The 72,089-nt window shown below is 38.1% G+C and overlaps 2 protein-coding genes across 5 annotated transcripts; one reads left to right on the top strand and one right to left on the bottom strand.

Moving 5' to 3' along the window:
• Positions 1–45,884: 45,884 nt before the first annotated feature.
• On the top strand, positions 45,885–49,012 carry LOC132114287 (transcription factor LBX2). Its single transcript, XM_059522403.1, has 2 exons — positions 45,885–46,642; positions 47,972–49,012. The coding sequence occupies exons 1-2, from the start codon at positions 46,315–46,317 to the stop codon at positions 48,415–48,417; spliced, it is 774 nt and encodes a 257-aa protein (XP_059378386.1). The 5' UTR covers positions 45,885–46,314; the 3' UTR covers positions 48,418–49,012.
• A 3,070-nt stretch (positions 49,013–52,082) lies between these two features.
• LOC132114286 (polycomb group RING finger protein 1) lies at positions 52,083–56,638 on the bottom strand. Of its 4 annotated transcripts, none has more exons than XM_059522401.1 (9): positions 56,505–56,638; positions 54,858–54,963; positions 54,552–54,704; positions 54,393–54,464; positions 53,769–53,874; positions 53,538–53,580; positions 53,325–53,411; positions 52,711–52,791; positions 52,083–52,265 (listed from the first exon to the last, which is right to left on the bottom strand). In XM_059522401.1, exons 1-9 carry the CDS (start codon positions 56,589–56,591, stop codon positions 52,215–52,217), a joined length of 786 nt encoding a protein of 261 aa, XP_059378384.1. In that variant the 5' UTR covers positions 56,592–56,638; the 3' UTR covers positions 52,083–52,214. The 4 variants fall into 4 exon arrangements, with proteins under 4 accessions (XP_059378384.1, XP_059378382.1, XP_059378383.1 ...); XM_059522399.1 differs by having other exon boundaries at positions 53,325–53,408; XM_059522400.1 differs by having other exon boundaries at positions 53,769–53,878; positions 54,394–54,464.
• Positions 56,639–72,089: the final 15,451 nt, after the last annotated feature.

Below are 72,089 nucleotides of genomic sequence, written 5' to 3'. Positions count from 1 at the left end.
GAGCATTAGAGTCAAACTTTACTGACCCCTTACTTTTGAATGGTCAAATACAGTATATAGGTTTTGATATGGTATATGGTTATTTATGACAAAAATCATGCACTGTTTACCCATTGATTCATCTTACTTTACACTCCCCCTTTTTGTTAAAAAGCTTCTCCTTAGCAGCATATTTTAGCAGCAAATTTCCTTTGAGTTTATTTAGTAGGGAAGCATCTGTCAAGAGTGTGAATGCTAATGCTGTGTAAATTTAAAACATAATTACCAGGAAACTGAGGGTTAATATTCCTGGAGTAATCCATTGAGGAACGCCATCATATGGTTTATGCAGGTCATAAATCAAAACACAACTCTATATGGTAGAGAGGCTGGGAAACATTCAGGTCTGTAAATCTGTACACAACACAAGTATGCACAGAAACACTTTTCCTTATCTTCGACTTAAATGTTTCACTGCAAACTTTTCTAATGTAATCTTTTTTTTTTTTTACTTTTTCCTTACAAATACATAATTTGGGTTATACACTTAATTGAACACTGATTTGAGAATATTTTAATGTTTGGCGCGTCTCAATTTTGCTTTAATGACAGCAGTACTGGAGCTGAGATACATGTTCTCCAGCACATTGAGAAGATTCAAGGAGTATCATTAGCTTCTGTGGAAGTAAAAGAAAGTCAGATGATCAGTGTCAAAAACCTATTTGATTAGTTATGCAGAAATAAGTGTTTGTAATAAGCGATAATAAGTAGTAGTGTTTGTGAAAAGTGTTTATTTTTTTTATTTTATTCTTTTTCTTTTTTTTTTCTTTGTCGAAATCAGAATGTTTTGTTAATTTCCTTGTCTTCTGGACCACAGTGTACATCTCATGTAGTCATGTGCTACACACATTTAAATACTTTTAAATATTTACATTTATGTGCTTGACAGAAGTTTTTAGGGTTATTATAGCTAACTAAAAACCATTATTAATATATATATATATATATATATATATATATATATAAACTTTAACTAATAAATACATTTAAAACCTTAAAAAATACATTTTAAAAACCTTATAAAAAAATTATTTCAGCTAGTTACCAAGGCAACATTACTCATTTTCTTTTAGTTCAACTTGAAGTTCTAAAATAACTGCAACTAAAACTGAAAAAAAAAAAAAAATACAAATAAATGAATAAAGACATACATACATGCATACATAAATACATACAAATAACAAAACGGTGCAAAATTACTAAAACTTTCAAAAAAAAAAAATACAAATAAAAACTAATTTAAAAATCTAGAAACACTACTGTATAATAGTAGCTCAATGTTAGTAAAATAACACTGATCCAGAGCAAGAAATTTGGATCAGTTCATGCATTTGTCAATAAAAAGGGATTACATATTTTATTTAAGTTGAACACACATGGTGTCGTTTACATTATTTTTTTTTTTCCTTTTTCTGTCAAAACCTGGCAATGCTCCAAACAGAGGGTTTGAAATTTTTCGAGATGGAATCTGTAGTTGTTGGATCAGAGAAACCCATCACACAGCCATCACACAACGAAAGTGACATTGCACGCTCTGGGACACTTTGAAGTGTCAGCTGACCACTTGTTGCACGTCTTAACACTTTACTTTCTTTCACCCGCTACGGGCCTGAGACAGAGATGAAGGGTCTGTTATGTCAATTAACCAACCCGACCCATGCGTTTGGCTGCGATTCAAGGTTGCACGGGAGGAGTTTAACTGCTTGAAGGGAAGGCTAGTATTAGAATGGTGGAGTTATTCATGTCACCAAGTATTTCCCCAACAACTGCTGCAGACCACATGCGATTGAGCCTCAGACTGGGAGAGATCATTCCTTCGCTCCTGTAAATGTTTTGATGGATGAAGTCTTCCTGATTTCACATCTATTTCCCAGGTCTGTGGTCCACTGAAGGCTGTAACAAACAGGAATGCCCCGCTGTTTTATGAAGATCAGCTAGAGCACGAACACACATACATATTTCTCTGTGTAGTAGTCTTTCAATCTTTCTTGCTACATGAAAAAAAGGTCAATTTAAAATGTCAACTGTTTCTATTAGACATGGGAACATTTTGTGGAAATTTGCCAAGACACATATCTCAATATGAACTGAATTATTATTTTGCATCAAATTCTCCAGTTATTTTAGTATTGTTTATATACTGTTATAGTAATTATAAATATTTTAAATTCACGTTTATATTTTCAAATCAAAATTTTAATTTTAGTAATTTTGTTGTGCTTTTGTCATCTTCATTATTATCATCATCATCATCATCATTATTATTATTATTATTATTATTATTAGTATTAGTTTTTTAGGTTGGGGAGCTTATTTTAGTTGTAGTTGCATTTCTTACTTTTACGTTTTTCCATTTAATATTTTATTTTATTTTATTTTAGTTTATTTTCAACTTCCAAAAATTATTTTTAATAGTTTCAGTTTTAGATTTAGTCAACAATAACAACACTGAAATTCTCCCAAGACCAAATGATCTAAGCTGCAATCCACATTCATTTTCTATCATTGTAATTTTACTGTATGCAAACTGTTGTCTCATTTATTTTTCCTAAGGAATTTTAGAAGAAACGTAATAATAATAATAATAATAAATTAAATGGATAGTTCACCCAAAAATGAAAAGGCTGACATTATTTACTCCTCCAAATGTTGTTCCAAACCTGCATGATTTTTTTTCTCTTGTGGAACCCAAAAGAAGATATTTTGGGAACCAAACAACATTAGACACCACTGAGTTTCATTGTATGGGAAAAAAACACAAAGATTAAAGAACAAACTTTGAGCAATGGAGCTTTAAGCAGTGGTATATTATCTGTGACGCAGAAACTATCAGTTCATCTGCAAAAAGAAATATTACGCAAAGATACTTTCCAAAAATTGTCAAATCTGAGCCAAACTCTGATTAAGCTCTGACCGAAACTTTACCTCTATAGAACCATTTACCTGGAGAGCAGAGCTGACCTGCAATGATGAGGACAGGAATCATCATCATTAATACAAACCCCTGTGAGAACGAACTCGCTCACACTCAGCTTACTGATGAAGAGGATTTGGGCTGTTCAACCCAAAGGTGTTAAACTTTCACTAATATGTCCAGGGTTTTGTCTCCCCAAAAGGAAAATGCTGCCAAACATGGAAATTGCATGTCGTCTTTCGGAGATAAATGTAAGTGGCTTTAGATAAATGTATGTGAAGGTAAAATACACAGTGAATCATCGACTGAAAACTTAACAGATGCACATAAAGCTGCATTTCAATGATGCCATCTTTACATCAGTGAACTACTGATCTTGATCTGATCTTGTCTTTGAGACACATCTGATTTGAGTTCTAAGCACTGTGTACTTGTGACTGTCATACTTCAGACTAGATTACTGGAGCTGTAGTGGAGAAGAGGAAGACGAGGAAGAAGAGAAAGTGATAAACACTTGTTTAGCACACTTCTACCCTGATATACTTTGTTAATAATATTTTAAAACATAAAAATGTGTATATTTATTTGATTATATTTTATCTATCTAAGCATTTTTAATCATGTTTATTATTTTTTTAAGGTGTAAATAATATCGGTCACTTTAAAATAATGTTTCATTTGTTATTAGTTTTTTTACTACATTAGTTAACATGAACTAACAATGATAAATACTTATCTTTTAATAGTATTTAATGGATCTGAGCTAACATGAACTAACAATGAATAGTTGTACTTTTAATAACTGACATTAACACAGATTATGACATCCTGTAAAGACAATATTTCTCATAGTTATACATTAACTAATGAGGCCTTATTGACCTAATGAGACCTATGTTACTTATTTGTTAGGTATTATTTTTAAAGATCACATGTAATGTCTTGCCTATTATCAGGCATGTCACATGGCCTAAACTGATACGCAAACCGATGCATAGCCAACAAAAAGATACATATGAAGCAGCTACTGATGCGATACTAGCTTAAACTTGATTTACCTATTACAACAGTCCTTTTACATTTACTGCTATCATAAAAATACACATATGTAGGATTAAAATTCTGCAAAACACATTTAATTTCCAACAACAAATATTTTAGCAAAATGCATATTTTACTCAGAATTATTGCACTCAGTCTGTTTACAGGAGTGCTAGCTGCTCTCGTGTGCTTCGCCCAATCGTGACAGCAAAATGGATATGTTTGCGTGACTTTCTGACATTTACAGATGAAGAATATACCTGTAACATGTCAGTTATGCACTGAGAAAAACACAACGTCTCAAATGCATTAAACAGCACAGATATATTCGCTGTTTGTCACGGTGGATCGATTTGATCCAAGATCGACATTAAGGGCTGCTTAAGAATAAGCGTGCACAAATTAGTGAGATTGTGTTAACTTTATTTGTCATTTATGAAACCGGATTAGCCCAGACTGATTTGTTAGGTTTTTTTCAGACCTGTCAGGTTTTGGACTTTAATCCCAGTTTTTCCTCGGGTCTATGTGGTGTTGTGATGCATATATTCATGCAGCAGTAGTGGTGCATGAGAGAGCACTTGAGAAATCGTTTCGAGAGAAGAAATCGGTCAAAATATAAAATATTGGTCACAGATTATTGGTCACTTTCTGTGCAAAAGTCTTACGCCACTAGTATTTTCACAAAAAAAAAAAAAAAAACATTTGGTTTTAAGTCAGTTATTTCAATCTTTTGCTGTAGTGTGTCAGTAGTAAATATCAGTTTACAAATATACTGGGACAAAAGCTTTTTTTAGTGTGGTCACACCAAATGTTGATTTAATTTAGTTAAGTTAATAGAAGTTAATTAATCAAATCTATTTAGGGAATTATTTTTGATGGCATCCTCACTTTACAGCATTTTTACATAAGTGCCTAAAACTTTGCACAGTACTGTAGCTTTGCAGGTATCTTGAAGCGTTTTGGAGACATTGCCACAGTTCTTCTGGATTGATTCTGTCTCAGTTTGTTCTGTTTCTTCATGTTATTCCAGACAGACTGGATGATGATGATATCAGATCTCTGTGTGGAGCACTGGCTGCTGGCAGATTCCTTGAGCAAACAAACATCGCACTGGATTTGATTTGATTTGATTTATTTGATTTGATTTATTTAATTATATCAAGAAAGCCTTACAGTAAACATAAAACAAAAAAAGGCATCAGATACAATCGAGGATAAAAACACAATAAAGTCCAGGACTTATTTCCATTGTGGTCCTCAACACATAACATCAGGACAAGACACTTGCATATTGTGTAATAATCAATGACATAACATACTGTACAAACATTTTCCTTAAATAAGCAAAAATATAGACATTAACTGGCCCCTGGTCCTATTCCGCTACCCTCTCTAATAATCGGGGAATATTCCCATATCTAGAGTGCAGTCATGGTTAAAAAGTGTTTATAGAATTTATCACGTGTACATTGGATTATTACAATTAATGGCAAAAAATAATGTTTGGAAATGTAAACTGATATTACTGACACACTACAGCAAAACATAGAACTGACTTAAAACCATTTTTTGTTGGTGAAAATACTAGTGGTCTAAGACTTTTTTTGTATATTAATAGTTTTGGATCCGAAACAATGCATCGCAATAAAAATGCCAACTTGTATCCGATGCACACTTGTTCAACCGATGCATTGCATCGTTAACTTTTCATGCCGATGCACCAGGCAAATCGGGGAATATTCCCATATCTAGAGTGCAGTCATGGTTAAAAAGTGTTTATAGAATTTATCAAGTGTACATTTTTCTACACTCTTAGGGGAAAAAAAAGGCACAAAAGCTGTCACTGGGGCAGCGCCTTTTCAAAAGGTATTCGTTTGTAGCTTATTTACCAAAAAAAGTTTCATTTCAGTTCCTTAAAGGTGCATATTAGTACTGTATCTTTTGAAAAGGCACTGCCCCAGTAACAGATTTTGTGTCTTTTTTCTGAGAGTTTAATAACTGTGAAAGATCTAAGAATGGTCTCACATGTGGTCCAAGGCTAACATTAATTTTGTGATTCTTAAAGTAGATAACGATGCTTTTGGGAAGCTTTCTGTGAAGATAAAGTGCTACTAAAATACTGCTTCGTGCTTCTGGAAACCCACCCCAATTAATTTATTAATTCTCCAGAATGAAAAAAATAGGGTTTTCTGCATTTCTGTTAATGATTGTGACCAACCCAGCTGACTCAAAATATCACTGGCACAATAGCAACATGAGAACATAAGACAGGAGACGTGTCCATTTGTCCCCTAAAGCAAGCGAGTGTTGGTATCTTGGCTGTGGCCCATCAGTTTAGCCTAGTGGGAGAGGAGAGCCTGGCCGAGCTGCTGATCTGGGGCAGTTTGGCACATATCCGCCCCCTGAGACGGTGTTTTTGCGTGACTGTGTGTGTGAAGGACTCGGATGGGCAGCCCCTGAGAGTGCTAAAGGCACTTTACCTTCTTTACCCTCTGCTGGAACACATGAACGTGTTGTGTCTCATGTTCCATAATTCATGTCTGTCCCTCTCGTTCTCACTGGATCTTCCCTTTTTGCAAGTTTTCAATGACCAAACATTGGGTGTTGATGGCGCAGTGGATAAGACACATGCCTTTGGTGTAAGAGACCTGGGTTCAAATCCACTGTGAGACACCAATGTGTCCCTGAGCAAGACACTTAACCCCTAGATGCTCCAGAGGTGTGCGACCTCTGACATATATAGCAAATGTAAGTCGCTTTGGATAAAAGCGTCAGATAAATTAATAATGTAATGTACAAACACTAATCATTTTATTCAGAAAATGTAAAAATATTTTTTTTAATATTAATATACTATAATTTTCCATGCTATCATCAGACTGTCTCTCAACCAGGGTTGAGTTATTAGATTATGTGTATTATGTAGAAGGGAGACATTAAAACATAACACACACACACATATATATATGATTATCGATGTATATTACTATACAGGTAGCACAACCCTTGTGAAAAAATATTTATTACAGAAATAATAGATTTTAAAATACATTTAAGTGCACACCAAATCTAATGTTTTTGCAGGTTTTATTGCATGTTAACTGCAATAAAGTGAAAATGTATTGTAGTTTCAGTTTATATTAAATGTCATTAGCTGATATTTTAGAGTACTTTTTGACCCACTTCTGTACATCTTTATATGTAATTTCATAGCTGTGTTTGAAATATGGTACTGTCGAATATATTGACAAGCATTAAGGTAAACTAAAATGTACTTCAAATACATCTGTAATGATGAAGCTATAGTTATTTAAATAATAATATTTAAAAATTAATATTAAATAACCCTACAGTTAATATTAATCAAGTACTTTACATGTGCTTTAGTATGTTGTAAGTAAGTGTGCTTCTATAAGGCTCTTCTGAAGGGTATTTATTATTATTATTTACTCATTTATTTGTTTATTTATAAGATTTGTAATATACTAGAAGCTTTTCCATTTCGTCTGGGATGATGTGCTCTCTCTCTGTGAAGACATTCCTGATGGCCGAGGTAAAACAGATTTACCCTCTTTACCACAAATGTGTTTAGAAAAGATATGATATACGGTGCCCAGGGTTTTATGACTGGAGCTGTTCATTACATTTCTGAAGTGGCAGCATATCTCAGCGAATACTGGTCTCCTTCACCTTCCAACCTGACCTGCGTGTATCCTCCCAGATCAACAGTCAATTGCAGTCTCTCTTGTGCACTCGCTCTCTCACTTTCTCCCTCAGAGAAGAAAGGAAGGTTTTGGGCTGGCCACGGTGCCACTGCCCGGCTAATTAGAACCAGGGTCTGTTAAAACGAGAGCTTTAGTAAAACATGCAGTAAAACCCTGAAGGCGAACCATAAACTAACCCATTTCTTTCATTCTTTCAGAGGCGACTCGGACTGAAACCTGGGAGTAAACTTTTACGAGCACCCCTGGGGTCACCAGTAAACCCGGTAATAGAGATGAGATATGAGGGCTCCCAATGGCCTCCCATTTCGTTTCTTTCTCAGATTTTGTGTTTGTGTATGTGTATGTGTGTGTTTTGTATTCTTAAGGAGAGTTAAGTGCTTGGGTTCCAGCTCAGGGTTTCTTAGAGGAGCAGCACCAAACGAAAACAACTTAAGTGTAACTTGGTCTTGGTGCAGTGGACTATTATTTTACTGAGGCATTTAGAGTATTTCTGAAAAATACATACAGTACATCCTTACAGGAATCTTTAACATGATGTGGAAAACAAATCTGTCATAGCTTACTGATCAAAAGTTTGGGGTCATAAAGATTTTGTTAATGTTTTTGAAGTCTCTTATGCTCACCATGCTGTAATCGTTTGAAATGTAATTACAATTTATAATTCATTTTTATTTATTTTTTTAAATGTTGTTTATTCCTGCAATGCAAAGGTGAATTTTCTGCATCATTACTCCGGTCTTCAGTGTCACCCCATTCTTCAGAAATCTTAAACTTAATATAAATGGGGAAGTTGTGGGGTTGTGGGTTTGAGTCTTGGGTTGGCAATACCACGACTGAGGTGCCCTTGAGCAAGGCATTGAACCCCTAACTGCTCCCTGGGTGCCGCAGCATAAATGTGTTCACGTTGTGTGTGTGTTCACTGCTGTGTGTGTGTGCACTTCGGATGGGTTAAATGCAGAGCATGAATTCTGAGTATGGGTCACCATACTTGGCTGTATGTCACTTTTACTTCACTAAATCAATATACTGATTGGCTGCTCAAGAAAATAATCATATTATTCATTATTTTGTGGACCCCCCTTTAAAAAAAGGTTTTGAACGCAAGAACGACACTAAATGAAGATGCCATTATTGTGGCAGATGACTAAAAAAATGTAAATATACAAAAAGTTTCTTTAGAAGTCAATATTGTTTTTGTCAATCTGTTCAAGACTTTTGATATATAGAAGCAGCTGGAGTTAATTTAACTAAGGGCTCTTTTCAGGATCTTTAGACATTTATTTGTCTCTAATTTGTATTTGTCTTAATTTTGACAGCACACACACAAACACCCCTTTTAGGCCCGAGGGGAAATTTAAAGCCCTGATCGGAGTTACACCAAATCTGTAAGCAAAGGAATGATGATGCCGTTGAAAAAGCTGACAAAACAATTTGTTAATATTACAAATGATAATGATTTTTTGGTGGTCATGTTGCCACGGGGCAACAAAAACACACCAAATGTCACGTCGCAGGGTTTGTATGTCTACGTTAACGTTGTTCACAAGGGCAGCACGCTTCAGATTTCAGAGCTAAGCTAACTTTCTCGGGTTACCGTGTATCCTAGGCTTTCCTACCCCATAGACCACCTCCGATTAATCTTCCCCTTGTAGCGCCTTTATAATTAGCCATTACAAAAGCCATTAAAGCACAGTCTGATTCAGACCCCTGGAGGATATTCTAGCTGAGAGATCGAGAGGCTCCTAGAGGCCCCTGATGGCCCTTTGCACCTCGGACGAGCCCCGAGTCAAGCGGACAGGTCCTTAAAGCTGGGTGAAAAGATCAGCCTAAAGAAAACAAGCATGATTAATGAGAGAAAACGAGGGCCCTTTTGCTTTCTTTCATCTGCCCTTATTCTGGTCTTCAGTGGGCCATTAACCCACAGGACAACTGTCCACTGAAATGCTGAGAAATGAGCTCCCTGTGCTCTGTTCAGGCAAATGTTTATGCCTCACAAATGAAGGTGGAACCCAGGGACATTCAAAAGGTGGAAGAGCGTGGAGGAGAGAAAAAACAAAGCTCAACTGACCGATTGGAACCAGAGTTGAACTGATATCATTAGTAACGGTCATGCAGCTGCCCGTCTAATCACTAAATCTCTTTCCGCAAAATCGACCCTGAAAGTGAAACAGCCTCATTTGTGGGCCATTTTAAATGAACCCTGATGTTCCAGATCATGTATCCGACGTGAGAAACAGGATTGAGACGTTCCGATTTAGAACATTGGTTTTAAAACTTGTGAATCCAGTAGAATCGTAAGAAGACAGAATTGTTATTCATATATAAACAGATTTTTATTTGCACCCTTTAGTTTTCTATTCCTCTTCTCTAAAACAGAAGAACGTCTCGGTTACGTATGATAACCCTCGTTCCCTGAAGGAGGGAACGGAGACGCCACGTCGGTGACCGACGAATATGGGATATCGCTTCGATAGACCAATCTACTTCGAGTGTAAACTAAACGAGCCAATGCACATTGGCATGCAATTATTGCATCCAGCTGCCGCTGATCACTGCGCGAGTATAAGAGGGCAGCAGGTGCAATGCATACCAGTTTTTTGCTGAGGAGCCGAGCCGGGGACCCGGCAGCTCAGCGACGGTACAGCAACCATGGCGACGGGACGTGGCGTCTCCGTTCCCTCCTTCAGGGAACGAGGGTTACCATACGTAACCGAGACGTTCCCTTTCAGTTGGTCACTCTCGACGCCACGTCGGTGACCGACGAATATGGGACCCCTATCAAAGCGCCATGGGTGCTGCACCTTCCAGTGCCCTGTGCGAGCCGCCTGCGCCCCTATTAGGTGTAGGCCGGGGCTCAGAACAAGTAGCTCCACTCACCGTTGTCAAAGCACTACCTCACTGGGTGAGATTGGATAACACTGGGAAAATGTACCCGGTCCGCTTGGAGCCGGGACGCTGCGGAAGCCCCATCCTTCCCGAAGGAGGTCTCGGAGGCAAATACACATATAGCATCCGTTTAGGAGTATAAGGAGAAATTTGAGGTGATTAAAACCCTCTTGGGAAGGCAGAAGTCTGCCGGGGAAACACAGGCTCTAAGGCTATACCGTGGACTATACACATATGAGTACCGCTTAGGTCTCAATATGGAACCCAACCTTCCATGGTTCTCACAGATTCATCATGAAGGTCTGGCGCCGGACGTTACGCTGCGTCCAGCTGCTTAGGGTGATAGAGGATCTCAACAGGGTCTACAATACGGACACTCTGGAGCGGTTTAAGCAAGCCAACACTAACCGGGGCCTCTCAGTGCCACTACCCGTTTGAGGTGAGAACACAGGAGGATACCGGCTCTACACGAAGGCTATAGAACCTAGCGAACGTGTTAGGGGTCGCCCAGCCCGCAGCTCTAAAAATATCTGTCAGCGAGGCGCCACGAGCCAGCGCCCAGGAGGATGCAACCCTTCTATTTGAGTGAGCTCGCAACCTGAACGGGCAGGGCACATCCTGAGCCTGATAAGCCAGGGTTATGGCATCCACAATCCAGTGGGCCATCCTCTGCTTAGAGACGGCACTCCCCTTCTGCCGGCCTCCGTAACAGACAAAGAGCTGGTCTGAGGTCCTGAAGCTTTGTGTCCAGTCTACGTAGCACCTTAATGCTCGGATGGGACAAAGCAAAGCCAGGGCTTTGTAAGCCATGCTTACCCAGAGACTTCCCATTCCCTGCCTGTAGAAATGCAAGATCTGACCACGGAGTGAGGGTTTGGCGACAGGCCGATGTAACTTGGACCCGGTGAGTGCCGCGCTTCCACGCCCACCTCGGGACTCGGCCATAAAGCCAGTGCTGGAGCGGTCTCATATGTAATAGGCCGAGCGGTGTAAGTGCCGCCGCGGCCGCCATATGCCCCAGGAGCCTCTGAAAGAGTTTCAGTGGGACCGCTGTCCTGCTCTTGAATGTATTCAAGCAGGCTAGCACCTGTGTTCCTCTGTGAGGCATGCTGTCTGTTCGACCGAATCCAACTCCATATCGAGAAAAGAGATCCTCCACGGGAGTTTGCTCTTTTCCGAGCTGACCTGAAGTCCCAACAGGCTCAGGTGCCTTGCACCACATCCCTGTGCTCGCAAAACTGATCTCGAGACTGTGCTAGTATCAGCCAATCGTCTAAGTAGTCGAGAATGCGAACACCCTGCTCTCTGAGAGGAACGAGAGCTGCCTCCGTGACTTTCGTAAAGACACGGGGAGACTGGGACAGCCTGCAGGGCAGGACCTTGTACTGATATGCCAGTCCTTCGAACGCAAACCGCAGAAAAGGTCTGTGGCACGGAAGGATGGACAAATGAAAGTACACGTCCTTCAGGTCGATCGCTGCAAACCAATCTTGGGGACGGACGCACCCGAAAATGCGTTTCTGTGTCAACATTTTGAATTGTAGCCGATGGAGGGCCCGATTCAAAACTCGCAGATCCAAGATCGGTCGTAACCCACCGCCTTTCTTGGGTACAATGAAGTACGGGCTGTAAAACCCCATCCTCATATCGGCTGGAGGGGCCGGCTCTATCGCGTCCTTCGCCAGTAGGACTGCGATCCCTTCCCGCAGGACAGGGGCATCGGATGCTTTCACTGTAGTGGAGCGGACACCGCAGAGCTTGGGGGGATGCCAGGCGATCTGAATCGCATAGCCGAGGCTGATGGTTCGCAGAAGCCAGCGAGACGGGCTGGGTAGTGCTGACCAGGCGCTTAAAAACCGTACAAGCGGGACCAGCGGAACCACAGCCGTACCCGCAGTGGGGCAGCGAGGTGGAACACAGGGACCCAACTCGGGCGGCTTGTGAGCAGGCCGGAGTGTGGTGCGAGTGTGGGGTGCAGGGCTCACCTGGTTCCACAGGTTGGCAGAGGGTGCGTGAGTAGGGCCTTTGTTGACGCTCTCGAACCGCCCGCTGCTGCCATCTGGCGAAGGAGGAGGATGAGTGAGGTCCGGAGCTTGGCCGTCCGCAACTCTCCGTGCCCTCCTGGGACACAGAGAGGGAGAAAACTGCTCTCCTGTCGAGATTTCCAGATTCTCCGCCTGGCCCTCCTCCAGGGGAGGGAGAGGTGCCTTCACCATCCCCCAGAAAGCAGCTACCTCTCCCAGCTCCACGGCACCACTTGGAGGCTGCTGCAGATGCGGCGCGTGAGCGGGGGCAGATGCAGGGGGCTGCCCTCGGCGACGAGCAGGCTGGGGCACTGCGGCCGGCGGGTGGGTAGAGGCAGCAGCTGCCCGCCAGGGCAGGATGTGTCGGATCGCCTCAGTCTGCTTCTGGGCAGCCGAGACTTGCTGGGCCAAGGTCTCGACTGCGTCGCCAAAGAGGCCGGTCTGGGACACAGGGGCATTGAGAAACCGGACCTTGTCGGTGTCCCTCATGTCTGCCAGACCCAGCCAGAGATGGCCCTCCTGGACCACTAATGTGGACATCGCACGACCCAGCGAACTCGCGGTGACCTTCGTCGCTTGGAGCGCGAGGTCAGTGGCGGTTCGGAGTTCCTTTAGAACTTCTGGGTCATGACCACCCTCGTGCAGGTCCTTCAGTGCCTTAGCCTGGTGCACCTGCAGTAACGCCACACTCCACCGACGGGATTCCCGAATACCCCTTCGCTGCACCGCCATCGAGGGTGGTGAGGGAGAAGGAGCACCTCAGCGTGCTCGATGCCCAGACACATGAGGCAGCGATCGTGACCATCACCCATTGCCAGGTAACAACCGCACCCAGAAACGCACGGGTGAAACGGCATCCTTATGAGGACGATCCGTCGTCTTTACAAAGACGCACCCGTGAAGCTCTTTTAGAGAAATTTGCTCTTTAGGAAATGCTCTTTTAGTGCTGAGGCGCACAGGGGAATTGGCCGTTTGCAACACGACAGGGGTAGTGCAGCCTAAAGTGTGCAATCCACTCGACACAGGAACGACCGCCGCTGAAGCGCCGTCTCGCCAACACACGAAGCGATACTAACGCTCAGATCCGAAGCGAAAAGCTGGTATGCATTGCACCTGCTGCCCTCTTATACTCGCGCAGTGATCAGAGGCAGCTGGATGCAATAATTGCATGCCAATGTGCATTGGCTCGTTTAGTTTACACTCGAAGTAGATTGGTCTATCGAAGCGATATCCCATATTCGTCAGTCACCGACGTGGCGTCGAGAGTGACCGACTGAAAGGGAACATGGCCTTGCCCCCTTTGTTGCGTGTTCCCGGGGGCGGGGTTTATCTGGGTTTGTGATGTAATGGACCCAGGAAGAACCTCGTTGTAGTCCCTTACCAGACATTTTTGTAGGCATTAAACTGCCAGAATTTTAAAAGACAATATCTCTGTTTGCACTGAACTTTCAGCTTTGTAACTTTGCAGATATTGTTTATGCTCAGACAGCAACATTACAAACTAACTAATGTTAAAAAAGTGAAATCGCAATCAACCACCCCTTTAAGGGAAACACTTCAGGAACACTTCTGGTTGAAAACTATTAGCTGTAACATTCAGAGTTAAGATGCTAAAACTTTAAAAAGTAAAAACTTTATTATAAAATTATTTTTTAATATTAAATTAAATGTATAGTTAATATTAAATACAAATATTCAGTGATTTAATTTAAATAAATATTTGTTTTGTTTCAATGCAATTGCGGAATTAAAAAAATAAAAATAGAAAATGCAACCTCAACAGTTAAGCTAGTACCATTTATTCTTACATAGTGCTGCACTGTATTTAACAAAATGTCAGATTCCCTCTGGTGCTAATAACATTAATATTGCCAGACATTTAGCACCTACTAAAAATAGGTAAAAATAGAAAAACTTCATCTTTAAGCATCTTTCATTGAATTGCTCTATTAAAATAATAAAAATTTATCCATGTTTGAACATCCTTGAAGATAGAAATAAAGAAGTTGCGATGCCGAGGCAGCATGCAGGGTGTGTGTGTGCGCCTGTGCGGGTATGGTTCGCAGCAGGTCCAGCCGCCTGCACCTGGACCGGGGTGAAGAATATGAGCTGAGCTCTGTATCTCTGAAGCGCTCTGCTAGCGAATAGAGAGAGGAGTTCAGGGTCAGGGGGAGAGAGAGAGAGAGAAAAGGTCAGTCACACAGACAGTTTCACACAGTAATGTGTTTCAAAGCTGTTCCCTCTGCAGGAGTAAGAAACACTCCATCACTTCATATCACTAGAAATCCCGAGGCCTCTTGCTAACCCTACACATTTCAAATTGGTGAAAAGCGTTATGTAGCAATGCTGGCATGTGATTTTAAAGAATCTGACTATTTTATATTTCAGTTTTTTCAAGTGTAACTATGACAAATGGCTTGCAGATCTTAAAAAATGGCCTTCAGAAATTTGAAATTGGACCGTCGCGCTCTGAATATCAACATTGAATATCTTTCTCTCTTTCTTTCGACCTTTTCGACCAAAATAATGCTGTCAAATCCGTAGAACTGATCAACTGATTTATTTAATTTTGTATTATTTTTTCTTCTTTTTTTGTGATGTGCTCCACAATGTCTCATTATATCACATTATGAGAGATTTCTTAATGATGCAAAAGCATGTTTCCTTCCTGACAGCTCTGGCTGCAGAAGAGCGTCCATGGCCTCCTGTGAGAGGGGGAAAATAATCGTTCATTAACCTTTGAACTCGAGAGGGCATCAATTCAGTAAGGCTTCAGCCACCACACACACACATACATCATTAACACACACATTCTCTGCAGTGAGACGGCAAACAACTAATTTACATTTCACAAGAAGTTATGTTTGTAAGTTAGTTTTTCAATATCCTTCCTATAAGCAAGATTAGTGCTAAGATTATATATTCATGATCTTCTGACAAACATGCCAGTTTCATGCTCAAATTTATACTTTCTTTAAATGCAATTCCTATGGAATTTATTTATTTGTTTATTTAGTTATTTATTTATTTTATTTTATTTTTTTAACAATTTGTGGATATACATGCAAATGGGTTAAAGGTTAGGTTTAGGGGTAGGTTTAGAATTAGTGGCTAGTTATGCCCCATGATTGTACTGTCTCAGTTTGTTTCTGTTTCTTCATATTATTCCAGACAGACTGATGATGGTGAGATCAGATCTCTGTAAGTATTATATATTTCTATAATTATATTGTATTGCTATCTAATCAATGTTTATATAAACATATGTATACATTGTATTGTAAACGGACTTCTGTAATATCCCTAATTTTAGTGTGTTGTTGTTGTTTTATTTTTGTTGTGGTCAATATTTTTTTATCACAATTTTTCTTCTTCTTCCTTTGTTTATTTATTTTGTTGTCTTGAATGACATCTCAAATAATGCTGCTTAAGGCGACATTTGCCATAAAATCCCACATTTATCTTGAAGGAGGGACATTAGACACTTCTAGAGACCAGAATATCAAAGAAACTTGAGGATGGGCACTTTTGACCAGTAAGCAACCACCCAAAACACCATATCAACTGCATAACAATGACCTAGCAACAATTCACATCCTAGCATCATAGTGGAGACCAGGGACGTGCACAGACATTTTGAGGGGCAGGGGCTCAAGTGAAGTAAAGGGCACTTCTCATAATTAGTTTTTTTTTTTTTTTTTTAACAAAAAAGTATATATATATATATATATATATATATTAACGCAACTCTGACTTCCTTTAAAAAAAAAAAATTTAAAAAGTTAAAAGTTAATTAATTTTATCTTCCTCAAACTCACGCAATTGTTTCATTTTCAAAAGATGTCTACAAAATAATCAGTTCACAGAAACCATGGTCTCCTTAGTATTCACCAGGTTTATAGACCAGCAAAGGAAACCATTCCACAATGTGCATGTTTTGAAAACATTTTCTATGCTACTAGTTTTAAGTATATATGAAGAGTTCAGATGCAAAAGCCTCTAAGTGCCATCTGAAATTTTCTTATGAGCTTTTTTTTTCAAGCTCGTATTTAAGTTCAGTAATTTAACTTAAATGACAATTAATAGGTAATTTCCATTGCCAGTAATGTGAAATAAGTGAACATAAACATACAAGCTTGATAAAAATTATCATTATTGAAGGAAATTTCAGATGGCACTTAGAGGATTTTTCATCTGAACTCTTCATATTTAGAATAACCTAAATAACTGCATCAAACAGAGGGGCGTGTTTTACTAATAATTTGTTTATTTTTGCACAAGGCACTACATTGTTTTAATTATTTTGGTGTTATCAGAATATATAACACTTTAAAATTAAACTTACCAAAATAATTGAGTAAAAATTCAATAAAAGCCAATGTCATGTATGTAATTGTATTTGTGGTGGTATGGAATACTATTTTATAAAGGTTTCGAGGAAATAAAAAAAGTTAAATTACTCAAATAGTTAATTTATAAATATTGTTATTTTTAAAGTTTAATGTTAACTTATTTCTACTCAGTTTTATTTATTAATGTACCAGATGCAGTTACTCAGATTTACTACATTTTTTAGAGTGTATCCTCCATCTGTTTGCATGTGTAGATTTCTTCTAAATTCACCAATTTAGATTTCTAAATTTCAGGGGGAAAGACTCTTGATGTAAGTCAATAACTGGGGACGTTCTGTATGCAAATTAGGCGTCAACTAGTTAAAATGCGCACATTTGCATCTAATTGACAGGGAAATGCAGGTAAATAGGATAAACAAAATAACTAAAGCATATCACCTGGTGGTGATATATGCTTATTTTAACTTATTTTATTACATGGCTTGGTTGAATTCCAATGTAGAATGCGATCTGTTATAACCAACAGACCGCTGTGCGGAGTATAACAGACCGTTGCCATGAAAAACAGAGCGTTGCTATGGACTCACAGGATTCTAACCGTAGAGATGGAGCGGACTATTTTCTTTAGCGGAAGCAATACAATCGGGTTTAACAATCGGGGGAGAGGGAGAGGGAGCGCTTCAGAACTCCTGACCTGATATTTTGATACTATATTTCAATAAATATATTTGTTTGACAGGGAAGCTGTGTGCAAACAGAAATATATATTATTTTTCAAAAATAAAAAAAAGCATCCCAGAAAAAAGGGCACTTTCTCTCCAGGAATAAAAAGGGCAGGTGCTCAAGCCCCCTTTCATGTCTATGTGTGCACGTGCCTGGTGGAGACTTCTGCATAAGCAAGCACCTCTAAAAATCAGTATTATAGTCTATTACATCTTGACCTTAAGTAATAGTACAGACACATGCCTTCATCATGGTATTTTATCTGCAGTTATAACTGAATTCCTGCTGTTTGTGCCATTGATTTAGTTGTCATTTTTGTCTGTAGAGCAGACATAGTTTATATATTGCCCTCTCACAGTAGCTATAATCATAGACTGAACCCAACCCTCGCGCTGACATTATAAAGAGTATGGTGTTAGTTATGTGTGAGTCAGTGTTGTGTAAAAACAAACCAAATGCCATGGACAGAGCCGCAGTGTGTCAGTACCGCTGTTAGCAACTGCTTCAAACGCTCAGCAGAAACAGCCCACATTACATTTCCTACAAATGGAAAGAATGCAAGAAAAAAAGCACGTCCTGGAGGAAAAGACAGATTTTTTGATTCCACTGCAGCCGTTAGAGAATAGCTTTCATTGATTTGGACCATAAAGGCCGAGCAGAACGGTCAATGTTCATGTTCGGTTTAAACTAACTTCCTATTGGATGGTTGGCGAACATGATTGAGTCTGTATTGCTGTCTTCAGGCTTTCTGGCTTGTCAATATTGACTTCTTGTGTGGAAAAGCATGCTTTTGCACAATTGCTTGACTTGAATGTCTTTTATAAACACCATAGTTACCCATAAATGCTCTGGCATTGCTCTATTACGGCTTGGTGTCATTTAAGTGTCAATTTTGTTTAAAAACCTAGCTGTAGAGCAGAATGAGGCTGCTAAGGTGCAGCTGTGGAAAACAAAGTTTGTTAATTATTCAGGAGTTTGTGATTAAAGAGAGGATGTGCTCTTCTTTGTATTAGAACAGAGGTAATTACTGTAGAGGTCCATGACTGTCCAACAAGAGGCCAATTCTAAATGTAACTGTTGAAAGCAGATATCCTTTCGTAGAGGGATAAGAGCAAAGAGTATTGCTATTTGTGATCTTCTCAATATGCCAGTGTCATGCACAAATTTATTAAAACACATTAACCAAAAATAAATAAATAAATAAAAAGATTATTTAAAAATATTTAATTTAAAACTGATAGTCCTGACTCTAGATTCTGATTGGATGAGCCACACATTCTATTTTAATGAGCTTACATTATTAAAGTTGAATGCAGTTAGGCCAAACTATTACTTGACATAATAATAATAATAATAATACATTATTATATTTATCTAATAAATAGTTAAAGTTTAATAATTTATTTGCATTAGTAATAATAATTACCATTATTAATTATTATTATTATTGATACAGATTTTGACTGAACATCATTGACAAAATTTTATTCACCTTATTGCAAGTTAATTAAGTATTTCATAACATTTTGATAAAAAAAAAAAAATTAATCCTCTCCACAGATTTCCCCCCAAATTAGGAAAATATCATAAATATGTATTAAAAAAATGCAGATGTAGTAAATTATATAGACTGCATATAAATGACAGTTCATATAAACTGTTTAAATGTCTCCAGTGTCGTACAATGGCTGGATGTGTTTTGATATTCCATCTTTCACTTCTTTCGTTTAGTGCTCGCCCAGATCGGGAACTCTAATGAGTATGTCAGCCTGCTTGTGAGTGTGTGTGAAGTGTTTTGTCATCACCATGTATGTGTGTGCGCACGCTTGTGAGTATGAAATGTGTCTGAGCTGATCTTCCTGTCAGTTTGCAGTCTCTACATCACCAGAAGAAAGGCAGGAGTTGCTACCAGATGGTTAAACAAACACATCACCCAACTGCACATTACTCAGACCCAGTTAGTGTGCGCTGTCAAGGGTGCGAGGGAAAGTGGAGGGATGTCCTCCTCCTCCTCCTGTTCTCCTCACCTCTCCTTTCTCCTCATTCTGTGCTCCTTCCTTCCCATTACACACTTCAGGGGAATGAAAACAGGATGGGAAAGATGGAGTGGAATCCATCACTGTGTGTATTTAATTGTAATCAGCGAGCACATTTGTCCATGTTAGCATCTCTCTGTCCCAGGTGTGTGGAATAAGGAGGACATCTGAGAAGGCATGTCTGCGACTGTGTGGGTGCATGCAGAGATAAAGGGTTTCATGGGGAAAGTGGTGTGTGTTGAGAGATGGAGGACTGGTATCTTAGTAAGCGTGTGTAGGGGAGTCATTGAAGACCCGAGGGGCAGAGGTTAAGAGTTCGGAGGTCATAAGATCACCGTGTTTTACTCTCCCTTCGCCTCATCTCGCACTAAAAGCTCTCAGTGGCGCCCGTATGAGAGTCATTTGTTACTGCAGGTCTAACAGTTTATCTCTGCTCTGTCTGTTTATAAATTAATACGCACACTCTCACACACACATGCACACCAGTGTTGGCTGCTTTAAAACTGTGCTGCAGTCTATTATTTGACTACGGTCAAACTGAGATTTTAATAAAATATTGGTAACTTTTAAAGGGATAATTCATTCAGAAGTTTTTATTCTGCCATCATTTACTCACCCTCAAGTTGTCAAATCTTTATCTGTGAACATAAACGAAGATATTTTGAAGAATGCGGGTAACCAAACATACGGAGTCCCGCACATGACATGCAAGAAAAAATAAATAAATTGTGCTCACGATTTACTAATTAGTTACCTCAATTTATAAATCGAGTGAACGAAATAGTAAATCGAGGGAACGCAATAGTAATCGTGTGCACGTTTTAGTACAGTGAGGGAACGAATTAGTAAATCGTGCACACGATTTAGCCTAAAAAAAATTTCCTGCATGTCATGTGCTCCATACAAACAGTTTTTGGTCCCCATCGACTTCCATAGTATGGACACAAAAGCTATGAAGTCAGTGGGGACCAGAAACAGTTTAATTTACTCACCCTCATATATAAATATATATTACAAACAAAACAGCTTTGAAGGCACAGTTACTCTAAAAATTCAAACTGCCATTTATTTGTCCGCCTGCATATAATTCTAATGTTTTTTTTGCCTTCAGACTGTAATATTGTGAAATATTAGAACAATTTAAAGCAATGGTTTTCTATTTGAATGCATTTTAAAGTGTTTTATTCTGAGATGCCAAGCTGAATATTCAGCATCATTACTCCAGTCTTCAGTGTCACATGATCCTTCAGAAATCAGTCTGATATGCAGCTGCTGATTTGCTGCTCAAGAAACATTTCTTATAATTATCAGTGTTGAAAATGGTTTCATATTTTTGTGGAAACTATGATACATTTTATTCTGGGTTTTAATTAATCAACAGTTCAAAAGAACAGCATTTATTAGAAATAGAAATCTTTTGTAACAAATTTAAAAGTCTTTAAAATCTAATAGAATTAAAAAAAATTGCTGTCAATATTGACAAATTCTACTGAACAATGATATATTTTATTTTTACAGTCTGAGTCTTAACACTCTCAGTTAATTTGACAGCAGATACATTTGCTCCAAATACAATAAATAAAAACACCCAAATGCGTAGTATATTTTAGTTTAAAATGTATTTCAGTTCAAAACATGGTGATGGACAACAGCATTTAACTAAACACTAAAACATGTAAAATGCTTCACGATACTTATAGGCTTCTATGTAGTAGAAGATGTAGGCTTCTAGTAGGAGAAGAGGGTTTAAAGCTGTGTGAGCAACTCACCATGGAAAAAAATAACTTGATAAATGAAACACCTATTTCGAAAAACTACTATGTTAGTTTTCTATTCAATGAGGACATTGAATATTTTTTTACGTACATTTATGCGACCAAAAGCCTAATCACATGGTTTGATTGTTTTAGAATTGTCCTGCGTGTTTGATGCCATCTGAAAGTGTTTTTTCTTTTCTTTTTTTGGCCGCCCTTTCATTCATCATGGTTCCTCACTGGACCACGTGCAATTGCTCAAGATATGCTGAAGAAGATGACATCTCGTCGTAATGTTGAAGAATGTCAGATATATGCATTGCAGTACCTGCTTGTGTGTTTTCTCTTTTAGCCGCAGTGCACACTGGGTGAAGAGGAGGAGGGACACACCTCAACACAGGCAGTTATGCGGTTACCAATGTCCCGATGCTCTAATGTGAGGCTGCATAACAGTGTGAATTACATTGGGCCTTTGGTATGTGTAAAAGACATCTGAAGTTCAAACACAGACCAGCGCTGTCACTCCTACAGGTGCTGAAATGTGATTGGCAGAGGAGGATCCAGGGGGAGGTGCAGAGGTAAACCAGATGTGAGAGAAAAATAAAAGTGGTTCCTCCTGTTGTCTTTCGCTTTTAAAATATTTCCCTCGTTCCTCTTCAGGAACTCGAGCTGCGTCAAACAACGCTTTGGAGAACGCATTTAGCGTGAACGACTCTGAATATCATATCCAATCTGTCTTATAGAAGATTGTGACGTCACGGGCGGGATGACGTAAGCGACCAGGAAGCTATAAAGGCACGAGCCGCGCAGCTGGCTTCAGTATGGAGTTATTTTTTAGTCAAAAGTTATGAGCGTGTAACACATGCTCACGAGCACATTATGTTATTTCACACGCGCAAAAATTAACCTTCAGCTGGCATGATAGAAGTACTCGCGCACAAATTCAACATCCAAGAGGTGTACAGGTAGCTGCGAGCGAGTGCCTGGCATACTCTCATATGTTAACTCTGCGTGTACAGTGGAATCCTGATTGCGCGCAGCGGGCTTCTGCTCGCGGAGTGCTGTTTTGCTCGCGCAGTGGATTTCTGCTCGCTCAGCTGATTTCTGCTCCCTCGAGTCTACATGACTTTTGACAATTTGGGGGAGGAAACCAAGGAGGGCACTGACCCTCTTATGATTGGTCACTTTCACACAGGGACATCCTTGTACCTTGATTGACAGCTCTCATTACAGGAAGCACGGAGTTGGGTTAAGTTACCACCGAAGAAGAGTGGGAATGAATTAGAATGAGTTTTCTAATATACATAAAATGTCTCTGCACGTATAAAATGCTGCGCAGATCATAGTTAAATCAATTACCATCGATGTATATATTTGTGAACGATGAAACCTACGTTTAGTTAAGTAATTTAACATTAACGTTACATATTTTTGAGCAACAAGTAACGTAACTAGCTAGCCTATTCGTTCTGTAGCTAATGCCTTAGCCAACACTTGTGATGCTGATCGCCCGACACTCATTTTAAAACTATTAATCTTTAAAAACTGCATCTTAGACAACTAACGTTAGGCTCACTGAATCATAACATAATTGTTTTCACATGTACTTTTACATGAAACCAAGAAACCAAGGAGGACACTGACCCTCTTATGATTGGTCACTCATGAGAGGGTCAGTGCCCTCCTTGGTTTCCGTCCCCAAATTGTCAAAAGTCATGTAGACTCGAGGGAGCAGAAATCAGCTGAGCGAGCAGAAATCCACTGCGTGAGCAAAACAGCACTCCTCGAGCAGAAGCCCACTGCGCGCGAGCAGGATTCCACTGTACAAGCAGAGTTAACCTATGAGAGTATGCCAGGCGCTCACTCGCAGCTACCTGTACACCTCTCGGTTGTTGAATTTGTGACAACACATCGGTGGTCTCTTACATCAACCACCAGGGAGGTCTGCGTTCGTGCCCCTTGTACAAGCTGGTGCACCAGATCCTTGTGTGGTCCCAGAGCAAACTCCTCTCGTTAAGAGCAGTATATATTCCTGGGAAACTAAATGTGGGAGCAGACATACTGTCGAGGCAGGGGCCGAGGCCCGGGGAATGGAGGCTTCACCCCGAGGTGGTGAAGCAGATATGGAGAGTTTATTAGTGGCCTCGTTCTGGCCGGGCCGAGTATGGTTCACAGACCTGGTCTTGCTCCTCGACGGCTCTCCATGGGAGATACCGATCAGGACAGACCTACTCTCACAGGCGCAGGGCACGATAATTCACCCTCGCCCGGAGTTGTGGAAGCTGTGGTGTGGCCCCTGAGGGGGCACAACTATTAGCAGCTCCTCCAATCCAGAGCTCCTTCAACGATGAAACTGTATGCCTTGAGGTGGAAACTCTTCACCTCATGGTGCAGAGACCGCCAGCTAGACCCAGAAAACTGCCCAGTTGTTACAGTTCTGGAGTTCCTACATGCCAGGCTCTCTGCAGGGTTGACCCACTCCACGTTGAAGGTTTATGTGGCGGCCATTGTGGCCTACCACACCCTTCTCGATGGCCAGTCTTTGGGAAGACACCGCTTAGTTACACGTTTCCTCCGCGGTGCGCTGAGGCTGAGACCTCCAGTATGGTCCGGTATTCCCCCGTGGGACTTGGTTGTGGTGTCAGAGGTGCAGGCCCTTTCAGTGGCCCTTACTTATCTTGATTTTGCACCTGGCATGACCATAGCGTTCATATACCCTCGAGCGGGATATGTTCCTAAGGTTCCCTCTGTCACACCACGACCTGTAGTGCTGCAGGCCTTCTGTCCTCCTCCCTTTCGGGAGCCCGATCAAGCGAAGCTAAACTGTATGTGTCCAGCTCGAGCGCTGGATGCATACGTCCACAGAGCTGCCCTGTGGAGAAAAACAGACCAATTGCTTGTATGCTGCGGTCCCCCCAAGAGGGGTTTTCCTGCTTCTAAGCAGACTATTAGTCGTTAGATAGTCGAGGCTATCAACACCACCTATGAGTCCTCTGGTCGTCCCCCGCTGTTGGGAGCCAAGGCTCACTCGGGGTATGATGGCCTCCAAGGCCTTTCTAGCAGGTGCGTCCATGCTGGACATCTGCAATGCTGCGGGGTGGTCCACGCCTTCTACTTTTGCAAGATTCTATGGCTTAGACATGCCAGGCACTTCAGTCCTCTCGTCCTAAGCTGTGCTCTTCGGATACACACTAGGCAGGGGTTAGGTAGTCTGGCAACGATGGTACTCGTTCCCCAAAACGTTGTTTGACGCAGCTCGAGTTCCTGAAGACGAACGTCTCTAGGTTACGTATGTAACCCTAGTTCCTCGAGGGAACAAGATGCTGCGTCTCGAGGCCAAACCCCCGGCACCCCTGCCGGCGCTTGCTGGTACTCGAAGCTGAAGCCAGCTGGGCGGCTCGTGCCTTTATAGCTTCCTGGTCACTTACGTCACCCCGCCCGTGACGTCACGCTCTTCTATAAGACAGATTGGATATGATATTCAAAGTCGCTCACGCTAAACGCGTTCCCCAAAGCATTGTTTGACGCAGCGTCTCGTTCCCTCGAGGAACTAGGGTTAAATACGTAACCTAGAGACGTTTCACAGGTGGGTGAAGTGCTCCTCATTTTTGAAAGTGCTGCAGTGAGATAAGAGCAGGGCATGATGGACAAAATACAGGCTGCATTTATTAAGATGAAAATACATGTGTGTGTTTGAATCCATTGCTTAGATAGTTCATAAACTTCATGCATAAAAAATGCTGCAACATCATGGGTTAAAAAGCTGCATGTGACCCCAGACACTGGCTGACCAGTTCTAAATAAATTATATATAATAAATATAATCTAAATAAATTATATATATATATATCCATATATATACTGTCCAGCATAACAGTGGGAATGGCATGTCAGGGTGCCTGGACTAAATGGGAACAAGCTGTGGAGAGGAAGATCACGCGGACAGACCTCTGTGACGTCCTCCCCAGCCCATCCAACCTGCACACCTGGGGTCTGGTCGATACCCCAGCATGTGCCCTGTGCCAGAGAAAGGGAACCCTTAAGCACATCTTGAGCTGCTGCCCAAGAGCTTTGGGGGAAGGCCGATATCGATCGCTGGCGGCATGACCAGGTGCTGGAAACAATTGCAGAGAGCATCCAGGTTAGCATCATTAGCTGTCGGAGGTCAAAGCCCTCCAAGCAACCATTAGCTTCATCAGGGCCGGAGAGAGGCCAAAAAGATATTTCAGGATAACAGCAGGGATTCTGAACACTGCACAGGATTGGCAGCTGAAAGTTGACTTGGGCAGACAGCTTAAATTCCCCCAGCATATCGTTAAGACCTCCCTGAGACCTGATATTGTCTTGGTATCCGAGGCAACAAAGAACCTGGTCATGTTGGAGCTCATTGTGCCATGGGAAGACCGAATGGAGGTAGCCTATGAAAGGAAGAGGGAGAAATATGATCGCCTCATCAACGACTGTAACAACCAAGGCTGGAAGGCAAGGTGCTTACCTGTGGAGGTGGGGTGCAGAGGCTTCGCGGGGAAGTCCCTATACTGGGCCTATACAGGACTCAGCATCACAGGAGTGCAATAGCACAGAGGCTGCAGCGAAGGCTTCGAGGTGGCTCTGGATTAAAAGAGTGGATCCGTGGTTAAATGCTGCTAAAGCACAAGCTGAGGCCTGATCAACCTCAGCTGGGTCGCCTGAAGGAGGGTGTCTGATGTTTCGAAAGACCCGAAACACCCAATGAGATCAGGAACATCACTGATGATGTGCCCTAGCGTTGCATCAGAAGATGTATCATTACAACTTTATACAAGTAACATATTGCAAGTTTTAATTTATTTTATTTGAGGGTTGTATTATTTCAGAATGTATGTTTATTTTGTTATTTATTATTGTATTATTATTTATTTATTTATTTATTTTTCAGGGGCTTATTTCATTTTAGAGTAATATTTTATCAGTATGCATGTTTATTTTATTCTGGTTTTTCAGTGCCTTAACCCATTTAACCCCACCGGCAACTGTAGTTGCCGCAGTTTATAGTTGTCATTTTCCTTTTGTAAATATTTTTCTAGATGATATTCATGTTTTGTTTCTCAATGACATGCAAGCAAACAACCAAATAAAGGATTTCAAGAAAAAAAAAAAGGTATTCACTTCCTTTCTGTCACATGAGGCTGTCAAGTTCCTACCCCTACTTCCAAGAAACATGGCAAAGGCAAAACCTCCCAAAGAAATGTAATTTTCATATTACTAATAAGAATTTTTGTTGACATATATACATAATCATGAAAGTCTCTAGAATCATCCAAACAAAACAAATCTTCAAGGGGATCTATAGTTTTTATATACTGTACTTAGTCAAAAGTCCAAGCGGCAACTATTGTTGCCGGTGGGCAAATATTACATATTAGTACATATTATGTGGAAATGGGGTATACTGTATACTGCATTTGTTCTAGTAAACACATGTTGCCGTTAGAGGGGCTGGTATTACATGACGTGGTAGAGGCCGTTACTACACCATCTGTTTCTTGAAAAGCACCTTTATTTTATTTTATTTTATTTTATTCTATGTTATGCTATGCTATGCTATGCTCATAATATCATGCAGTGGAAGGTTTCTGATGAAGGATTTGCTCTTTGAGCATTTGTGTAGTTGTAATGATGTAATTTCCTGTGGCTGAGGAATAAATTATATTTACAGTTCGGTTCAAAAAGTTCGTAGGGCCCTTATGCAAAAATAGCAACTATTTGTTTTGCTAAAAGATAGCTTGCACCAGATAGACCTCTTTGGAGGCTATAATGTGTAGAAAGAATATATATTCTAGTTTTCGTTTTCTCTCTCAGTTCTACTACTGACGACACTGACAACAGCTGAGCAAAAAACAATCACAGTTAGCTACCTGTTAATCTGTCAACATCTACAGCTAGCTACCTGAATAATAGGATAAATGGTTTAATGGCAGAGACATTTGAAAGAAACTCTATCATCCCCTCGAGTACTGAGGTTTGTACTCACTAATTTTATGATGCACTTTCATATGTATAATAGGACTTTGTGCTGGCAGTGAATAGAGTATATGTCGAATGTCACTTGACCAAACCCAGAAAAGAGGTCTCATCGCTTCCGCTTGTCGGGGAAAAGAATAAAAATAAAACAACGTTTAGATATCATTCCGCATATGTGATGGACATTGGTTATGATAATCGTTGGTATCTACTTTGAAGGCATCTTATGTAAAACAGCTTCATATTTAACGAAGCACATGCAAAGTGCTTGAACCGGAAGCGGCGAGACCAGGTTTACACAATACAGAAGTCTGTTGCGCATAACCCCTATTAGAAAATCATTACTTTCTATGTTTGTGTACTTTGTTTCTGGCCTAAAGCAGAATTTCTTTCACCAAACTCATAAAAACAAATTTTACGGTTTTATATGCGCACACATGCAAGCTGTTGGCACTGGTCTTCTGTTTGATCAAGTAAGAAGTATGTAATTTATCACATACTAAAAAGCTTGTTTTTGTTGTCAGTGAATGACAAATTATCTGACAGTGATTTTATCTCTAGCTGTCAAGAAGCTAAAAGCTTATTTTTGTTGGAGTACAATTTTGCGTTCACTTTGCCTCCAGGGTGTATGGCTCGTTCTCTCACGTTTGCCTTTAGCTGTGCTTTAGCTTTATTGTGAGATAAAAGTTGCAGTTACTTTTATTATTATTATTATTATTTATTCATTTTATTATGTGGTGGAAAATGGCTTCCATAAATATATACCACAGTATACTAATAATTAATATAAAGGAGTTTTCTTTGATTTTTCAGTATTATACCTGTGTTATGCATTGTGTTGTGTTTTAGGGTTTAGCAGACACTTTTATGCAAAGTGACTTACAAATGAGGACAATAGAAGCAATCAAAACTAACAAAACAGCAATAATATTTAAGTGCAAATGACAAGTCTCGGTCAGCCTAACACTGTACACGTAGCAAGGTATGTATATACACTGCCCGTCCAAAAAAAAGTCACCACCTGGATTTAATTAAGCAAGTAGGTAAGATCCTCCCATTGGAAAATTACTGCATGGATGATTATGTTATGTGCCCAAAGAATGAGGTCAGCTGACTACCTGAATATGCTGAATGACCAGGTTATTCCATCAATGAGTTTTTTTCTTTCCTGATGGCATGGGAATATTCCAAGATGACAATGCCAGGATTCATCGTTCTCAAATTCTGAAAGAGCTGTTCAGAGAGCATGGAACATCATTTTCACACATGGATTGTCCACCACAGAGTCCAGAGTCAGACCTTGACCCCATTGAGAATATTTGGGACATGCTGGAGAAGACTTTGCACACCGGTACGACTATCCCATAATCAATACAAGATCTTGGCAAAAAATGAATGCAACTCTGGATGGGAATAAATGTTGTGACAATGCAGAAGCTTATCGAAATGATGCCACGGCGAATGTGTGCCATAATCAAAGCTAAAGGCGGTCCAACGAAATATTAGAGTGAATTATTTTGGACGGGTACAAACAAGCAGATAGAATAGAAAGATTAAAAAGCTTGTGTTTTTTGTTTGTTTGTTTGTTTGTTTTTAAAAATAATACAAGTAAACTTAATGGAAAAGGTACTGGTAATTATCTGCCAGGACATTATCTGTTTTTTACTGACTTTTTCTACTGTCTTTACTCACTTTTTTTTTTTTTTTTTTTTTAGGAAAACATTCCAGGTGTTTTCCCCATATAATGGACTTCAATGCTGCCCAACGGGTTGAAGGTGAAAATTGCAGTTTCAGTGCAGGTCCAAAGGGAGCATGATCTACATGATCACAGCCAAGAAATAAGGGTCTTATCTAGCGAAACGATTTATAATTTTGTTTAAAAAAATTAAAATATATATACTTTTTAACCACAAATGCTCAACTTGCACTAGCTCTACTATATGCATCCGCAAATTCATGAATTATGTAGTCCTCTTGGAAAGGCATTTGACTTTCTTTGCATGTTCGCTTTGTAAACACTGAGATGGTACTTCCCGCCTATGTCACATGACCTTTCCAATGTTACTACATAATGAAGTCATAAAGTCCACCTAGTGACAAGTAATAAGAATAATGAAAAAAAAAGGAAAAGACAAGATAAGACACTTATTCCTCGGCTGGGAGCGTGTAGAGCCCTTCGAAAGCTGCACTGAAACTGCAATTTAGACCCTCAACCCATTGAAGTCCATTATATGGACAAAAATCCTGGAACGCTTTCCTCAAAAACCCAATTTCTTTGCGACTGAAGAAAGAAAGAAATTAACATCTTGAATGACATGGGGGTGTGCAAATCATGAAAATTTATATTGTGGAAGTGAACTTATCCTTTAAAATTGTCAGTATTTTAGGTTATTGTCAGGTTATTTATTGTTATACGGCAAAGCACTCATTTAGCAACACTCTAAGAAAAGTCTATAAAAATGTACTGTGTTGCACTGTTATTGTAAAGGAATTCATAAGTGTTTTACCGGTATTTTGAACTACACATTTCCATTTTGTTGTGTTTTAGGATTAAAGGAAATTAACTTAAAGAATAATGTTCTTTCAGAAAATAACCTTTACCTTATCCATTTTTCTAAGTCCTGTTCATTCTCTTTCTCTCTCTCTATCCGCAGGTCCAGAGACCGACAGCGAGACAGTAAGTGGAGATGAGGTGGTGAGAGCGAGCTGTGTAGGGAATTGAGTCGCATTGATCTGCCCCCTCCTCTGTCCCTGAGCCCTTAAAAATCATTAACCTTTCTGCCACTGACACGCTAAAGCTACAGCCTAGTATCTAACGGAGGTTAATTAAAACTAAATGTGGGGAAGGGGGTTCGAGAGGTGGCCGATCTCAGGGGAGAGTGACCCAGACTTCTAAATGAGTTCACAGCAGGCTTTGCCGCTCACGCTCCGCTTTGACACACACAATGTCATCATTGTCCCCCTGTTATGGGACACAGGTTCTAATATTCCTAGGGGTCTTTTCCCAAAATTAATATAGTCCTTGGCTGTTGCCTAGTAAATTATGATCCCCATATCTCAGTGAATGACTTGTTATTGAGTTATTAATAGCTTACTGGTGGGGATTCTAGTCGAGAACATAGATTTCAGAGGCAAGCAGTTTATTTATATTACACATTTCATACACAAAGATAATTTATTGTTCAAATTCAGTGCTTTATATATATATATATATATATATATATATATATATATATATATATATATATATATATATATATATATATATATATATATATCATAAAATAATATATTATATAAATATAAATAAAAAAACAACAAGTTATTTTTCAGTTTTTTCAGCACACTGTATTGAACCTGATTCATTCAAAATACTAAACTTTTTTTTTTCTTTTTTTATCATTTGCTTTTTTCAGTAAAATGGATTTACAATTGAATATGTTAGTCAAATCAAACCAATTACCGTTGAGGAGTGAATTATTAAAAGTTTTGGAGGAATATCATTTGTGCAGTTGCTTCTGATAAGAGTATCGTATTCAATTGAAGCGGCACATTTATGAATCCTGTCAACACTAGAAAAGCATAAAACAAAGACAATTCAATCTGCAGCGGCCAATTCATTCTGTGCTAGACTCAAATCACTGATTATTATACATTTTTAATGAATTTCATATTGAAAAACTAAAACTATGCCTCAAATAATGACATTTTAAAATTCTAAGCCTTAATATAATGCTCGGTAGAAACATGCTTCGCAATGAAGGTCTGAATTTGATTACTGTAACACTCTGTAATCAAGTACAATATGAGTTCCTCTCTGTTTTGTGCTTGATAAACAGATAATGTTGCCACAGTGCTGGGGAGGAGGACACAATTCAAGATTATTGCTATCTATTGAACATGTTATTGCTTTTCTCTCTGTAGAGTTTCTGTCCCAGGTGAGAGTGGAGACGTTGAGTGTGTGTGTGTGTGTGTGTGTGTGTGTGTGTGTCTGTCTGTCTGTCTGTCTGTCTGTGTGTGTGTGTGTGTGTGTGTGTGTGTAGTGGTCCCTTAGTCTTACCCAGAGCAAATATGTAATTAAACCACAATTGCTGACTCAGCCACTCAGAGAGACACACACAAGAGGCTGATAACTCAGGTGGAGATGAAGATTTAAGTTGGAAAGTTACTCACTTAAACAGAGTAATGCAGTCAGAAAACTGGGGTTGATAATAATAATAATAATAATAATAATAATAATAATTAAAAAAATACACAAAGTATTATTGTTGAGTGAATCTCAAGTTCAAGTTTATTTATTATGTACATTTAAAAACAATAAGTGTTGCACCAAAATGCTGTACAATCAAGAAGAATTACAAAGAAAGAAAAAAGGGAAAAAATGAATTAAATTCAACAAATTAGATTTTGTTTTTAAAGAACAGAAACCAGTAAGACATTATAAAACATTCAGATAAACCCCTACACATTTCAAACATAATAGGCTATGAAAAAGAAAGAAAAAAAAAAAAACATTTTCTAAGATTTAAATATGGTAATTGTGGAAGAAACCTAACAAAATTTCACTAAAACATGTCCAGATCATATTTCACGCACACACACACACACAAAGAGAGTAAAAATTGATGTTGCATAAAGAAAATGAAGCCTATGATTGTTACTTAACTAACTGTAATGTGAAACAATTTAATTATTTAATTAAAATAAAAAAGGTGTGCATTCACCAGTAACACATACACATACAGTAAACTTAAAAAAGTAATTTTAAATTAAATTATTACAAAAACAAAAAAAGTTAACGTAGGTTTCTTCAGGTGCCTAAAAATACAATTACAATTACAATCTTTTGATTTAAGGGTAAAATGTGACCCAGACATGTTCTTTACAGGCTTTGTTAGAAATAAAATATATATTATGCATTTTAAAATGTCATATGCACCACCTCTTAAAATACCATATTGTATTAAAAAAGAAAAAATGTGTATTTATTTATTTATTATTTTTATTTTTAAAATAACTTCCAATGGTTTACCCCATCATATTCAGTAAGTTAATCTTACTAAGTTAGAATAGTTAATTCTAATAACACATAAAATGCATTTCTGAAGTAAAATATGCTGATTATTTTTAAATTAATACACAATCTAGAACAAATTGGATTGGATTCAGATCAGTCAAGATTTGACTTATTTTAGATTAAAAAGTTTAGATTCATATTAATGTAAAGAATAGCATTTTTAGTTTAAAAACAGTTCTAAGTAGCATCAGATTTACATTTTTGTACTTTAAATATTAGATTTCCTTGAAGAGGGGCCTAGTGCATGAGAACCTCAAACCCCAAAACAAAGAGTTTAAAACTGTTTAATGTGCTGCTAAATTACATCATTAAACAGCTCTTAATTATTTTATTTTTTTCTAGGGATGAAAGGAAATACTTAAGGTCCACTTTGTTAAGATGGAGAGCAGAAGAAAAGAACAAGCAGATGAGAAAAAAGATGGTAAAAGAAGTGAGAGGCTGAAACATGTGAATGTTCCTCCGCTGGTCTGCTGCTGGAGTTCTGGTTGTCAGAGAGCAGCGCTACTGATGTATTCAGTATTGTGCTACTGACAGAACCCGCTTTGTTTGTGATGAATGACTGTGCCAGCAGTCCTTACGGCTCTGCTGTTCAATACATATAGATACAATACCAGCTGCCTCTGTAACACGCTGATGGGTTTTGTCCCTATTTGTGTCCATACCGTTTAATCTCGGTCACCGTATTGTGGGTGTCACTGGAGATGGGCAGATCGGACCCGGCACTTTCTCGCCAGGTGAGCAAAAGTGTTTATTAACACACACAACAGCCCTGTTTCAAAGATTCAGGTGGAGTTAAAAGACTTTTTTCCTGTTGATTGGAATGCTTTTGTTGCCAAACAAGCTGTAGGTTTTTTTTTTTTTTTTTCAAAGACCATGAAGCATCACTGTTTAGAGGAGTAGAACAAAAGAGCAATCAGACACCTTAAAAAGCTGAGCTGATCATGGTCTTTCTTCTTATCTGTTATTTAGGCTGTGATTCTTCTTATTTAAGGCTTTATTAAAAACAGATGTTATTTTTGTCAATCTGATCACACACATATATATATACACAGCTGTTGCTAATTTCATTATGAGGCAAAAAACTAACAATATATATATATATTGTATTATAGAATGCTGACTATACACTGTGCACAGATTACTGTGCATGAGCCAAAGTAGTCAAACGCAATGATATACACTTTATATCATATCTTTTTTTTTTTATTTGGGGTTGATTTTCTCGGTATGTATTTAATGTAAAAAATACATTAAATACATTAAAAACAGTAATACTGTGAAATTTAATTTCAAATTTAAAACAACAAATTTTTATTTTAATGTATTTAAGAATGTAATTTACTCTTGTGATGGCAAAGCTGAATTTTCAGCAGTCTTCAGTGTCACATGGTCCTTCAGAAATCATTCTGATATGCTGATTTCCTGCTCAAAAAACATTTATTAATATTATCAATGTTGAAAACAGTTGTGCTGCTTAATACTTTTTGTAAAAGGCATAAAAAATCAGGATTATTTAATAAATAGAAAGAAATGCATTTATTTGAAACAGAAATCTTTTAAAATAAATGTGTTTACTGTCACTTTTGATCTTTAAAGGGAAAACAAGAAGTATAGATATTTTTCAAAAACAATCTTATTGACACCAAAGTTATTTTTTTTATTTTAAAAGTGAATTTGCATTTGTCCTTCCCCAACAATCCTAAAATAGTATTAATTACTGGTGTTTTATGGATAACTATTATAATATTATAATCTCTTTACCGAAAGGAATCTTTTGTTGGTGCTCCATGAACGACACCTCAAACAATTAAAAAATTTTACTTGGACGATGATAAAACATGTAGACTACTGATGAAAGTGTTAGGCTCTGTCAACTTGGCAACCCCCTAGCAACCACATAGAAATGCTCTAATTCAAATGTTGTTTGATTAATGTAAAACCATGTGAACTGCAATGTTCTCAATGGAATCGACTGCTCTAGACTATGATTATAAATAGATCAGTGGCTCTCCTCTGCTCATCCACCCAAGAAGCCCGCAGCCTTGAGTTGAAAGCCTTGTTTTCTGACAAATTTACTGTAGAGGTTTAGTTCCTCCTTAAGCACTGTCATCTCCAATTATTTATCTTTTTCTCCACCAAAAACAAATCCAGAACGCTTAAAAGGATGAAGTGAGCACACCAAAACACACATGCTTCAAAACGTGCAGTAATAAATATCAGCGGTAAGTTAACAGCTGCCGTCAGCAGAAAGACTGGGTGAATTTGTGATTCTCATTGTACGTTACCTCCCTTTCCATTACCTGAGAGCGGATGGTATACAGCTGAAGGCTAACCCCGTGGGATACACACATACAAACACTGCTGCTTGTGAATGGGCTTGAGTGTGAGCCTATTTCTGATATTTATGGGCGACAAGGACGCTGTAAGTTATGGCAGGACTGAGGGCCGAGACCTTTCCCAGTTTTTTCGCTCTGCATTTTTTCCGATTACATATCTCTGTCTCAGCTTCCCTTTACTGGTTTGTTATTCTTGTTTTCTTTCTTTCTTTCTTTCTTTGAATCTCGGAAAAATCATAGACAGTAAAAGAAATGGACACAGCGACCCCATTGGATTCAACGGAGAAAAATGAAGTCAATTAGAAGCAAGCACTTCCTGGGGGTCGGGCGTACTGCGCAGACTCATACTGAGCTTGATGACGTAAATGTCACGTGAGCAACCGGTACGCCTTCTAATCGCTGAGCCAAGAGAAATCTACAAGGTAATGGAGCCTTTTATACATTTTCGTGTTTCTTTAGAAATAATTAATGGACAAATGGAGTCTTTAAACGCCTCAGATGTAAAGTTATTCGCTGTCAAAGTGAAGCCAAAATGAATGGGAGTCATTGGAATGCTAACAGCAGGTGGGGGTCCGCTAGCCAATGGCGGCGTTCAGGGGTGCTCCAAAAAAATATGAAACCCTGCCCCCCAGGGAAAAATTAAGCCAAAGAAAAAAATATATATAAACAATTGATATAAGAATGTTTATATAGTCACATGATCACCCACAAAGGTGCTTCCTGTAGCTCAATTTGTTTGAGAAATATTTTGAATGAAAACAGTCATAAACGCTCAAATCACTTTGGATAGATAGATAGATAGATAGATAGATAGATAGATAGATAGATAGATAGATAGATAGATAGATAGATAGATAGATAGATAGATAGATAGATAGATAGATAGATAGATGGATGGATGGATGGATGGATGGATGGATGGATGGATAGATGGAGCAAGCAACAGATTGCTAATCTGAGATCTTCTCATCTGATTCACTCTCATTTCTTTCTTGGCATTTTTTTTTTCAGCAGTCCCCTCCTGTGTTCTGTGAGGAATGTTCCACGGGGGAGAGGCTCTTTTTCCCTCCGTAAGATGACTTACTTCCAGGGAGTGAATAGTTTCTTCCCAAACCAGAGGGGTAATGAAGGTTTGGTTGGATCTGTTTCTCTGGGATGTTTTGAAAAATTATCTTTTTGTCCTTTCTGACAGCGCCGTTTATCTGCCATTTCCAATTGGACTCTATTTATGGGATCCATCCCATGGGATATACGCAGCCCTAGCCTTCCCAATTCCTTGTGCGTATTCAGGTCTGGACTGGATGTGTGCTGTTTTGTTAAGGTTCCAAGAAGCTCAACACCATTTTAAATGCTCAAAAACTAAATAGTTAACAATAAGTATCAGGTTTTAAGTGTCAGACTTTTCCTAATTGGATGAGTAATGAGTCCAGATTGACCCCCAAACATTGTTATAGTATTGGATAACAGTCATATTTCTGTTTGTTAAAGCTTTAATATCATCTGCCTACCGGGTTTTGACTAATGCAGACTGCCATTTAATTTAAAGGCAGAATAAGAGGTTAATTTCAAATGAGAGTTTTTATTACATATGCACTTACATCATGAGGTCTCTGGAAAACCATACAGTCATTTACAGCAGAACATTAACAAGTTAACAACATTAACTTATTCATTTGGATGCATTAATAGGTGTTCATTACTTTTAATGCACAATTTGCAATGCACACTGACGAAGAATAATGTACCCACTGTCCTTTGACAACTATTCCTCTCTCCCTTTCTCCATGGGAGCATGTGTGTAGATGTCATTTAAGTGTGTGAGTCTTGGGAAACTTCAGCTCAATATACTGGATATGTACTTATCCTAAATATTGTTTGACCTTCCCAGCGTGAGGCCATTACTCTCCATGGAGTCGTGCGCAGATGGATTTTTCATTGCATTAATCCTCCAGATCAGGTGGGTTTTGTCAAAGTGTTAAACTTTAATACTTTGGGTCATTTATCTTTACAGAAAAACCGGGCTCTGTCAGCGACCAGACAAGCTATTTCCTCATTGCGCTTTCCAAGTGGAGTGGAGCTGGAGAGGGCAGGAGCTGATCACAGCTTAATCAAACCCTTATGCGCTCTGGCTAAGAGAAACTACACTTCTTCTGAGAGGTGCTTCACAACACACTTTATATACAGTATTTATTTGGGAATGCACAGATGATCTTCCCGTAAAATGCAACACGGATGCACATTCATTACACTCCCACCTCCACACACACTTTAGAAAACATTAATTTTCTATGTATGTTTCTGCTCTGCAGTGTATTTTATGTAATTTACTCATGTCATGTATTATTTTAGGTAACATTTTACATTATATTTCCAATGTTATATAGAATTCTGTATGAATTAATAACAAATAAGGATGTCAAGAATGATTTAAAAAATATATATATAATAATAATCATTTAAAAAATCTTAAAAAACAACTGGCAAGTTCTTAGAAATTTAATTTTCTGTAATCATGTAGGTTACATACATTTACACATTTGCAACCCCCCCCCCCCCCCCCCAAAAACAGTTTATTAATACTTTATATTTTTAATAGTTAATTAACCCTTTTCAGTAACACTTTAGTTTGGTGACCAACTTTAATTTCTCCTCAATAAACTCCTAATTTATTTCTCATTAATAGTTAGTAAGGTAATTATTAAGTTTAGAAATGGGGCAGGATTATTTATAAAAAATGATAATTCATAAAAATATGCTAGAAATATACATGCTAATATGCAACTAGTTATTAATGAGAATTGGTCCCTAAACTAAAGGGTTAAAATAACTTGAATACACTTGAGTGTACACAACTTTATTATTTTTATAGTATACATATTATACATTTATATATTGCACACCATCTATCCATCTATCTATAATAATAATAATAATAATTCATTTTATTTATATTGCACTTATACCCAAAGTGCTATAAGCACAGAACAAAAGTAAATACAAATACAAAATAAATAAATAATAATAATAAAATAAAATAAATATTAAGAATGCAACAAGAGGTAGAATATAATGTACATCCAGTGTCACCAATCAAGACACAAACACCATCTTTAAAAGATGGGGTTTTAACCATTTCTCTTCTCTATCTATCTATCTATCTATCTATCTATCTATCTATCTATCTATCTATCTATCTATCTATCTATCTATCTATCTATCTATCTATCTATCTATCTATCTATCTATCTATCTATCTAACAAAGAAAATGTCATGGATATGTACTGTATATATCATGACATTTCCTTGCCAAATGGATTCTTCAAATATTAATTATATTTTAAAGGAGTGTAGCTTTGCTGCTTATTTATTTAATAAATAAAATATAAGAAAAGTTTTAATAATAATAAAAATAATAATAAACATTTAATCACTTTTTTTCTGAACATTTTCTCTAAATATAAATCTAAATTGCTTTTATTTCTGAAATTGTAAACATCATAGAAGAGATGTATTAAAGTCATTTTCGTTTGAACTGCACTTTAATGAATATTTGAATAATTCAGTACATCCCGTCAAAAGGGGAGAAGAGAGAGAGAGCGAGAGATAAGGATTTAAGATGACCTTGCAGTGTATTTATTCACTATTAGTTCTCTTATAGAATATTGAACTTATTTGTATTTATGTATAATATAGCAAGCTGCCATGATAACACAATTCATTGTCAACAAGCTGAGCTGTATGCTGTGCATTTGACAAATCCAACTTTAAACCTTTTTTTGAATTTGGTCCTCGTGGGTTTTCTGATGAGATGATTCACTCCACCTCCTCTCCATCTTCTCCTTTAGGAGCCCAAGTGGTCGTGGCCAGAATTGCGGTGATTGATTCTGTTGTAGTTCCCACGGAACAGTGTGCTCAAGTGATAGCATTTATCTTCATAAACGCTGATATGCACCCGGAGTGCACTCCAAATTAAATCTCTCTTTAAAAAGCGCATGGTGCTTCTCAGGGAACTACATAAATCGTGCCTGATGTTGCTCCTCCGGTTACATGCGCCATAATCAGCTGATGATCAGTTATTTCCATTCCAGCGAGCATTCAGCACGACATGGTGTCATGAATAGATCTCCTCATCTCAAATGCAAATTCATATAGGTATATATTAAGTATGCATTTAAAATGCAGTTTATTTAGAAAATTATGAGTGACGTGTTTTACGTTTCTGAAATAAGTCATTTTGATGTCATTTTATATATATATGTATGTATGTATGTATAATATATATATCGAAATGACTTTTTGTAGTTTAGTATTTTAATAAATGTAGTAATTCACCAACTAGACATTTTTGACACACACACACACACACACACTATATATATATATATATATATATATATATATATATATATATATATATATATATATATATATATATATATATATATATATATACAACAGCCCTGTTATATATATATAATAAAAATAGCATATTAATTTAAGATAATTGATTTTATTTCTACATTTTGCTCACCGAATCAGCATCAATATGGCAATCCTTGCATGTATGAATTCCGTTGCCATGGAACAAGAAAATAAACCACATAAAACAACCATTTTATTTTTAAAACTAAAATATTTTAACCATTTTATTAAAAGGCACGTTTTGTTAAAGGTTATTTTACGTTATATGTTATTATTATGGATTATGGATGTTATTATTATTATTATTATTATTATTTATGGATTTACTGAGTGATGACGTTGAGAGTGGAGACATTGAGTGTGTGTGTGTGTGTAGTCTTTAATACAAATATTACATTTCTTAGAACTTACCAAAGTGTTATTTCTATTTATTTATTTAAATAATTGGCCCATCATTATAAAAAGGTATTATAAAGAATATCTCTGTATAAATACGTGATTTGTTTCTCAGTACAGAGGCCTTTACAGAAAGGTCAAAGCATCTTTACCCATTTATTTGTGTGAGTGATGGATCGGTGTTGGATCATCCGCGCGCATCTCTTTGATCTTTACCCCGTGGTTTTGCAGCTCACGTGACGATTACGTTTGTTTGCTTGCTTCAGGTTAATTGAAAAAAGGCACGTGATATAGTCGAATGTCGTCGAAATTTTCACATTTTTTACAATAGTTTTAAAATCTATATTTAAAAAAAACTTATAAAACAATGGTTTACAAAACAATTTTACAATTTGCTGTTTCTATTTACAGTTTACTATGCATATCACAAGTATCCAAATAAGAGTAATTATTATTATTATTATGTAGCCTATTATTAGCTATTGTCTATTGTGAGTTTTAAGTTTAAATAAATGAATTAATGTCCCGCTTTACCTCTTTATTTTGTTAATTTGTAAATTATCAAAATATTTTTACATTTTACTAATTTAAAATAGTCCATACCGAAATAAGCTACACATTTATTTCTCTCTACAGCATGATAATAATAATGAACAACGTGTGCTTAATATGTAATCATGTTGTAGAACATCTTGCAGTACACACTGTTATTGTGATTAATTATATTGATGTGCAAAAAGTGTTTTCAAATGTTTTATCCATTCCATGCATAAAAACGAACCTGAAAACGACAGTTTACGAGCTAAAATGACTCTTCACACATGGATTGCGCTGGCAGCTTGTCACAGTGGCAGTGCCGTGGACTGGAACACGTATCAGCTCTGTTTTGGCTTCCGCTCATTGGACGCTCAGACGCAGATGTGCGTAATTGCGCGTGTCCATCAGCGAAGTGTGTTGGGGTGTCAACCGTTCATTCAGGTGAGGAGAGAGAGGGTGGAGGGGTTGAGTGGAGAGGGAATGAGAATGTCTCTGTGTTAAAATTGATGTTATATGCAAAAATAACTCTTATAATTGGATAAACTAAAGAGTATGAGTTAAACGGTTTTACTGTCTGGATATGAGTGTCTGTGTCTATATATATATATATATAAATATATATATATATATATATATATATATATATATATATATATATACATACATACACACACACACACACACACACACACACACACACACACACACACACACACACATATTGTTACGTCTATGTATGTGTGCTTGCAAAAACCTAAGTTAGTGAAATGATTTATTGCTCCTTCGTTTGGTGAGGAGCAGTGACCTACATCGAATTCTCACGCCGTGCTGATCTGTCCTAATAACTGCGTTTATCAGTGAGGACGAGTCCATTTCCTCCCGTTCACACCTGTGCTGCTCTTTTTCGGAACGCATGGTGAAAAGCTCCATAATCCCCTCCAGGAGTCGTGCCCCTCACGGCTCTTTTTATGATCTGGACCCGACTCCAGTGGCGCGCTGGTGGGGTGCAGCACTTCTCTGGTGGGCTCCGAGCCTTTGATCCGTGCGTCCGTTTGTCCGCGGTTTGTGGATGTTGGGGAGGGTGTGTGCGCTTTGGGGAGCCGGGGCATTTGTCATCCACAGAATGAGAAAACATCAACAGGTACTAAATACCGCTGAACATGACACCATCAAAAGCAACATGGGATGTAAAACAGCAGGCGATTCTGACGCCGTGATAATATTGTTTTCAGAGAGATGTGTCTCAGTAATAATGAGAGCTGTTTTAGATGCCTTCACTGCGCTTCCAGCCATCAACCAGCGCGCGCAATTAACCTGTGACCATCAAATGTGCACGCGCCTCACCATAATGGATTTCCGATTTTACTGCTCCTTAATTGGCTTGAGCTTGTCAAATTGGACGAAACACTCATCGATATGACATTATTAAACACAATTAACACTCGTGACTGCATCGATTAGCTCATTACATCCACCATAGTCCTGCGCTTCTGCAACACATTTTAATCTTAGTTTAAATTAAATAATCCAAAATGAATAATGATTTCAATAATCCAAAATAAATCATAAATTAAATAATCCACAAACTGGGGCACATCACTCAAGATACCGACTTCTAATGAAGATGTATAAGTGGAAATTATGTAACACGATATTGAGTCAAATATTGAATAATTATTTTATAATAATAGCGTTATTTTGAATTATATATTATATTTTTCAATATTTTTGAAGGCTACTCTTAGGAAAAAAATATAAAATTTGTCACTGGGGCTGTACCTTTTTTAAAAGTTACTAATATTTATATTTTAGATTTAAATGTAAATGAAGCACGAAAGCTTTAAGTGACTGCCCTACTAAGAGGTTTTTTTTTTTTTTTTAGCTTTTTTATAAGTATTAAAGTGCAATAACAATTGCACATATTATGATTTTATTTGAGTGTGTGTATAATATTGTTGGCAGTAGCCTACTACATTGCAGTATGTTTTTGATCATGAGATTGGAGGCCTAATAGTTCATGTGAGTTTGTACTGGCCGTTTTTTATGGTGTATTGTTAAGAGAAAATGAAAGAACGTGTCAATCACACAGCTTCATAGACACGAGACCATTAACCTCATTCTTAATTGAAACCGACCAGAACGTGTATCAGGATTTATTTGACGTTATAATACAATTATATTATAATAGTCTAATACAGCGCGATAGTCAATTATTATTATTATTTTCATTATAGCCTATCTTTATATTATATCCTATCATTATAGTATATGTTCACTTTTATGTAGATTTCTCGTCAATGCACGTGGGATCAAATTATGCCAAGAGGGTATTTTGAAAATAAAAGGCACAGAGTCAGAGTAACACCTCACCACGCAACACACCCGATAGGTTGATCACAGTCAAATGTCAGTATGTCCCCGTATAATGTTTATATAGTAGTTAGTAGTACAGCTGTTTGGTGAGAAAGAGACGAGCAATGTAAGCAGAAACGAGCCTATGAAGTGAAATGCAGCTGAGACATTTGAGGCAATACTGAGATATTTTAGGCTATTAGAAATGTCTATTTAATATCTCAGTCAACAGCTCAGCATTCAGTTATTATGTTGTTAGAATTACATCTGAACGTTTACATTAAAGAATGAATCTGGGGTGCGTTTCCCGAGATTGCTAACTAAGTTAGCAACTTTGTTGGTTGCAATACAATTTCCCATTACCAACCAACTAAGTTGCTAACAGGTTAGCAAAGATTGCTTTCAGAAAACGCACCCTTGGTATGGAATCAGAAGATTCGGTGTTTCTGAAATTCGTCACTTTATTTGAATCAGATCGAGAAAATAAGGAGGAAAACTTAACTTAAAATAAGCAAATCTTCTCCAAGATCAAATTAATAATCAGATTTAATGTTTTATATAGCTACCCTATACAAAAATAAATTATATTCTATTTTAGTGGTATTTTTAAATTGCATTTAATATAGCGTTTTATTTGCACAAAAAAATAAAAATAAAAAATAAACCTGATAAAATAAAAATAAAAAAATAAATAGAATTTTATTCTATAGACGATTATAGAATGTTCCACCAATGATGCATTTTATTTTTATTATGGAATAATATTTTATTCCATAATATAATTATTTTAAATTACATTGCCTTTTATTCAATCTTTGCACATTTCGAACATAAATAAATAAATTATTTAACGTAATCTCGTGCTCAGTAGCATTATCCCCAACAAATGTTTCCAGATCGCCGCAGAGTCTATATTCGTCCCGCTGAGGGAAGTGACGCACGGACGGCGAAAATAAAACCCCTCTCCTCCTAAACCGTGATGATTGATGATGTCAGGTGTTCTGTTTCTAATTAACGTTTAAATTAAGCCAAAGGAAACCTTTCGAATGAGCACTGCTCCGCTTGAGACCGTCCGGATCCTCTCAGAGCGGTTTGGAGAAGAGAGATGGCGAGATTATCTTTAGAACTAATAATGCTCGCGCATTTGAGAGAAATGTAACACCATGTTCCGCTTCGGTTTCTCTAGCCGCTCTCTATGGGGTAATGCGAATGTGCTATTGTTGGCGCTGAAGGGCATCATTCTCCCGATCAGAAATCCTATCCTTCCACATAACATTAATACCCATGTAGCCTCTCATTTAATAGGTTTTAGCAGCTTTCCTCTGACCTGATATTATGAGGTGACCAATTTGTTAAGGACATTTGATTAACTGTTCGTATTACTATTATTATTATTTTTATTATTATTATCAGTAGTAGTATTATTAGTTTTAGTAAATAAATAAATATAAAGAACTAGAAGCAACATAACTGAAAGGATGTTGCATTACTGTAGACTCATTAGCATGTTTTGTGTAGTATGGGTTGATATATTTGTTCAATGTATTGCTCATTTGCTGTAAAATATTCTATTGAGTCGCCCACGTTGTCGAGCGGTCTGGACCCGCACTAATAGAATGTCGTGCTGTTTTAGTGTTCGTGAGCTGTTTGGCTTGTTTCAGTCCCTGTACAGATGTCACCATATGGTGCGGTTTGGCACTGACAATGAGATATTCCTGGCTATACATCGGCAGTGACTCGTGTAAGAGAGACATCTATCACCCCAATCGATTATTGAAACCCTGTTAAATATTATCAGATGTCAACATCGCCACTTGTTTTATTGCCCAGTGTTTTACATTAATGGGAAGACCACCTAAATATTCACTAAAGGCCTGAGAAAGGTTTAAGAGAAAAATACCCAACTAAATGCTTTGATTGACTAAATGCAAAATTATTTTTGTGCATCGTATTTATTATGTGCAAATCGTATTTATGTATTAATTTATAATTTTAGAAATAAACCAATCAACAAAATATCAAAAGCGAATAAATCTGAAGACTTCAGACTATGTGCTGTTTACTAATACTCGTGAGCAGATCATATAAATCAAAAACCTCAATATGATAGCCTTTAAGAAATATCTGCATAGTGCTATTTTTGTTAAAAAGCAAGCTGAATATATATCGCATAATAGCTAAAATCAGTGTAGCATAGAAATCACGAAGTGCGGGGAAAAAACGTTTGGGGAAAAAATATATTTTATTTTGTTGATCAATTTCTTCATGTTAAGTATCACCAGCCACAGCTCTCTTTTATTTCGTGTTTTCCTAAAGCAAGAACACGATTTCTTCTTACCTTTATCTTCATAGGAGAATGACTGCGTTTCTCCAGTGTCCCACGTCTGAAATAATTCCCGATGCTGAGCGGCTCAGAACAGCACTGCTGTAGTCCCCTGCTTTCTGCTCTTTACCCACGTGCATTTTCACAAATTCATAGAATGGCACTGTGCTGCACTGATGAAAAAATATCACTGAAATATTTTTTGTTGGTCCTCAGTTTTAATTTAAACCTTCTCATATTTTTATACAACATTTAGAATATTACTATGAAGAAATCCTAAGGAAATCACCCTTTAAAACAAAGTGCACTGTTAATATCCTGCTTTAATGCTTTAATACGCAGAATATTATACATTTGTTATATTTCTGCTACATTAAGAATTGATGAATTGATGTCCCACCAGCAAAATGTATATATATATATATATATATATATATATATATATATATATGATACATAATTATCCACATCTGAGCATATTTTACGATGCGGTTTGTTGTGCAGAAGTATTTATATATATTAGTCCGAAACAATTGCATGCCTTGCATTCTGATCTCGTGTGTTCAGATGTCAACAGAATACACGAGGTGTGAGAAGATCATGCTGTCAAAACAGCCTCCAAAACTGCAATAATCATGCTATTATAGCAATTAGCCTAGTATTTCAGAAGGTTGTTCCAATATGGACGACTCTTGAATTCTAAATGTTAATTGATGCCTTGTTTAATGCTTATTGTATTGTTTTATTTATTTATTTGTGTTTTACACTACACATTTTTGTCATTATTCTTAAACTGAAGATAAATACGCATACACGTTGACATAGAGAGAATGCAAGTATCGGTGTTAATGAGAGCACTCTCCCTTTTCAGGGAGGTATATGCGTGGACCACGTGGTTTGCCCTAAGTGGGAGTGGGATGCATCAACAGATGCATAAACATCTCGAGCCATCTCCCCTCTCTTTAAACTTCAAGGGGAAACTCCTCCTATTCTGGGTCCAATTCATTAGTGTGGTCTGGCCCTTTAAGACGGAGCAGCAGGTCAGCAAGTAGTGTAGTGTTTCTCTAATTGAACTTCACAAAAGCAATCAACAAGAACTCGTTAGAGATTGCTTGCTGTTTTGTGCCTCCTTGAGACACGGCTACACATGCTGAATATATTTATTGAGCAGCTCAGAGAAGACTGGAGCTGCATATGAGGACTAAAGTTCGGGTGGTTGTGACGCCTGAAGCATGGTGCTTTTGGAGAGCCACTTCAGACTGAGGAAGAACAACGATTCTGTTGAAAGAAAAAGGGAATAGACAAGGCTTTTGTATGTATAAACAAGTTTGAGCGAACTAGGTGACTTCTATTCCACGTTTCTTGGGACTGAGATGACCTCCAGCTCTAAAGACATGAAGGCAGGCTCCGTTTTGCAGTCCAGCGTCGAGGAGAGGCGACGGGGTCCCTTAGACCAACTCCCACCCCCGGCCAACTCCAACAAGCCTCTCACCCCGTTCAGCATCGAGGATATCTTAAATAAACCCTCCGTCAAGAAGTCCGTCGGTAGTCTGTGCCCTCCTCGCGTGCTGCAGAAAGTGACCGGCTCGAGCGCGTCTCGGAACGGGATCAGTGCTCCGTCCTCGCCGTTGTGCGCTCTGGAGGAACTGGCGAGCAAAACATTTAAGGGGCTGGAAGTCAGCGTTATACAAGCTGCAGAAGGTAGGCTAAAAATGTTTGACTTTTTTCAAATGGTTGTAGTTTTGCATTCGGATTTTACTAATTAATTTTTCTAACTGTTTACTAATTTATCTTCGAATTTTAAATGCGCAAACTGAAGTAGTGACACTCTTATTACTGAAGCGTTAGGACTGATTCTGATTTGAACTGATGTCGAATGCATATTTGTTTATGCATATATAAAATCAATAATCGCTTTATAAATATACTACTTGTTAATATAATATATATAGCTTATTTCATTAACGCGTAATTCTGTTATACACATTTTAAGATATGGTATAACATTTCTCCTGTTATTATTATTATTTTTTTTTCTTAGTTAAATGTCCATAGCGATCTCTCGAGTGTGACTGTCATTATTTCAGGATTTCCCCTAACCCTCTAAAAATTAAAAGTTCTTCCGATGGTCAAGAAAAAAAAATCAAGCAATAATAATTCTCATTTTATGTGCTTTTGAGTTGCATTTGTTTTCAGAAATGCATCTTAACGTGATAGAACGCATCGTGCATTTTTACAAGAATGTTAAAGAGATGCAAATCGTTCATGTTCACATTTGACACATTTACTGAAAACAGTCCTCGATCGTGACGTTCATGTTGACATTGCCGAACTGTCTTAGTGGGTCACGCTAACGGTTAAGGTCGTCTGTAATAAAATTAAGGCCAGTTCTGTGGCCTGATGGGCTGCTTGATTAACACATCAAATATTTCGAATTTACTTGGCAATCAGTAGGTCAGATGTTTTGGAAAGTTTCTCCCACTCTTTTCAAGAACAGCTGTTATGCAGCTGGAATGAACAACTGCAGACTATCACATAACACAACAGTGTGCACACTCTTAAAAATAAAGGTTCAAATTTGAACCAAACAGCATGTTGCAGCCTGATTCAAAAGGAGAACTTTTTCAACTTCTACAAAAACAAAATAAACATATACAGTATGTTATGGTGCTTGAAAGATCCAAGAAACCAAAACACTGATCTAAAAAACCTGTAACATTAAAGACTTTTTAATCTCCAGAGAACCAAATAGCAACTCAAGAACCATTTGCAGCCAAAAATAAGACCAGTGAAGAGCTTCCAAATAACCTTCAAGAAGAATGCTTCACAAATCATTGGTCAATGTGCATTTAAATAATGGGGAATTAAACTTTATGCATTTTACTATATTAATATTTCATGTTACTGAATGAGCTTTAGCTTTATACTGTTTGGGAATGTCTTAATGATTAAAGTTATTCTGAATTGTGACCCACACACGCTGCCTGCATTATTTCCTGGAAATCAACTCTCCTTTCTTTCCATTTAAAGGTCGTGAACATCTCAACGCCTTTGGCCAAAGACAGGCCTCCAAAAAACGAAGGAAGTCCCGCACGGCCTTCACCAACCACCAGATCTACGAGCTGGAAAAACGCTTTTTGTACCAGAAATACCTGTCACCGGCTGACAGAGACCAGATTGCACAGCAGCTGGGACTGACCAATGCTCAGGTCATCACCTGGTTCCAGAACCGAAGGGCCAAGCTCAAGAGAGACCTGGAGGAGATGAAGGCGGACGTGGAGTCTCTTAAGAAAATCCCACCACAGGCATTGCAGAAACTGGTGACTATGGAGGACATGGAAGACGCTCACGGTGGATCAGGGCCCATTTCTCCCAGCCTTTCCCCAAGAGCCTTCCCACAGTCCCCGTCTTCGTCCAGAGGCCAAACCACAGACGAGTTCTCTGAAGAGGATGAGGAAATTGAGGTGGACGATTAAAAGCAGGCCCTTGTTTTCATAGAAGGGCATTTTTCACAACTTTTGCACGGACTCTGCGGAAGAACTTGAAATGCAAGTAAAGTTTTCTGTCTCCCCTATTTTTTATTTATTGAAAGGACCTCTACACTATGATGTCCAGATTGAAGACATGGTTTAAGGAATACGCTTTCATAAGATCTGAGAATTGGTTAGAGATAAATGGTACAGTATCAAGACTGCAACATGTGTTTGTATAGTTTAAGCTTTATTTCTCGATTTTAGAAGGAAACGTGTGCAATTGTTTACACTGTTCAACACATTTATGACCGCTGTAGAAACTCTATGCCAAAAGTGATTTTCAATTAAATTCTCTGTTGAATAGAATTTTATATTTATAAATAATTTCAAAAGTCACCAGAAGCAAATTTATTCAGTCTTGTTTATACATTGTAATTGTCAAGACTCATTTTCCAAAGTTTTACATTATATATCCCAGTTTCTGGCACAATTCCTACTGGCATTATTAACAAATAAAATAAAATAAAATAAATAAATAAATTATGTCCAAAACAATGCAAGGTTAAGGTTGTGTGTGTGTGTGTGTGTGTATATATATATATATATATATATATATATATATATATATAAAACAAGTTATTATGCATCTAGCTTGTTAAATTTACTGTAACATTCTATTTAATCCTCATTTATTTAAATAAAGGGTATGTAATTTCACAATGTTTCTTTACCTCGAGTCAGAATTTAATCATGAATTGTAAGCTGAGCTGAATTATAAGTTATCAAGAAGTTCCCTATTAATCTATGGATATAGGAAATCCACTAGAAAGAAATTCACTTTTTCTCCCATCAATTAAAAATAAATAAAATAAAATAAAATAAAGAAGAAGAAGAAAGAAATAAACAAATAAGTCTCCTCTCTCTCTCTTTTTACCCAATTCTATTCATTGATAATTAAATTCAAAGTGGATGAAAAAGTTGAGGACCACCTAAATATTTAAGTCAGCCCTAAAATTTAAGTTTGCTATTTTAGTGGCTTGATTGTCACGCTTGTGCCTTGCATAAAATGTTTTATTTTATGCAAATGATTTTATGGCACACTCGTGGAGTTAAACAGCTGAGAAAGGCAGAGCACTTTTACACATTGCTTCATTGTGTATGTTAAGAAGAGTGTTTGTGTATTAAGTGCTTGAAGCTTAATTAGGACAATTGAACAAGGTTCCCCATCTTACATTGTCACGAGGAGAACATGAAGCTTGCCTTTCTCCTCGCGCCATATGGTTCATGAATCTTCTCTTACACAAACTAGTCAACATGATTGATTCGGTTTACCCGCCTTTGAGTGCGCATTAACAGTTTCAGTCGGTCGAGCGCAAATAATACCCCACATCTGTGTCCGTGTGTTAAAAACTCCCATGAATAGCAGATGATTTGCATGCGGTTCCTAATGAATAAATCTCAAAAGGAAGCCGGTGGAAATGGGGATCGTTGCATCCTGGTCTGCCGAGTTTCTCTCGGTCCATTTGTGCCAGTTGTGAGCAGAACAAGGCAGCTGTTTTTGGGGCAGCGAGAAGATGGAAGTACAATTGGCCTAATCGCTTGGAATAGTTGGGGTTGAAAAGTCAAGTAGATTTTTATGAGCGCTTTGTGGGAAGACTCGCCAGAGAGCCGGTGTTCTCAGCGGCTCATTTCGTGCTGTTTCGCGTTTTCTGCTGCGATTGAAGTCCGCACAAAAGCTCTAAATACTTCGGGTTACTACTGAGAGTCGAGATGACTGGAATTTGAAGGTATATATGAATGCGGTAGGACTATACGACGAGTGAAAGACAGGATCTCATGGTGTGAAAATATTCGAGCAAACATCCAACCCCGTTAACAGCTCTGAAATGTCCCCTGCACGATAGATCAGTGTTCAGCTTTTTAAATACAATTTCTGAAAAAAATGTAGGCCTATAAAGTGAAAAATTTCATTCATGTAAAAGGCGGTAAAAGTAGCCTTTTGTTACCGGGTTTACACGGGCAGACATTCTGTTTTCATTTAAGGTTTTAGGATAATAATGCATGTGAAAACCATTTGAAAAACGAATGCCAGGAGTATTTAATAATAACGCTTTAGAATTTGTTTACAGAAACCTATACGTTTATGCTTTAGCCTGTAAGTGAAAGTGAAGTGACATTCAACCAAGAATGGTGACCCATACTCAGAATTCGTGCTTTGCATTTAACCCATCCGAAGTGCACACACACACACAGAGCAATGAACACACACACACACACACCCAGGAGCAGTGGGCAGCCATTTATGCTGCGGCGCCCGAGGAGCAGTTGGGGGTTCGATGTTCGAAGGGCACCTCAGTCGTGGTATTGAAGGTGGAGAGAGCACTGTACATTCACTCCCCCCACCCACAATTCCTGCCGGCCCCGAGACTCGAACTCACAACCCTTCGATTGTGAGTCCGACTCTCTAACCCACAACCCTTCGATTGTGAGTCCGACTCTCTAACCATTAGGCATTAATAATCATCTTCTAGATTCGCTAAAATAGGTTTAAGATTAGCTATTATAAAGAAAAAACGAATAAAATCAACATTTTGCCATCCATGCGCTTAAATCTGTTTTTAAATTGGAAAACTTTTACATTTTATAGTTTATCTTGTAGACTTTTTTTTTCCTGGATCGCGAAAAAAATAAAATAAAAATACAATAGTGGCTTATCTAGATGACGTACATTTTATTTCGTTTTCTTGAATAGTATAGGCCTACGATAGCCTATTTGCGTTTTCTTAAATAGCCTATAATTGTTATATGCGTAGGATAGGCCTATATAAAATCTATGTAGCCTGAATGTTTAATGTTATATAAAATAATTGTGAAAAATGTAGGCTACATACTATATTTATTTTTCTTAAAAATATTCGACGAAAGCAAAGCTGAGTCTTGTGTTTTAAAGCCTAACATTCTAGATTTAATGCTTTACAAAAGGGGTAAAAAAAAGCCTACTATTCGTAAAATATATTGTGATGATAGGCTACTACAATTAGCCTAGTTAACAAGAAGCTACAAAGTAACGTATACATATTTGACCCTCCAAATAAATTTTAAGTCAGCTGTATTTCTGATTACCTGCTGGTGGACATACATTCAAAATTTACCTGCTAAATAATAATATGAGCGGGAATTTACGTAACCCACGTGCATATCCAAAATTATATTGATTAATAGAACATCTAAAGATATTTGGATATTTTATGTGTAAATGACTAACAGTACCTACATTTTCTTCCCTCGAGACATTTAAAGCGTTTTGTAGTCACAACTGTTACATCGGAACTCCCTTGGTATTTTATACATATAGCCTAGTTGATACATGCATGTTTTTATACTAATACTGCGATGATATTAGACGTTCTGCCTGAGGAACTTCAGAGCACTACATGCAATGTAGTGGTCAGAGTCATTGTGAGGGGACTCTCTTGAAGACCAACACTGCACCCTAGTGGTTCATTTCTAAAAACACTGGAGCTCCCGATAGAAATTAAAGAGACTCTAACAAGACTTTAACAAGAATAGTCATCATAACTTGTATTCATATAATGATCGTATAATTTGTAATACCTTGCACATGTAATTTAAGTTTAAAATACACACACAATACAAAATGCACCAAATATATTTTTTTCCCACTTAATTTATTTTTCAAAAATACAAAACAAAAAAATAGGTTTATATGCACAAAAAGCTATTAAAATAGAATATGTGAAATACAAAATATTTACACCAGTTGATATTTTCACACAATCCTATCTTGTCCGTTTGTCTTTTATAGCATAATGGAGTACCAGTGGTTGTGCCTAAAAAGAGACAAAGAAGAAAACATTAGAACATGAATGAAAGGATTAACAAAGTATCATCCGGTTGACAGGCTAATGACTGACACAACAGAGATTCTGGGCAGAGCTTCATCCGTTTTCCGCACTTAAAAACACGAGGCATGGAATCACACATGCTCACAACACTTTGACGCCCCACAAACCAGAGCAAGACACCGCATGAAGCAAAATGGAGAATAGCACTTCCATTGCATTTTTCAGACCACTAGGCGACATCAGGCATATGGCTTTTCCTAGTACTAATAAATCTCTGCCTGTGATTCCCCTTAGAAGATTTCTTCAGTTAGTAAAACAGCACAGTAAATCGCTAAAGGAATGAAGATCCCACCTAAAGCGAAAGCAAATGTGCTGAAAGTGTGAAAGAATGTGGTATGAAATTAGCTGGAGACGGCTGAGACTATGATACCTTTCCAAACCAGTGAGACAGCCAGAGACGCTTCATGGTCATGTGATCTGGGAGAGATTCGTTATTGAATAACATCTGGACCTGCAGTGCAACAAAGAGCACACAATGAAGAGAGAGGAAAAAAGGCCAGGAGGATGGAAATTAAAACAATGAGAGGTTTGGTGTTAAATCTATCTTGCTTTTTACATTTCACCATTAGAAAAATCCTATTTGAACATTGATTTTTTGTTTTCTCTCTACCATGGAACATCAAATTCTCCTAACTAGGATGTAAGAATCATACATGCATTTCTACATGTCACCTTTACTGAGAACAGACCAATCAGCTCTAAGCTCAAGGTTAGACTTCAGCAACAGGAAATGGGTGAATTCTTTGTTTCCTACTTCATTTTCAACAGAAAAACACATTTATAATGGTACATATAAATTTATATGTACCATTTTGTATACTGAATGAATTGTATACCTGGTTTCAATTGCATATAGTTTTTTTTTTTTGAAAATAGGAATGACTGAACTGAATAAATGTTATGTAGATCTTGCACAGCTATGTGGCTTTCTGGTCCTAACAATGGCTCCTTAAAGCATGACAGAGAAGGAAAAAAAAGTCACACCTGATGTTTCTCCACGTTAAGTCGATGACATAAAACTTTCCTCAGATGTCGTACCTCAGCCCTGACCGAACAACGTACAAATTTCTGCTGCACAAACATAATATAACTTTAACACATTTATCAGTGCTTCTAACAGAAAAAGCAACTAATGTGAAGGTTTACTTGAGAGTGAATCAATGTACATTCATATTTCTTCTTCGGCTGTTGTCTTACCTGAAGGGTTAATTTATTTTTGTCCTTCCCAGAAAATGACGAACTGTAAAAACAAGACAAAATTATGATAGGATTATTTTAATGCAACTATACGCTAACTGTTCAAAAGCTTGGAGTCAGTCTCATTTTGAAAGTTTTAAAAGAGGTTTCTTGTGCTCACTGAGTGTGCATTTATTTGATCAGAAATAGAGTAATATTGTGAAATCATAATCTTCACTGCTATCTTCCTACCTTTGCCTCTCCAAACATAGAGAGACCTGCTCGTCGTATCTGTAGAAATGAGCTTTGGAGTGGTCAAAACTTGTGTAGGGTAATCCTTTATTATCTGGAACTGAATCTACAAGAAAACAAAAACGTAGTTAATAATAATCTTAATAAAAAACTAATTAACAGCAGCCCTCTTCCCAGGACACGTCCTGTTCAGGATTTCTATATTACATAAAATATTCAAGTTTTGGCTTTGTTTGCGCCGCGGTGACCGATCAGTGTATAACATCATAGTACAGTGAAAGCAGCTGGCTCCTTATGCTTTCGAATCGCTCTTATGGTACTTTCATGTCACACACGGATCGGTCTGCACAGTGCTGATTTTAGTCAAACACATCTAATATGTACATGTATTTGCATCTTTTTTTACCACTCTCTGTAGACCCCCCCCCCAGGAGCAACGATTGGTCAATTATGTAGAAGGCCAGCATGTTATTGGTCAAACTACTTTTCGCTCATTACAAGTATGAAAACAGGAAAACAAAGCCAAAACCTGGATACTTTAGACAATATAGAAATCCTAGTCAGGACGTGTCCATGAAAAATAGAACATATGGTCACCCTATCTATCGACATGGTGTCACTTACCTTCTCCAGATGGCTGTATGATTCTTTCAAGACCTCGTGACTGATAGAATTCTTTAATTCGTTTGTCTTCACCTGAGAAGATCAGATGGATATTTAACCATGACTGACCAGGAGACAAACGGACACTCAATATCATATGATCCTGTGCACTATACTTACTCTCTTGTAAACCTGGGACTAGTTTGTAGACGATGTCTTGCATGACTCTGTCCAGCTTTAGATTCAGCAAAGGCTGCGTTTCGTGGATTTTGATGTTACACATCGGACAATACTTGCTGGTCTGGAGATACTTCACAATGCAACTCTTACAGACTGCAGAGACACAGTGGAATGAAAATGAGCATTCATTTTAGCAAAACGACTTGTGAATTTCTTCTGCATATGGTACACATGATAACTATGCTGTAACACTGTGTTCGTTTAAGAGTGTGTTATTAGGAGAGAGATCAAGTACACAACACTTACATGTATGGAGGCATTCTGTGATGGTGGTTGCATCGATAAAGTATCCTGCACAGAGGTAGCACACAATGTGCTCATTTAGGTCCTTTATCTTTATTTTAACTTCTTCCTGTAAAACAAACAGGTATTTGAGATGACTGTGACATTCTGCATTAGCGTGACATCACCAGTCTTTCACATTCAGGTGTTTTTGGAGCAGTCCATGAATGCATATCTACAGTGAAAGTGAAGTGACATAAAGCCAAGTATGGTGACCCATACTCAGAATTCGTGCCCGTCCAAAGTGAACACACACACGGAGCAGTGGGCAGCCATTTATGCTGTGGCGCCCGGGGAGCAATTGGGGGTTCGGTGCCTTGCTCAAGGGCACCTCAGTCGTGGTATTGCCAGCCTGAGACTCGAATCCACAACATACATAGGAGTCAAACTCTCTAACTATTAGGCCACGACTTCCCCTCAATATAAATGCAATATTGTTATGCCATGTTAAAATGTGTAAATAAGAGTTTATCCTTGGCATTCCCACCTGTCATACTGTGCAAAACTTAGTCAGTTTTGTAAAACTATCAATCATAGCTGAAACAAAAAGCTAGCTTTTTTTTTTATATATAAGAAGCACTCTTGGAAGCATGTTAAAATCATGTTTAGCCTAAGCCTACACATATAAATAATTGACATCAAATAGCAGTGTCAGCAGTGCCCTGTATTATAACATGATAAGACTGAACTAAAACTACGTTATGACCACATACATTTTAAAGATTCTACTGATTTTCGTACTTTTCATTTGTTAAATAGCAGGACTATTATAAACTATAAACTAGAGAAAGTGATTAAATTGTAAAAGTAAAATATGTATATTTACATCCAGTGTCTCTTCTGACATGTGAAATGCGTGGATTACAAAAGTAATTTGTTGTTATTTACATGCACGCGCTTCTTACTGTGATGCAGCAGAAGCGCGATTTACTTTTCAGCCGGGTCAGTCAGGTGTCATTTGCAAACAAGCCTGCCATTGGCTAAATATACGACAGTATATTCGCGACTACCAGCTAAATATCAATCACTGCCAACAGGATTGAAAGCCACTTTGTTAAAACAAGGACTCGATGTCCAGGTGTAATACGGTAGGGCAATCGTCACAGAGGTCACATTAGGTCCCATCACTTAATTCTGCACTACAAAATACATTCTGTCCCGCATGTTCAACGCGGTGCTGATACGCACGCCGTGTATTATAAGAAATGCACTTGTTCACTCGCCAACGTGTATTAATAAACATGTGTGATATCGCAGCGCAGCACGCGACGTGAACGAGCACCGTTATATTCCCGCAAGAGCACGGAAAACAACTCATTTTATTCGCGTGTTGAATGTTGGAATTGGGAAAAAACCACAGCGCAAGAGAATCGACTGGGACAGGTATGACAAGAAAAACCAAGCAACGGAGAACAAAAACGCAAACGCTAGAACACAGTGGATAGATTTTTCGCAACACTCACGCCTGCGCAGACACGCAGTAAGATCTCACGCTCAATCTTTCGGCTTTCGCGCCACACAGAACGCCCCTCTCACGCGCGTTTGTAGTTAGCGCGGGAAGCGCGTGGCGAGAGACGGGCCGCTAAAGCGATGTTAGCCCCCATCACTCACCTCGTTCCTTAAAGGGTCGAGCTTGTAGACGTTCTGCAGCTGATTTCTTAGCCGCATAGCTATCGCCATCGGACCTTGTTCCGCCATCTTTGGGAATTCTGCATACTTCCGGGTAACGGGAGAGTGGGTGAGTTCGGTCGCTGAGAGGCGGGGGATCTCTGGTTTTTCCACACGCGCATACACACACACACACACACACACACACACATTTCCATCCCACAGTGGTATTATCATCATTGGGTGTGTGCAAACATCTTTCTAGAGAACTGAAGGCTAACATTACACTTTTGTATATTACATATTATCCATATAAGTTTAACTCTTAGTGATATCAGCTATTTCTATATGAGAGTGATAATACCTGGCTGACAGGATCGTAATACCTACAGATTTCTCTCAGTAAAACCAAGACTAAAGTATGAACCTACCACCCTAATCTCAAAATTACATTTTTAAATTATTATTTTTTAGGATCTTTATTTTTGTATTATTAAATGAACGATTTTAAAAGAATGCCACAAACAATTGCAAGTTCAGTTACAGTGGAAAATTATGGACGTCAATGCCATATTTAAGGTTTCGAAAATTTAATTCAAATTTATTTGTATAGCGCTTTTCACAATACGCATTGTTTCAAAGCAGCTTTACAGAAAATGCATGTCTACAATTTAAAGTGATCTGATCTGTTGACAGAAGTGAAAGTGTTCAAGTAATGTTCATTTCACAAATGAACAGTTCAAGATAATATAATCATACAGTTAGCAAATATGAATTAATTTCAGGCAGAAGATCATTAAAACAATTATTACAAGTGTGATCATAGCGATTACAATAGAGAAAATTTGGCAGCTGTGCTTGTCATCTGTTCCTCGCAGGGGTCAGCATTATCTCCTCACAGGTGTTGGGTCATCTGCGTGGAAAATAAAAAGGACTAAGTGAATGGGTTGTATATGGATTTTTGATCATTCGGCTGAGACTACATTACAATTTTGTCTTTGCTAAACCATAATTGGTGACAAGGACCTGAAAAACAGTGTAGGACCTCATACTGTATGGTTCCTATCCCTCACTTTTACATTAACTATTAAATCAGTGTAGTTTGGCGGAAAGACTTTAGTTGTTTACATGTAGTTGTCTTTTTGTTCTAAATCTGTAGGACAGATTGAATTTTTATTGTTTTAGTCATCAGAATCTCAGAAATGTTGTATATAGAGCTTAAGAGCTTAACCTAGAACATTCCTTTAACAATTTGAACTGGTTATGCCCAGGGGTGCTGAAACTCGTTCGTGGAGGGCCACTGTTTGGCAGAGTTTAGCTCCAACCCTAATTAAACAAACCTGAACAAGCTAATCAAGCTCTTTCTAGGCATACTAAAAACTTCCAGGCAGGTATGTTAAGACAAGTTGGAGCTAAACTCTGCAGGACACTGGCCCTCCAGGACCAAGTTTGGACACCCCTGTGTTATGCAGTCAAAAGTGCAACGTTGCAGTGTAACCACTAGATGTGCCTACTCACTTACATGTAGTTATCAAGGACTTCTGCAGTGCTCAGAAACAAATGAACAGCCCACACTTGTTCTTCAGCCCATAGTGTGGTTTCAGCACTTTTTTAATGACTTCTGGAATAAAAAAAAAAAAGCTAATTTCTTCATTATTACTTCCAATTTAAGTTTATCTCAAAACACAGTTTTGACTATGTATAAATTGGAGATACAAGAAGTTAGGGTGCACACAGAAATTTTCATATAACTGATGAAAACTACTGCTTTTCTTATTTCTTCTTTTTCTTATAAAATAGTATGGAACAAAGAGTCTTATGTGCATTGTTTTTTTTTTAATCTAATAATGTCTCACAGGTGGTCTGTTTTGTCTTACCTGTCAAGACCTATTAGAATTAATCCTGCTTTCACCTGTTTGTACTCAATGTGTACTTTAACACAAAAGAAACTATGTACCATCTTGATTGTGTTCGTGAACCTGAAAAGAAGCAGTGTTTGACTGAGCAGTAACCGTAGAAATCAGAATTTATAACTCTGCAAATCTGAACTGTGAAGCTGTGTTCTGTTTAATAGAGACATCTGATGGGGTCATTGCACATCTGAGTGACAGCACCTGACTCCACATACAAATCATGCCTTTGGGGCGGACAGAACACAACCACAAGCTCTGACGATAGCTGAACACATCAAAAAGAAAATAAAGAGATGCCGAACCCTTTGGCGCACCGTGGCATTTATTTCTTAAGCATATCTCAGACAATTAATGGACACTAAGTCTTTCTCTTGTTGCCTTTTGTCTGTACACATATCAAATCAATCCAGCATGTCCCGTATCTAATATAAAATAACAATCTGATCTGATCCAAAGGCTATCAAAGTGAAGAAGATAAGGTAAACTGATGTCCAATAAGTTGAGTCATTTCCATTGGATAGAGTTCAGTTCAAAGGGAGATACGAAGGGTGATACAGAAGTTTTAATAAAACATGTCACTGAAATCAGAGACAGTGCAATATGTTTCTTGCTGAGATTCAATCATGTGAGGAAGAAGAACCAGAACATGTTTTACTAAAAAAATTTGCTGACCGCCTTCACCCTGAATTGAAGCCAGATCTTGATAAGTGGAAACAATCTGTCTCATTGATTCATTATAAAGCTGCTTTATTTTCCTCACTGCTAAGATGTGTAAAACCTTAAACGTCTACATTATTTGATGAGAACTGTGGAAAACCTGGAACAAATGGTCTTAAAACAAAACTAGAAATGTACCATCATGGTATTCCAAAGGGATTCCACAACACTTATCTGAGATGCTCTTTCCTCCTGAATTAAGGGATTTAGTATGTCTGAAAAAGAAAAGGATAATACTTTCATACTGATTTCAGTGCCCCTGGCCTAGACCTGTTCACCCAAAGCTCCAAAAACAACCAAACAAACATCCATCCTAGATAGGAGGCTCGCCTGCCAAGTCATGCCAGAGTGAGGCCCTCTGTTCGGGGCACACAGACTTTTGCTTCCCCTTGTCCCACAGCAATCAGAGCATGTAGGGACGGACACCGAGCTTTTTGTTTTCGCCTGCTCCAGCAATTAGCTGCCAAGTGGCAAGCTAATGAAGATAACCCCCTCCAAGCCCTGATCAGCAGCCAGGGCACTGACGACAGCTCAAAACACAAAGACTCTTACGGGAAGAAGGGGGGGGGGGGTTTGAGACCATTTTATTGTTATGATTGTGTTTTATAAAACATGATTGTTAAAACTCTAAATTCGAATCTGTCAAGCCTTATTTAAATAGTTGTAACATTATACAGCATGTGCATACTACACATAATTTGAATTCTACATTAATGCTTCAGGGTGCATAAAAAGGTTAAAGTTACCTGTATTCAGTGAGAAAAAAAAAACAGAAATAATTGTTTATTGCGTTATTTTGGTGTAGCAATTGTAAGGACATGTGAAAGATGGTATGCAATATGTAGATGAAAGGTTTACGTGTACAATATTGGCTAAATCTAAATTTTGACATTGCTTCAATATTCAACATGTTTCATTTGACTAAATGAGTGTATTAACAGGCTCTTTGAATCTGTATTCAGAGCCACTGAATTCCATCAAGTCCTATACCCTGATGAGTTAATTAACATACAGGCTGTTGAATATTGAATGAGCAACTGAGTTGTATTTTTGTGACCTGGATATCTGAACTGACATAGAGTGCACAATGTAGAACAGTCTTGACAACACACATTTCACCATTGAACAATGCTATGTTCCACATCTAATCTTTCATTCATATATTTAAATACTTTCTGACTGTTATGTGCACTCAAAACAAAGACAATCCATAAAGATTTCGATTGTTTTAAATATAATTAACAGTCAGATTTTTTTTCCCACCAGGTCGCACTAGAGCTGATTGAAGCCTTATGGGTAGCTGATAGTCAAACCATCTTTAACTGTAGTTCATCTAGATAAACTGCCCGTCTGTATGTCTATTCTCTAATGACTGGCAATATTCCTGTAATTTGGGTGTGTCAGTGTATCCTGTCTGGTACAGTCTGAAGCCGTTCAACCCAGTGTGATCAGAGATTGTGAGTGAACTAGCTCTAAAAGGTAGGCTATGTTAACATGAAGATTTTTGTTTTGAACAGACACTATTGCCACATTTACAAAAATTTATTTTCGGTTTTTTTTATTTATTTATTTTTTTTATAGGTAATTGATATATCCAGAACCAATTCAATTTAATATTTACTATATAATAGCATACTAAGACACATATGAAGAGATTCATTAAATGGAGTTCTCTGAGCCCCATGTGGCCCCACAGGAATCCACAGTGGATATGTACGCACTCTGTTTATGGTTATGTCTCAAAGCAGATTAAATTGGGATAGGGTACACATGACAGCCCTCTCTGATTTCAGCCTCTGGGGGACGTACTCAGGTGGTCCTATCAGGTGTGAAACTGACTGCTGTAAAGGGGCTGGGATCTGTCGAGACAGGCTGGAACCATGCCCAGAGTGAGGCAGTTGAAGGCTTTTTAGTTTTTCTTTTAAAATGTCACAATACTGTCATTCACAAAGTGTAGTTGACTGCAAGCAGACCGAACTCAACTGTTTAGCTGAACAGGCATAAAAGTTGAAGTGGTCTAGACTGACTGAATGTTTTTCAGAAGTGTCTATTCTTAACCTTATCTAGGTGGATAGAAGAGTTAACAGCAAGGATTCCATTTTTGACCCATCTCTGACTGGTTCAGTCTTTGAATGTCACCTTCAATAGTAGAACCCAAACTGACATCTGCGTGCAGAGATACCGACAAGAATATGTTTTCATCCATTTAATAACTATACTCAGTAATTCTGAATGATTAAAAACTCTTGTTCCCAATAAGTCATTCAGTTAAATCAATGACAGGTCTGGGGACGTTGTCAGTGAAAGACTGGGGATTTTGGTCTCAGATGAACTGGCATGGCATTCACGCCCGAGACTCCTGTTTGTTCAGAGGAACAGCAGCCGTGCTAGCCTGGCACGGCTTCACATTCCTTCAGAACTTGCTCATTCTGGATTGGGCCCAATATAAAGTCAATTTAAACAGAGAAGTACCTTTCACAGGTGTTAAGACTGATACAGCAGACAGTTCAGAAGGGTTCTCCTGAAAGGAATCAACTAAATGAAAATGCCTGAGAAATGCTGTAACATGCAGTAACATTCTTACGGGTCATTGGGTTTGACCTGCATTGTTTTGGGTGGTACAGACACCAAAACAGCATTGTGTCATTGTTGAGTTATTGGATCAGTCCAAACTACTGTCGATTTTCTTCAGAAAACAATGTTGAGTCATGCTTTTTATTTGTAAAATACACATGCACTTACAATGGAGAGTTTAGAATCAGATGGAAAGCTTGGATATTTGTAAAGCACGAAGTTAAAATGTTCATTACAGTTATATCTGGTTATGCATTACCAACATAAATGAAGTGTGGTAAAAAACAAACAGACAGTTCTTTTTGAAGAGTTACGTCATGTACCTTCCATGTCCTAGCTGGTATCCTTGTGTAGATGTCAAGTGAAAATGTTTTGAAGCCTTTGATAAATCAGGTGAAAGCTTCCCTAAAGATTGTAACATGACACGCTAGTTTCCGCTGTAATTACTGAATGACTGGATGTTCCCCCGTTGTTATCTGCCATGGCTGTTTGAGATAATGCGGGTGCAACTCAAACCCATAAGATGGCAAGAGGAAAAGTCTGTGTGCAAATCTAGCCTCGTTAGTCCATGCCTAAGCAGTCAGAAGGGCTCACCTAACAGCCCACGATGACGCGAGAGACGCCAGCACCCGATAAACGCTAATCAGGAAGCTTGACCCCCCGTGAGACGCCCACAAAACATGTAGCAAGCTGGCAGAGGCAGATAATGGCCGTCTTTGAAGATTCAGTTATATTCATTCAGAGTTTTGACTCTTGAGGAAAGCTTTGATAGAGTTACAAAAAGGCTGGTAAACCCTTATACCCGCTTTACATTAAGGAGAGGATTGTTTTGGAGACTGTATTCTTCTGTCTGGTCTTCTTTCAACCAACATGCAGGCATTCTTTCATCTTTGGGTTACATCTTTTTGTTGGTATAGCGTGCAAGGTTACTGTGCTGTTTTTGACTGTGCTGGAAAGAGTAAGAGGGAGACAGACAGACACTGAAATTCATTCAGTTTTTGGATTGCATTTCTGAGTACTTTGCTTTCAAACAGGATGTTGGCCCTCATCATTTAGATCAAAGAAGATTTGATGACCTTTTTGGTTTGCTTCTTCATAGCAGGGGCATAACAATCTGAAAAGTGTGTGTGTTTGGGGCCAGGTTGTGCACCATTCAGAATTTTGTTGAATTTCAGTTAGTAAACAGGATGCTGATTTGCAATTCAAATTTGAATTTAAGTACAGTTAATTAAAATGTAAAGAAATACATCTTACATTTTTACTAGTCAGTGAAGGTTCAGAAACAAAATTTGAATGTTGGCTTGATAGAGCCATGTTTGAAAGGCTTTTTTCCCTCTTCCTGTCATCCAGTTTACCTCTGGGGTGTGGAATGAATTCCAATTCATTAATTCAAAGGGATTAAATTTCTTAATTCTGAATTTTGTGTCTATCATATTAGAACTATTTCTAACTGATTGCACATTGGATTGATTGTAAAAATACAACTGGACTTTTGTTTTCTCTTAAAGCTGTTATTTTGCATGGCTTGTTACAGTTGTCTTTACCACTAAGCAAAATGTTAAAATATACAAATATTATTATTATTGCACAAAATATGTAGGGATAAAGTTGTAAGGCCCTGCTTAATAGTAGGCTATTAGTAAAGTACATCATCGATCTAATGCAAAAGAACATTTGCACAGCAGACAGAAGTATTTTTAACCAGAAAATAATAGCATAGCAAGAATCTATTCTGTAATCAAGCATAACTTATATGCTCTCACTTTTCTCCTCCAGCACAGCAGAGGGAAGGTGCAGGTGAGAATACTTGAGACAGGGAGGACACAGATCAACCTGAGGAATTATGTCTACTCCATTAAATTGAATTTAAAAATGAAGACATAAATAAAATAGTCATGTCCAGAGATATCTTCACCTCAGTAGGATATGTGGCAGACAAAGCACTCAAAAATCACACACTGAGACACAAACACAGATAAGGTTGTCTCAGTGCCTGAAAATTAAGAAATCATTAGAGCCATTCATCATTGTGTTGGTGGGGGAAAGAACCTCACTCTTTTAAAATAATTACTCTGAATCAAAGGCTAAATGCAGAGAGATCAAAATCAGGCATTCTTGAGTAATCCTCAAGTGTTGCAAATCTTCAGTAATCTACCATGCCAGGTCCCCACTGTTTGACATGTCTTAACTGTAAAAAAAGGGAAGAGTGCCATTAATTACTGCTTTGCTGTGCAGTTGTTTAGTTTCGTTAAACCTGAGAGCTGCGTGATTTGTGGATCACCCAGTTTATAGATCAACCTGCTTTTTCTGGGTGATTGTATGGATTTTCTCATGATCAGTCTGCTTAGCTTGGTGTCTGTGTTTGCATTAGTGTGTTTGTCTGCTTGTTCCAGGAGTTAGTAGTTTGTTTGCATGTGTGTGTTTCTACACTGGGAGAGTGAGGATGAGATTAGCTATGGACTCAGACAGTTTACTTTAGTGTGTCGAAACGTATTAAAAAAAAAGTGGATGAAATTGTGCGACGGTTTGTCCCTCCTTCACCCCAAACACTGCGAATCCCCCCAACTAACCGTGCACCTCAGCCTCACCTCAGCACCTCAGCCCAGACTTCCCTAACCCAGTGTTGTTTGAATTCACTGCAGGGTCAAGGAAGTTCATTTGTTCTTTCTCAGTGATGAACCAAAGAGAGGCTTATGCACAGGCGGTTTAGGCCTTTGTCTGGTAACTCTGAGCCACTCTGTGCTGTAGTGACCGAAGAGTCACTGGCAAACTCATGAGCCAACTGAAGATTTGTAAGTGGGTGGAAGGTCTTTAATTTTCCTGCAGGTCCTGATCAGGGGGTGGATAAAAGTTACAGAGAGATTAAAGGACATTGGCTTGAGAGCGAAGCGCCGAATGGCACACAGAACTCTTTCCTCGCATCACTCTTATTCAGGCTGCAATCAGCAGAGCGCTGGACCACATGGGAAATGGAGGAGCCCCATCGAGATGGAAACAAGAGTTTAAAGGTCATATTAGAAATCCAGCAGATTCTTAGTCATGTGATGAACGACACAGCTAGATATACACAGACGGTTGCGGAATGATCTATAAGCCCCTTGAGCTATCGATGAATGTAACTTGGCCAGTCAGTTGAACAGGATAGAACTGATGAAGCCCTTTGAACAGTCTATCCTGGTCATTGACCCCTATTTTAATCTCAGTGTCTACCTCCCATATAGCCACATGTGCAGGATTTGGCCAGAGAAGAACCCTCATCCCCGCCTGAGGAGGCGGCAAAGGGGATTCTAACCACAGCGGTGAGGTCATATTTAGCGGAACCTCATTTTCCTTTAAATTACCCTGGCTGATGACCTCGTCTTTTCTTGCAACAATTAACTCTGATTTGCTCATCAACCGAGCAGAAAAATTACTGCAGGCAAAAAAACAAAACAAAGACCACATAGTTAGCCAGGGCCGCTATCTCCCATCAGGGCCGGGACACTTCTTTGGACGTCACCATTTGCTTTGTAAAGTAGATGCGCTGCTGACTTCCCTGTCAGACGGAGGATGACTTTGAATCAGGCGTGAGGTAGTGGCTGCTAAACTTGACACATCTTACAAAAACACACTTTATCTCACTTGTCTGTCTCCTGACTTTATTTTAATATCTATATTTTCTCAAGTGTTTATGCAACTCTGACGTGTGTTGACAGGTTCTTTTTTCCATGAATAGGGCGTTGGAAATAAGTCATCCAACAATTTTGGACGTCATCGCAAGATGGAGAGAAAACTAAAAATGAAAAGGTTGCTGTTGTAAGGAATGACTCAATAATGCATCTTTAAGATTAGTAGGCCAGCTCATTTGCATGCAGTAAAATCTGAAGTTATTAAAAAAATCAACATATAACTATATATAAAGGAATGCCTAGTATTTTCTGTGTAAGAAATGCCTCATGGTCAGTTATTTAGTGTGCTTTATGGTGTCAGTGAGTGAGACAGGATTTTGATAACAGTGGGGCAAATGCAGTCTCTGTGCTGTGTTTGAAAGGACATTGATTTCCCATTTGGTTGGTGTGTTTGGTTCAATCAGTTACAGGTTTGTGTGAATAGCTCAGCCAGGTCAAGATATACCAAGCAGTTCAAATGCTTGCAGAGGAACACAAGATTGCAGGGTAGAGTTTATCGAGGTAAAGCCATTAAGTTAAAAGATGATGAAGTAAACGGAGTGCAAAAGAAATGTGGGATCGGTAACGTTCCAAGCTTTGTTGGACCTCTGACCCCTAGACTCTGTATTCATAAAAGTGCTGAAACTTTCTTGAATTGTTTTAAAAGAGAAGGGAGTTCAGAACAGCACGGTTGCTTCCATATTAGCTTTTTGTCTGCTTTGGGTTGCGATATTGTCTTTGAGAGAAGCTGGGGGAAGACCCTCCTGGACACATCATTGTCTGAGCAGCAATTAAATTTTGAATTACTCCAATGGGGGTAGCCAAACCGTCTGGGATAGTACTGCTATGCTTGCCAATAGAGTTGGACATTCTTCAGCTTTGATAACACCTGATCTATGAGTCAATATTTTACCTCTACTGTAAGTGTTAATTGCCTCTATGATGTGAAATGATCTCATAGTGGGTTCCTCGAAATTGTTCAGCCCACCAGGACGATACTAAAATGTCTGTGATCCAATAGCCTGTGCTATTGTTTTAGAATCCCATTTGATCCCATTTATTATTATTATTATGTATTGTCTCCATGTTACGCCACTCAAATTTAAAAATTAAGTTGATTTTAATCAAGAGTTTCTAAATGTAGTTGGTACAAATAGAAAAACCGAACAGGAAGAATATGATTAAAGCTCATTGTAAGGATTTCAGACTGTGAACAGAAAGGGAAATGTTACAATTGATCTAGACCAGGAGGGGGCAGTGCAGAGCAGATGACGTCCGGCTAGTTTCATTGGTTCTCTTCTCATTCATCAGAAGGTGCTCAAAGGACAGAGTAACTTAAAAGTGATAACAGTCAATAGATTTATCTCTCTAAGACCACTACTTTGATTGACTCATTGTGAAACTGTAGTTTTTGTTCCCCCTAAAACTCTTAAAAAATAAAGGCTCTTTATTGGCATTGGCCATGGTATAACAGTAATACTCACTCTCTCAAGAAAGTAACTCGTAGTCTTGAACGCAAATGGAGAAAAACTAACTTGGAAGTTTTTAAAATTGCATGGAAAAACAGTATGTCCAGCTATAGACAGGCTCTAAAAACTGCTAGGGCAGAGCATATCCACAAACTCATTGAAAATAACCAAAACAATCCAAGGTTTTTATTTAGCACAGTGGCTAAATTAACAAATTACCAGACGCCACCTGATTCAAATATTCCACCAACGTTAAATAGTAATGACTTTATGAATTTCTTCACTGATAAAATAGATAACATTAGAAATACAATAGCGAATGTAGATTCTACAGCGTCTAACACTTCAGTTTCATCCATCGCACCCAAAAATAAACTGCAGTGCTTTACAAATATAGGACAGGAAGAGCTAAATAAACTTATCACTGTATCTAAACCAACAACATGTTTATTAGATCCTGTACCCACTAAATTACTAAAAGAGCTGTTACCTGTAGCCGAAGAACCGCTTCTCAATATCATTAACTCGTCGTTATCTTTAGGTCACGTCCCAAAACCATTCAAGCTGGCGGTTATCAAGCCTCTTATTAAGAAACCAAAACTAGATCCTAGTGTACTGGCAAATTATAGGCCTATTTCAAATCTTCCATTTATGTCTAAAATTTTAGAAAAAGTTGTGTCTGCTCAATTGAGCACCTTCCTGCATAAAAATGATCTGTATGAAGAATTTCAGTCAGGTTTTAGGCCCCACCATAGCACAGAAACTGCACTTGTTAAAATTACAAATGACCTGCTTCTTGCGTCAGATCAAGGCTGCATCTCATTTCTAGTCTTACTTGATCTTAGTGCTGCGTTCGACACCATAGATCATGACATACTCATAGATCGATTACAAAACTATACAGGTATTCAAGGGCAGGCTCTAAGATGGTTTAGATCCTACCTGTCCGATCGCTACCATTTTGTTTACTTAAATGGGGTGTCATCTCATTTATCATCAGTAAAATATGGAGTGCCACAAGGATCCGTCCTAGGTCCCCTTCTATTTTCAATATACATGTTGCCCCTTGGTAATATTATTAGAAAATACGGAATTAGCTTCCACTGTTATGCTGATGATACTCAGCTATATATTTCAACGAGACCAGATGAAACTTCCCAATTATCTAAGCTAACAGAGTGTGTTAAAAATGTAAAAGATTGGATGACAAATAATTTTCTCCAATTAAATTCGGATAAGACAGAGATATTAATTATTGGACCAAAAAACACCACACAGAATCTTGTAGATTACAATCTGCAACTAGACGGATGTACTGTTACTTCCTCTACAGTCAGAAATCTGGGTGTTATATTAGACAGCAATTTGTCTTTTGAAAATCATATTTCCAATGTTACAAAAACCGCATTCTTCCATCTTAGAAACATTGCCAAGCTACGAAACATGTTATCTGTTTCTGATGCAGAAAAGCTAGTTCATGCTTTCATGACCTCTAGACTGGACTATTGTAATGGACTTCTAGGTGGTTGTCCTGCTTCGTCAATAAACAAGCTACAGGTAGTCCAAAATGCAGCAGCTAGAGTCCTTACCAGGTCAAGAAAATATGATCATATTACCCCAATTTTACAGTCTCTGCACTGGCTACCTATTAAGTTCCGTATCTGTTACAAATTATCATTACTTACCTATAAGGCCCTAAATGGTTTAGCTCCTGCGTACCTAACTAGCCTTCTACCACGCTACAACCCATCACGCACCCTAAGGTCACAAAACGCTGGACTTTTGGTAGTTCCTAGGATAGCAAAGTCCACTAAAGGAGGTAGAGCTTTTTCACATTTGGCTCCCAAACTCTGGAATAGCCTTCCTGATAATGTTCGGGGTTCAGACACACTCTCTCTGTTTAAATAGATTAAAAACGCATCTCTTTCGCCAAGCATTCGAATAATGTATCTCTTAAATTGTGAGTGTAGTTGCATCTGCATTTTTATTCTTTAGCTTGGGTTAAACTAATTTTACTTTGTTGGATCAGCAGCTATGCTAATGATGTCTCTATTTTGTTTCTATGTTTTGCCACGGGATGTAACTAGGATTTACACAAGCTCCAGTCTGGATCCAGAACACCTGAGAAGAGATGATGCTGACCCTCAGAGGACCCCAGATGATGCTAACCTTGAATCAACAAACAGAACTAACAATTATTGCTACATGTGTGACTGCATCCTATAATTACTATTAATTAATAATATTGATAGTTCATCATCTAGCTGACTACGTCTTGTATTATTATTATTATTTTTCTAAAATCCTGTCAAACGTGCACAAACTACTAGCTACTACTAAATATTGTGGAAACATAATTTTCTGTAAAGTTGCTTTGTAATGATTTGTATTGTAAAAAGCGCTATACAAATAAACTTGAATTGAATTGAATTGAATTGATGCTTACTATGAAGAACCTTGTAAATAAATGGAACCTTTCCAGGTTCTTTGTAATGAAAATGTAATGTAGTTTTCTTTTATTATTATTATTATTTTTATTTTTTAGCAGCTGTGTGTGTGTATTTGTGTATTGGTTTACTTGACTTTACTTTGGGTACCAAACCAAATTTAACATCTGGGGATGTCCTCAAAGGAAATTAAATTTCATAATGTAGGCTAAATTTATTTTTGTATTCTATAAATGCAAGCATATATTTTGGATTAGTCTGTAGTTATCCTAATTTAAAAATCTAGAGCATGTCATTGTATTTATTGCCCATATCAAACAATGATGTTATCACTGGAAATTGGATACTTCCCAAGACAGGGAAACAGCAGAGTATGCCACATATCTTTCTTTTACACACTTTAATTATTCTCTCTCTCTCTCTCTCTCTCTCTCTCTCTCTCTCTCTCTCTCTCTCTCTCTCTCTCTCTCTCTCTCTCTCTCACTTTCTCTCTCCAAGTATTTTTTTTTTTTTTTTAAGTGCGTGTGTTCTCTTACACTAAATGACCAAAGTAGCCCATCAGGATGTTGTAGGTATCACAGTACATCAGTTCAGATAATGCACCCTGTACTTGGCTCATGACATAGCTGAGGACTGATTTTGAAGATATGCCCATAAATCTGTTAGATTACCCCCATGCACACACACACACAGATGGATACACACAGATGCAGATATTCCTTGCATGCACATCTCTGTCAGACCTCACAAATCGACACATATTTATGCAAAATGGACACATGCAGCAGTTGTAAATTTCAAGTTTCCCTATTTGCTCTTTTCTCACATTCTCACCTTGTTTTTTAAGGTTAATGCACAGTACAATTCTTACCACCAATTTCACACACGTGACTTGACTGAAATTCTGACCTTTTGTTAGAGGTGAGTGTATCTTTTTTCTTTTGGTGATTCATTCTGAGCGTATGTTTTTTTATTTTTTAGGAAAGGGCTTGAGATAATGCTTTGGGAATAGAAGAATGTTACAGTTTAAAATTCATGCTACAGGGGTGGGTTTAGTTCATTTGAGCTTAAATCGAATATGACACACGTTTTGGCATTTTTGCAGTACAGATGTGCAGCACAATCTGTTCTGACTTGGCTTGAGCATCACAAAGAGATGGGGACAAAAAATCGCACATCTCTCCCCAAGTGGGTTTATTGAGCAAGGAGCTAAAGACTTACTAGCGTAAAGGACACAATGACCTGACACTGCCACCAAAAAACATTACCCAGAATAATAGTGCTCATATTTCACATTTGTTACTATTAGCAACAGGTTTTTCTTTGTCTGAAAAGGTAATACGCAGGTGACCTCACTCTAGTTGAAAACCTAAAACTAAAGAAAACTGTAAAACATGAAAATAACAAGTGGAGACAGATGTAAATTGACCAGTGCTGTAATCCTGGCTTCCTTTTGAAGTCCCTGACATGTTTACAAAACTCAGCTCATTCATAATGAGTTGCGAATGTTTAAAATAAAAAATGGGTTAAACAGAGTGACCACAGGTTATTTGCTGAATCTGATATTAACTCACCTTTTCGAGACCCTGGGTGAAGCCATGCGGCGCTCAAATCCCACAAGACTTTGCTCTCTGGTCAGCACTTGAAAGAAGCTCGTAAATTCCACAGATTAGTTTAACATGACACCATGCACACTTCTGATTTTATGATCATCTTTTTCCTCCTTCAAGGGTCTTGTTAAAATAGCTTTCCTCAGTGGTGGAGTTTAGTCTAAATCTACGAGGAACCACTGATAGTAAAGGTAATAGGTAAGGGATGTGGTGTTAGTTCACCTAATTGCCCTCCTTTTAGGATAAATTCCTGCTGATAGACTTGTCACTCAACTTGTTTTCTCTCTTACTTCATTGCTCTTTCTTTCTTTTCTGTATGATATTCATTATCCATCAAATAAAAAAAGAGCAGAGATAGTTTGTCCAAATGATAACACATTTGACTGATGACCCAGTCTTGACAAACGTACAAAAAGACTCAAAATGCATTGCAAATCTATGGGCCTTATTCATGAAACATGAGCCAAGCGAATTTCTGTGTAAATCGCTCATAAACCAATTGTTGCATAATTCAATGATTTTCTTGAAAAAGGCCCAATGTGTCTATCCGTCAGTGCCGTGTATTTAAGACCACAGGCTTGCCAGAATGGTTAGAAACTTTTAAAAACAGCTTTGAAATGGTTTCCGGTCACTTCATGGATCACTTCTTATCTCATGACAGGATCTTACAACTTTATTTTGAGGGACACTTAAAGGGTTAGTTCGCCCAGTTTGCAAAATGATGTCATTAATAACTTACCCTCATGTTGTTCCAAACCCGTGAGACCTCCGTTTATCTTTAGAACAGAGTTTAAGATATTTTAGATTTAGTCCGAGAGCTCTCAGTCCCTCCATTGAAACTGTGTGTACGGTATAATGTCCAGAAAGGTAAGAAAAACATCATCAAAGTAGTCCATGTGACATCAGAGGGTCAGTTAGAATTTTTTGAAGCATCAAAAATACATTTTGGTCCAAAAATAGTAAAAACTACGACTTTATTCAGCATTGTCTTCTCTTCCGTGTCTGTTGTGAGAGAGTTCAAAACAAAGCAGTTTGTCATATCTGGTTCGCGAACGAATCATTCGATGTAACCGGATCTTTTTGAACCAGTTCACCAAATCGAACTGAATCATTTTAAACGGTTTGCGTCTCCAATACGCATTAATCCACAAATGACTTAAGCCATTTTTTAATGTGGCTGACACTCCCTCTGAGTTAAAACAAACCAATAT

This window comes from Carassius carassius, chromosome 33, assembly GCF_963082965.1.
Source record: "Carassius carassius chromosome 33, fCarCar2.1, whole genome shotgun sequence".
Taxonomy (NCBI): Eukaryota; Metazoa; Chordata; class Actinopteri; order Cypriniformes; family Cyprinidae; genus Carassius; species Carassius carassius.
Note: the sequence above shows the minus strand (reverse complement) of the source record. Positions and strands in the feature narration are given on the sequence as shown.

Coding starts and splice junctions, on each gene's coding strand:
- LOC132114287 (XM_059522403.1), top strand. CDS start 46,315: ATGACCTCCAGCTCTAAAGACATGAAGGCAGGCTCCGTTTTGCAGTCC. Junction 46,643..47,971: donor CGTTATACAAGCTGCAGAAG/GTAGGCTAAAAA, acceptor TTCCATTTAAAG/GTCGTGAACATCTCAACGCC.
- LOC132114286 (XM_059522400.1), bottom strand. CDS start 56,591: ATGGCGGAACAAGGTCCGATGGCGATAGCTATGCGGCTAAGAAATCAG. Junction 54,465..54,551: donor AGTCCCAGGTTTACAAGAGA/GTAAGTATAGTG, acceptor TGATCTTCTCAG/GTGAAGACAAACGAATTAAA. Junction 53,879..54,393: donor TCATACAGCCATCTGGAGAA/GGTAAGTGACAC, acceptor TTTTGTTTTCTT/GTAGATTCAGTTCCAGATAA.